At 43.7% G+C, this 59,729-nt stretch overlaps 1 protein-coding gene and 1 long non-coding RNA gene across 2 annotated transcripts; one reads left to right on the forward strand and one right to left on the reverse strand.

Moving 5' to 3' along the window:
- Positions 1 to 347: 347 nt before the first annotated feature.
- LOC139435931 (uncharacterized) lies at positions 348 to 10,078 on the reverse strand. The gene is made up of 2 exons (XR_011645139.1): positions 9,407 to 10,078; positions 348 to 8,774 (listed from the first exon to the last, which is right to left on the reverse strand). It is a non-coding gene; the product is annotated as an uncharacterized lncRNA (long non-coding RNA).
- A 10,457-nt stretch (positions 10,079 to 20,535) lies between these two features.
- LOC117466890 (putative nuclease HARBI1) lies at positions 20,536 to 21,477 on the forward strand. The gene has a single exon (XM_034110380.1). The coding sequence runs from the start codon at positions 20,536 to 20,538 to the stop codon at positions 21,475 to 21,477; it is 942 nt and encodes a 313-aa protein (XP_033966271.1).
- The last annotated feature ends 38,252 nt before the right edge of the window (positions 21,478 to 59,729 follow it).

Consider the following 59,729-nt stretch of genomic DNA (forward strand, 5'->3'; position numbering starts at 1 on the left):
CACGTATTCAAAATAATCAAAGTTTCCAATACAATGTCTTCCTGCATTGAAGGGAATCATTGAACAGAATAGCAACTCCACCCCCTTTCTTATGCATTATTTCCTGACTCATAAAACTAAAGTTGGGAGGGGTTGATTCGATAAGAACAGCTGCACTGTTATTTTGTTCAATCCAAGTTTCTGTTAAAAACATAACATCGAGATTGTGCTCAGTGATAAAATCATTGATTAAAAATGTTTTTTTGTGTTTTGTTTTTTTGGGCTGTTATGGAAATCTGGCTCCCAAACACGGCTCTGGAGAGTACAAGTCAAATGATAAAACAAATAAATGGTGAATCAAGCAAAGCTGTCTTTTGGTTATTTATTTGAAGCTTCAAATACACGACATAATAATATATTGTCACCGGTCGGGCAGAGTATGGAAAGTCTGCCCGAGAGTGCGCAGAACAATGGAAAAGCAAAGGTTATATAGAAAAAGGAGTGGGAAAGAGAACAATCTGGGTTCACACAGTCAGATTGTTGATGAGACACCGTTTGGCATTGCAGATAGCATAACGGAACTTTGTGTGACTGTGTATGAGTCTCCCAGTCTGCTGAAACAGCTGTGGCCTTGCAGAGACTGGGAAACTCATAAGAGAATATAATAGAATAATAATGGTAAAAGCACAACAAGAGGAAATAAGAAGCATTTGGTTTAAACATATGAAAGACATAATAAGGATAATAATAAGAATGATAATAATGAAATTTTCCACTACATTCCCCCCTTTTGATCATACTTGATCAATAGAAAAAAACAAATGATAGGATAGACTGATATAACACATCAATGAATACCCTCCATCGCTGGTTTAAGTAAACACATCACAAATATATCATAGAAAACTGGCTGTTTTTGTGGAGGACAGACTCCAATATAATGTAAGCATAAGAGAGGAGATACACACATGATTATATTGATGAATCGGAATCAGACTCTTCTGATTCTAGCTGATCTATCTCACTGTGGCGCAAAGGATTGTCTTGTAATGGAATAGTAGTATACTGAACGAAAGCTAACAGGTTGTTAAGATGCAGCACGGTGTCAGTGATGTTCTTGGTGGCGTCGGGAATGTAAGTGCAACAGGAGTCACCGATCACATGACACAGGCCACCCTTTGAGGCGAACAAAAGGTCAAGAGCGAATTGATGCTGCATGAGCATGTTCCTAGAGGCTATTATGAATGGGGTCAATGCCTGGAAGCCTTGAGTCGTCTCATAAGTCAGATTCTCTAGCCGGACGTGTAAGGTATCTATTTTATGGGCATTGTTTACTGTACCCCACCATGGGAACAGGCCACCCATGAATTTAGCTCCAGCGGACGTCATATCTCTTTTTACCTTGTGGTGGTCGGGGTGTTGGAACTCTGGGTAATGATGTGTCGTGTGCATTAAGGACGTGAGTACAGTGACTGCTGGATTCAAATCCACTAGATAGAGTGCATGTCCCCATCCAAAGGGGAGCCAGAACTTGATAGAGCTTGTTGCCGCACAACCAAACGTAATCTTCTGGCGCGCTAAACCCAGAATCACTGGGCCACGCCAGTTGGAGGGAAATATGTTTAACATCAGGGAATGCTACGTTAGAAAGGATTCTCTCAGGGGCACCAGATATGTGACAATACGAGATTTTGTGAGCACCGTCACCGCATGTGTTCCGTAGGATGCGAGTACAACCAGTAGTAGTGCCTAGGAAAAAATAATGTGGTGTAAGAGACGTTTTGTGGTAAACTCTCTGGATGCAGAGGTTGTGTTTCATCCCTCTCAAATGACTAGGGTGCACATGGCTGACGGGTTGGTACTTTGCGTATGTGGTGTCAAGCGTGGATGCACGCAAAGAGGAGTCAGATCGATTGCTGCATGGTGGGGGAAGCTGCCTAGCATAACGCCACCCGGTTACGCTGTCTTCATCCTTGATGGGCTTTGTCAGAGCCATAAACGCGCAGAGGTGTTCAACCTGGGTCAGAGAGCGCGGACGAACTGGCACGGACATTGATGAGTCCTGGGGGAAAAGAGTGCATGCATAACATGACCCATTTTGTCCTGCGGCCTGCAAGAATGATCTCAGAGTGTGCCACCAGACGTTACCGGTGATCCCATTACTGGTCTGACCCACATCAATGTTGCTATGGTCGTTATCGCCTATGTATAGATTAAATGTAGATGTACCTATGGATGTCAACAGTGGCGTCAAAGGTTGCTTACGCTTTTCCGGGGTCTGAGTTTTGGGCGCGATGTCTATGTAAAATGTGCCACACGGGTCGGCGCCGGATACATACAGACAGACAACAAAATAAAATAAATGTGGTTCGCCCTGCTTTCCCCATGTACCTCTTAGATACCTCGATTTTGGCTGACATGCTGTGTGCTGAAATGGATACATAAAATATAGGACTAGTCCTAACACAACTATCATGGCAAGTATGCAGAGGAACCATTCTATGATTGTCCAGGCTCTCCAGTAGCATTCACAATGCTCACGGTTGCGTTGTCGTCTCTCCAGGCGAGCCCTCATCACGAGGGGGAAATGTTCCATGGAGTGTGTGTGTGTATTCTCTCGGTCGATTTCGTGACCCGGACCGTCAGACTTCGCACACTGATAACACAAACGAGGAACCAGAGAGCATATGGAACCGCTCAGCTGGCACTCGCTCGTGACACCTTGTGTGTAGTGTGTTTTGGTGTATGTAGTGCAAGTGTGGTGCTGGTGGTGACTAGGACACGTCACTTGCTGTCATCTGTTGGTGACTCGGACACGTCACTTGTTGTCATCTGTTGGTGACTTGGACACGTCACTTGTTGTCATCTGTTGGTGACTTGGACATGTCACTTGTTGTCATCTGTTGGTGACTTGGATATGTCACTTGTTGTCATCTGTTTCTATCGTTTCTCCTTTCCTGTGACCACGACCTTGCAGTGGCTGGCGTGGACCCATGTAGCTCTCTCGGCGACCTTGACCGCTGTCTGGGTGACGAGAAGCACCTGGTAGGGACCTTGCCAACGATTGGATTTCCAGCTCTTTCTCCGGAAATCCTTGACCAGCACGAAGTCGCCCGGTTGAAGGCGGTGAAGCGGACCAGTGGCAGGGGTAGGCAAGGCTGCGGCTACCTGACGTCGGATGTCTGCTAAAGTGGATGATAGGTTAACACAATATGACAACATAGCATCCTCACACAAAGTTGTGGAGGGAAGAGGACATCCTGGAGCCTTGAGTCCAATCTGTGGAGGTGCCCCAAAAAGGATTTCAAATGGGCTGAGTTGACTCCGTGTTCTTTTCCGCATCCTCATGTACATCAGCACAATGGGCAGAGCTTGTGTCCATGACAGACCTGTGTCTGCACAGCATTTTGCTAGTTTGTAATTTTGCGTAATGCATAATGCAGATTAGCATGCTTCACAGTGCTTTTGAGCTGTTACTGTGAATCCCCTTGTGAACCACTCCTGATTTATAGACTCTAACATCCCCCCTTTTGACACATGATCCCACCCATGTGTCAACTTAGCGAAATGAGGGAAAAAATGTCTTTGGGCCAACCCAGATGGTGGATTTTAGGTCAAAAACAGCCCCAGCAGCCTTCCATTGAGCCTTCTCAACTGGCGTAGCTAGCTGCTGCATGGAAGTCAGTGATGACATTTTGTCAGTAAAGGAGGAGACAGGGATTTTAACAAATGAGTGTGCGTGAGGTGCGAGAGGAATCAGGCCTTTGCGGCTGAGTCAGCAGACGCATTTCCTAGGGAAACTGGGTCTGTACTGCTTGCGTGTGCGGCACATTTACAGACTGCAACCTCAGATGGGAGCAGAATGGCGTCTAGTAAGCCTGCAACCAGCACATGGTTAAGTACTGGTTTGCCATCAGATTTAAGAAATTGTCTACACTTCCAAATAGCCCCAAAATCGTGTACTACCCCGAAAGCATATCGTGAGTCAGTGTAAATAGTCACGGTTTTGCCTTCTGCAAACGTGCAGGCTTCAGTTAGTGCGATGAGCTCTGCTGCCTGTGCTGAGAGGTGGCATGGAAGCGGTCCAGAACGGAGTACAGCAGAATCTGAAACAACAGGAAAAAAAACAAAAAAAAACAACAAAAAAACCAAACAAATAAATTAGTGCCCCCTTGGTCGCGAGAGGCAGACCCATCAACATACAAAATGAGGTCAGCGTTGGTCAGAGGAACGTCTTTTAAGTCCAAACAATAAAAACCTGTCTGTCTTTAAGTCCGGTCTAGGTGTGCACACAATGGAAATTACGTCAACTGTCTTCAGGCAATATTCAAACTAAATGAAGTCTCTCCTTTTGAAACATCATGTGTTGAAATAAACACCTGCAGTTCAAAAAAAATAAAAAATGAATTGCCTAATATTTTTGTTGTAGAATCAATTAATTTCTTTCTTTAACCCTCTGAGACCCACATAGGACATTTCTGTTTTTGTATATTTTTGTGTTTTGCCTAATAAATTGTCATTTCTTTGCAGTAAAATCAAGTTTTACACATCCCAGAAATCAACACAACCTCAGCTAATGATATGTGTCACTCATTAGAGACTTATATACACTATAATAGGGGATATTTGCCCATAAATAAAAAATAAATAAAAAACGGAGCTTGAATGTTTTACTTATTTCATTAAAAAGAACTGCTAACCATAACATTGAAAGAAACATTCAACACAGAAAATTGCACACATTTATTATCATTGTATCATAACTGATTAGAAGATTCTAACGTATTCTGTTCAATAGTTATGCCCATTCTTTTGGGCAGTGTCCATGGGCGTTTTTTTGCGAAGAATTGTCATTTTCTGTCCTGCCAATTTTGAAGAGTACACATGATATATCATGTCCTCAATCACACATGGCATGCTGAGCAGATTCGTCTGAATTTTCATCAACATTGTCCCCTTGAAAAATCTGCTCCAAAGCCTCAGCTCTAGTAAACGTCTTTGCCGTCCTTGTTTACTTTCAAAACACTAAAAGAACGTATTCCAACTTTTATTTATTTATTTCGCGCGTGGAATTATACCGGCTCTCATTTCAGTAAACATAACATCAGAACAGACAGGCAACCCTCTGAATCAGACTCCGATTGGCTGTGACTGCATCCACTCAGAGTGTCCGATTCAGAAACGTGACTCTTTCACTCTTTACGTCAGAAACAAAGATGGTGGATGAGAATAGATCTATAAATGATGAGCGATGCGCCAGAATCAAGGTGAGACCATCCGCAGCATATACAACTTTATGCATTCATTTCACCGAAATAAGTAAACGCCTCCAATGAAAAACTGAATAGAGTTGTTTAGTGCCGTTTCTGTAGTTGAAGAGGAAAAACACGGCATGTCTCTGGCTGAAACAGCTGAGAAGTTATGACGCTTTGAACACAACGTGATCTTTGGGATCGTATACGGCCCCGTGGGTCTCAGAGGGTTAAAGGCAAAAACATGAAAAAGCTAAGAGAAAAACCCTATTGAATACAATATTATTTGGAACAACTTAATTTATAAATAGTTAAAAACATGTGTTCATGTTCAACATGTGGTAATTAAGTACATACAATTTAAGATTATATTTAAATAATACGGTAAAACAAGTTGGAACTTTGGAGTAATCAACTTAAAAACTTGTGTTTATGCTACCAATTATTAAGTGAGTGGTAATTGAAAACACCTCTGATTGTAGAGGAAAAGCCTTCTCCCCTAACCCAAATAACTTTGTTGCTTTAACAACATTTCAATAGAAGTTGTCTTAACTCAATAACCATCGATGCAACCTATTGCCTTGATTTTCTTCGTTAAGCCAAGGCATTTGTTGTTAGAGTGTACGTAGACTGGGCCTCCCATATAACCTGGCTGAGCCGATATAAAAACCAATCAGCAAATAACTTTTCAATACATTATTGATTACTATTTTTTAGGTACTTTTAGGTTGGAAGTGAACATAAGTCATAGGTACATGGTGTACTTTTCCTTCACTACATGTATGTAATACCTTTAGTTACTTCACAGATGTGGATGAATGATGTGAAATATAATCAAGTGTTGAATCAGACTTTAGTTCCACCTGGAGTAAATCCACAAGCTACTCTGCAGAATAAAAAGCCATTCAAAGTAGCTGCACCTTCACCAGCTTTGAGAACACTTTCATGATCAATCATTATAAAACATATCATATATATTATTCTGAAATGGACCAATCTGCACAACGACTACTTTTACTGTCTTTACTTTCACTATATTTTTATAATACTTTTCTACTTTTACTTGAAGAACATTTTGAATGCAGGACTTTTACTGTAACACTCAATCTGAGTACTTATTCCTTTACTCAAGTACAATATCTGAGTACTTCTAATTTCACTACAATATCTGAGTACTTATTCCACTTCTGGTAGTGTATTAGTCTGAATTGTAGCTACAAAATCACACAGAGCTGCATAAAAATAGAATAATATGTACACGTGTGTACAATGATTTGTAGGTAATTTTGACTACTCAAGACACCTCACTTATACATCTTCAAAGTATTGGCTTTCAGAATATTAAACTTGTTTCGGCAAATTCAGATGATAAATACAACTTTGAAGCTTGTAACGGCATAATTACAAGCAGAGAACGGACTAATGTAACGTCACAGCAAGCATAACAACAGCCGTGTGTTATGAACACATACGCAAGAATGACATCATCTGTTGCTTAGTGACTTTTTTAACATTTAGTCTTAACACAAACGTGTGAATGTGTAAGGTTTACCATTATATTCAAATGTGAACAAAAATTGACTGTCTTTGTGTACCGGAACACTGAAAAATGCATTTGAGACATCTATGGCAGTAAATATGTTGCAGAGGCTGGAACTTTTGGAGTAATCAGATAAGAATTCCGGACGAGCGTGCATGCACAGCTGCATTTACATCGTAAATCCTGGACAAATCTCCACTCGTCAGGAGGTTTGTCTCTGATCTTTTTGACAGGAAACACTGGAATCGTTACACGGAATAATGACCCCTTGTTTAAGCAGAGAGGTAAACACTGGCCATCAACAGCTTCACGTTTCAATGGGTACGGTACGTGAACGTGGACATTAACCCTACGTCATATCTGTGAGCTGCCCAGAGTGAGTATGGCACATCTGAAAGCGCGGCAGGAAGCTCAGAGATATGAGAATTACCTTATCCTCAACCAACAGCAATGTGCGCAGAACGGCTACGTTCGTGCACATTTTCCTTTGATACACGTCACGTGACATAGAGTACATGACATATTCTGTGTGTGTAGGTGCCCAATCAGTGACTGACTCCCAATCTTTAACGATTGGACCCAAATCCCTCCATCTATCAGTGGGGCCCCCTGGCTAGTGAAATGTGTGGACCGCCCCTGGGATTTGACACAGCTGGTTGTGTCTTGTGTGTGTGTGAGTCTTAACAGAGATAGCGCTACCCAGCGAATTCCAATACATTTTTAAATATGAGCTCATCATTCACACATTCTAACAGTAAAACTCTCATCATAGCATTTACACGGATCTTTCAACCACGTTAGCAGTACAATGCAACATGAGAAGTTTCCACACAGCAGGTGGAAAACCACGTTGACCAGTCAAACGCAACAACTCCTGAAAATCAGGATATGTCAGCAGCCCATTGATACACATTCACCAGTTCTTTATCATCAAATGACACTTTTTGAACCATCGTAGGAGATGGCTGTCGGACTTTAAGACCCTCATTTGTGGAAAAATGAGGTCCAAGCCGAACCGGAGAACCAGATCTCTGCCCAGTAAATGTATTGGGCAGGCAGATGATAAAATAACTGTTTTTTACTGATGTGGGAAATGGATTACTGTCAACACCGTTATCTCCACTCTGAAGTGGTACAGAAACTTCTCCTTTTCATAAACCCAGCATATGAATAAATCTATCACTACATTTGCATTCAGGCAAATCTACCCTTTTTTTACCACAGAATGTGTAGCCCCAGAATCAACCAAAAATGTGTGGGACATTTCTTAACGCAAACATTCACTGTCATATTTCAAATATGTACCCTTTTTAATTACAGACATGTCCTCTAATTCTTCTAATTTCTCAATAGCATGTATGATGCGTGTGTGTGTGTGTGTCACTTCCCTGGTTAGATGCTGCTTGGCATGGGGTCCGTCTCCCCCGACCGAATTCCTTCCTCCTCCACTCCCTCCCTCGACTGTTAGTTTGAAGAATTGTCTTTGTTGTGGTCCGATTTATCCGATCAAAAGTTCTTTTTCTTCTTCTCGTGTGGGCATTCAGCGAACCGATGACCCGTCTGTCCGCAGTTAAAACAGCGATTCTAGTTATTGCTCCGGCCTCGGAAACCCCCTTGTCTGCCCCGGCCATCACTTTGGGTCCAGGTGGTTGTAATAGCCTGGACCATGGTCAGCTGGCCAGGGAAAGCAGGGCATGTAGTTATTCCTTTTTGGAGGTGTTCTTTTCTGTAGAGTTCAGCTTTCTTCGCGTCTCTTTTCTTTTTCTCTCTCTTGTCATGGATCTTTTTCAGTCCTGCTTCTTCTTCTTCATTTTCTTTTCTCTGTCTCTCTTCGTCTCTGCTCCCTGTCTGTGTGTCTTACTGCGCAGCTGCTCCAGCGGCGGCTGGTATGTTGACCTCTGGTCCAGCAGCAGCAGCCCCTCCAGGAGCCTCCACAGCAGGTAGCAGACGGGGGGAGGAAGGGGGGAATGGGGAACTTAGGTGAGGGAGAGGGTCCCGCACGCCTGAAACCCAGAGGATAAAGGGAAGCATGTGATTTATATTGTGGAGGAAACACAAAACACTTTTTATCTTTCTTTTCAGTCTTATCCTCAGCCTGTATCTTTTTTATTGCCGCGGCCAATTGCCTTTCACGGCACTCTGCTTCATCCTCCCAGTATTTTAAACACTTTCTATGAGTGTCCAGTCTCTCTAAATCTTTTACTTTAATTGTACTCTTCTTCTTCATTCCATCTTCACACTCTTGTAATTTATCCCTTAGGTTTTTGATTTTTAATTTACTCAAAGAACCTCCCTTAGGAAATCCGAACATTTCCGTCCATATATTTAATTTAGCCAGACTTTCTTCACCATATTTTGCTCGCATGACATCAACTATCGGACCCTCAGGAGGCTGTACATACCCCCTCCCCTGCTTTGCCCCCATAGCAAAGTCTTTTAAAGTGTCACCAAAACACTCCGTGTCACCAAAACACTATTAAAGTGTCACCAAAACACTCCGTGTCACCAAAACACTATTTTTCATCCGTCGATGCTAGATATGCCAAATATCTCTGTTTTCGAGCAGTCCCTCTCCTGATGTCATGGAGTTTTAATTACGTTTAACTTTAAACAATTTAGACTTTGCACATCTCACCGAGTATTGAAAGCCCTTTGAGTTCGTTGGATCTCGTGAAGTCAATCGGTTCCACCCCTCGCGCTGGTCCCCTCGTCCTGTACGTTTTATGTCGGGGTAGAGGAGGATCCAAGATCCCGGAGCAACCCACCAGCGTCCAGAGGTTTCCCCGATCAAGCATACAGAGATCCTGCCGACAACGCCATTTGTTATGGAAATCTGGCTCCCAAACACGGCTCTGGAGAGTACAAGTCAAATGATAAAACAAATAAATGGTGAATCAAGCAAAGCTGTCTTTTGGTTATTTATTTGAAGCTTCAAATACACGACATAATAATATATTGTCACCGGTCGGGCAGAGTATGGAAAGTCTGCCCGAGAGTGCGCAGAACAATAGAAAAGCAAAGGTTATATAGAAAAAGGAGTGGGAAAGAGAACAATCTGGGTTCACACAGTCAGATTGTTGATGAGACACCGTTTGGCCTTGCAGATAGCATAACGGAACTTTGTGTGACTGTGTATGAGTCTCCCAGTCTGCTGAAACAGCTGTGGCCTTGCAGAGACTGGGAAACTCATAAGAGAATATAATAGAATAATAATGGTAAAAGCACAACAAGAGGAAATAAGAAGCATTTGGTTTAAACATATGAAAGACATAATAAGGATAATAATAAGAATGATAATAATGACATTTTCCACTACAGGGCATACTTGTTGTGCTGAAACCTACAGCCTGGTCTTTTTTTAGGATCCCTGGGCCACTCCACCAGGCCTACCATCACAAATCTTGGGATAAAGATGGACCCTGAACTCAAGCTTGACAGCCAGATCAAGGCAGTTGTTAAAAACAGCTTTTTCCACCTCAGGCAACTAGCCAAAATAAAGCCTTTTTTAAATAGTGACCTCTTTGAAACTGTAATCCATGCCTTCGTCACCTCCCGCTTGGATTATTGTAATGCACTATATATGGGGATAAGTGCATCCTCCCTTGCTCGCCTCCAGATGGTGCAAAATGCAGCAGCACGGCTACTAACTGGCACACGCAAACACGAGCACATTTCCCCCATTTTATCTTCACTCCACTGGCTGCCCGTTCATTTGAGGATTCATTTTAAAACTCTTTTATTTACTTTTAAAGCCCTGAATGGCCTGGCCCCGCCGTACCTCTCTGAGCTGTTACACAGCTACACGCCAACTCACACTCTCAGGTCAGCTGATCAGTTGCTCCTAAGGGTGCCAAAAACAAAGTCTAAGCGCAGAGGGGACCGTGCTTTCTCTGCTGCCGCCCCTAAACTGTGGAACGACCTGCCCTTGCTCATCAGACAGGCTCCCACACTGACTGCTTTTAAATCCCGTCTTAAAACCCACCTCTTCTCCTTGGCATTCAGAAACAAGTAGATTGTTGCTTTTATTTGCTTTCAGTGGTCTATTGTTTTTATTATATGGCTGTTATTTTTTTTTTAATTATTACGTTTATTCTGGTTTGTTTTGTGTTTGTATCTTGTATTTATATTATGTTGTGTGAGCTTATCTCTCTGTACAGCACTTTGGTCTGAAGGTTTTTAAAGTGCTATATAAATAAAGTTGGATTGGATTGGATTGGATTGGTCTGGGAATTGACTTTGTTCCATACCTCAAAGCCAGTGCTAGATGGCAAGTCATGTAAAAACAGCAGTTTATAGAGTGGTGCAGTAATTCTTAAAACCCCAACAAAGACATGGCATTTTAGCCCTTTCCATTTCATCGTCTCAAAATCAAAAGTTTTTTTGAAAGGGTTTACGGATTGAATCGGAAATAAGGTCTGTGTTTAACACAAGCTTATATGATTTTCACATATTCTTCTACTACATAAAATACTTCAGAAGATACACTATTTGTGAATGTCCGGAGCATCCATGTCATAAAAACTATGATTGCTAACAAGTGGCTAAATGACACTACTAAATGTTATCACGGTTGACGATGCCCAGCCATCCAACCATGTTGTAGTTCCTTTATAGCAGGGGTATTCAACTAAAATTCAACGGGGTCCAGTTAGAGAAAATATCCCCATGCAAAGGTCCGGAACATCAAAATGTCTAATAATAATAATAAATAATAATTCCTTATAGCGCTTTTCCAGATGCTCAAAGCGCTTCACAAATACACATTACACATACATGCAATGGTCATGTACTGTGGACAATACCCACAGGAGCAAGTTCAGGTGAAGTGTCTTGCCCAAGGACACAACGGCTTTACAGACGCGGGTTTCACCCCTTGATCTGATGATCATTGCACAGCGCACTGCGCCACACCGTCCATCTTCACGCCTCGAAGTCATCGAGGTGCTTTTACAAGTACACATTAGTATCATACATGTATTGTGGACAATACCCACAGGAGCAAATCCAGGTGAAGTGTCTTGCCCAAGGACACAACGGCCTGACGCAGTGGCGGCAGGAGCGGGTTTCGAACTGGAGTTCCCCAGCACCCCCCTTGATCTGATGCACAGACCACAGCGCCACCCGTACTGAATAATTTATGAATTAGTGTGATATATATTGAAGTAGCCTGTAGCTTTATCAACGTCTGCATGTAATCAACAACTGACTGCCAATCAAATAAAGAAAGTACAATTCAAAAACAACAATATTTATTGTCAATTAACATTGAACTATACAGATATACAGTACATACTGTGGATATGTGTAATGTTCCTCTCAGGCTGCCTTTACAAATAGAGAAAATAAATAAAATAGCTTTTGAAAATGTGTGCATCTTAAAAGTGCTTAATTTTAGATAAATAAAATAAAGTGTAGCAGCAGCTTGAGTTTCCCTTTTTCTTTGTTAACCGTTTCACATCATGACTTAACAGTTTCAGACGATAATAGAACAATATCTCTAGTCTTTACACATCATAACAATTGAACAGTTTTAAAGTTTATCTTTCTTTCCCTCTTATATTGCAGTCCCTCACTCCCTTTTTTTAATTCAGTGCGAGAATTAAGCTCGAGCTTGTCCTGCCAGGAGTTTAAATCTGGGCTGAAATGGTGTCAGGGCCATTCTCATACACATGCAGGTGCTCATCGGTTAGCCTCGGTTAGCCTGCCCTGGAATGATATTTAGTTTTAATTTTGATCCTGGTGGACTGATCATATTGGGCTCTGATACTGCTTATTTTTTGTGACCTCAGTTCTGACTTATGAGGGAATGTTTGGCGTTTTGGCACTTTTAATGAGCGCATGCGCGGTCTCTGAACAAATGAGACACACTGGTTCTGTGCTCCCAGCAGGATGAACATGAATGAGTCCGTCCACTCAGGGTTAAAAGCTTTGTTCTCACTGTCCACTTTCCTCTTCTTGGAGAGCGCCATGTGTAATGATCTGTCTCTCCCTGTCTGCCGCTAACATGCATGTTCACTCTCCTCTCCGTCTTCTCTCCCTGTATCGATAATTATTCTCGTCACTCACTTTCCTCTCCGCTTCTCTCTGCCGCGCTCTCGTCTCTTCTTCTGTGTTTATCTCCCTGTATCGCTCACTCGTCTCTTTCGCCCCCTGTCGGCGGCAGTTAAAATAGAATCGCCCCGTCAAAATTGAAATCCCCTATTAATGTAATGATTATAGGTCCGGGTCCGTATAGGTCGGCGCCTTGGTCCGGATCGCGGTCCACCTGTTGCCGACCCCTGCTTTATAGCATTACGTTAGCTTTTTTTTGTATTCTTGCTGACTGCATTTACGCAAAAAAAATATAATATATATATTTTTTTAATGACAATCAAACATGTGGGAAGAGGGGGGGCCGCTATGGACCGGCCGCCACTGCATTCAATGTGAGTTTGGGTGGACTTCCATTGGCAATATATGACATGTTGGAATGGATCTTGGCTTAAGAAACATGGCTGCATTAGTGCTATAAAATGATCCCAGGCTCACATACCAGATTGAGAGTCTACAGTCGTGCTATTGGTCCCCTGTAAGGCTGTAGTTATGCAGTTAGTGCTAGGTAGCTAATTGCTGCTATTGCAAAATGACAACATTTTCAACGACCAATTTTAATGCACATTTTCAATTGGTGCATTCAAAAAGGGAAACATTAGGGAAAGGTATAGTTCATTGATGAAAGCAAAACAATGCAATGGAAACATGTTTAGTGAAATAAATAACAACGTAAATAACCAATGTAAATGAGATATCCACTAAAGCTCATGTTGGGATGAAAAGAGAATAAAGGATACATATTTCAATAGGATATAGATTGTGAGCATTGCTCCACAAACATCTGATTTAACCATCCTCAAATAACACAAATAACGTTTTTTCCATAATGTTTTTCTAAATTGATTTCACCAGTCTCTTGATATGGACAGCTTCATATTTGTATGTGACATGGTGAACATTTTTTTTACTCGTTTTAAATATGGGAGTGGAATTTAAATGCATTACAGACAATATGTCGCTTTTGATGAACGCTGAAATCAAAAGACACATCAAAAATAATCACAGCACACCCTCTCATACAGTTTAAAAAGTGATTTATTCACATACTCAAAAAAGTAAACCTCTTACTATTACAATATTATTAATAATCACAGTACCCAGGCATGAGACATTTGTTCAACATTTTTGCACCAAGTATTTATCCTTCTTGCTTTTGGGAAAATCTGTTTTCAGTTTAGCATTCATCATATTACCATTAAAGCTGATCACAGAAGAAATCTACAAAAACTCTACAGTAATGCGTTTCTATTAATGCAAAATACTAAGGCAAGGTCAGTGGTGTATAGAGTTCTGTGTTACCAAATGGAAAGTCCTAAAATAATTGTCTCTGATTTAAATAATGTATAAAGATTTATGCAAACTTGCCAGACTTGAAGCACTTTGATGACTCAACAGCAGTCAGTGCAGCTTTCTGACATTGTGGAAACAAAATGTTACTTTGTGGACATCAAGGACGTGATTTATCAGAGATGTCCATTTTGCAGCACTCTTCTGTCCAATGGCAGAGGTGGTGGCATTCCATATTATGGGATTAATTATAATCTGCTTTTTTAACTTCATCACCCTCCTTTGAGTCCTTCTAGTTTCTGTATGACACCTGTAGTTAACATACAGGCAAGTCAATTATTATGTAACAAAGCATCAAGTGTGACTAAACAATAGTTAATATAGTAGCTACATTTGGTCCATGCCACGCATCAAATAACTGCTTTTTGCTGTCTCCGATATTCCTGAATAAAGTTTAAATAAAACATTTTCCAAACCACCCAGACTCCTTTGCCAGAATTCTCTGCTGGGTTAGATTTGACCTATTACCCCACGATTTGCTTCAATATTCCACCAAATAAAACTGTCAATATTTATGAAATGTTTTCAATGGAAATCTATCCTATTTGACCTGAACCCAAAAGGAGGGAGTAATGGGTGTTAACAGAATATTGAACTGGTTAACATAGAATCCTTAAACGGTTATGCTCTTTATTACGATGCCTGTGCAGAGTTCTAATGATATGCAGGACTCAAATCACTGCATATGTTAAACTTTAGATATGCAGCTAGTGATTCACGGTGGTGCATGGAAGACATATTTGTGTTGGCTGAACTGGAAGTTAGCATCACACTGGTTGCCTCAACAAGAAGCCAATGGGATTATTCCATTAATTTTTGAAATATTGCAGAAATAAACTCTTTGGGAAAACAAATATTAATGATTCTTACAGCAGGTGGTGTTAAGCAGGAACATCTCCCCATATTAACACCACTTTTATTATGTTTGAAACGTTAATCCAATTGACAGAAGAAGCTAACATTAGTCATATCCGAAATCAAACTATGACTGCATGATTCAAGTCGTAATAACATTTCCTTGTCACATTCATTCTGTTATGCTTTTTTGGGGTTTTCCAATTCCTGAAGTGAGTACTATAGATTTGTGTGAAAGGTCTACAAAGGCTAAAATCCCAAATTCCCTCACAGGGAGTTTCTCTCCGACACACTCCCCCCTGCCTGAAACGCTTCCATTCGATGCCTTTGTTCACTTCAATAACATTGTGACATCACTATGTAACACACACGCTTCTATTGGCTTGTGCTCCAACACATTGTAAATCCTATGCTGAGAGTCAGGACATTTCTAACACATCGCTTGGCAGTTAACCAATCACAGAAGAGCTGGCCACCTAACCAATCAGAGCAGACTGGGCTCTGGTTTCAGACAGAGGGTGAAAAGAGGTGGTGCAGCACAGGCAGTATGATACAAATAAAGAGCTTTTTGAACATTAAAGCATTAGTAGAGTTTCTAAAAGAGGAGCTGGATTTCCGTGTTACTATTTAAAGCATCTCTTAAATAAAATGTTTAGTAATACCACGAGATTTGGAAAGACCAATCTAATTTCCGAGGATCATATGTGCATGTTTTTGCTCTGTGATCCTCGTAGCCCCTTGATCCTATGGTTGTTGTCTCAGCTGAAAGCCCGGAGGCCAGAGTTTCCATGTAATTACCAGCACATGGTCACCCAGGAGATCCAGAATCAGTCTGCCACTCTTTGATCATAACTGATATTGAATGGCATTTACCCCCTGGACAGAGAGCAACCTGTTTCTTTGGCTTTGTGAACAGATGGCCACAGGATGGTGGAGGGTTTTTGCTATTATTCAAAATATCTTGCAACTAATGTGGAATGCCAGAAGCCTTTTTTACCCACCAGGAGGGCTGGAAGAGAGATCACAAATATTTTGGTGAGGATTTGAGGCGTCTGTGCTTCATATAACACTAACCTCCTGTCAAACGCTGAGGAAGATGCTGCCAAACCTTCGACATTTGCTGGATGAAAGTTATTTTTCGGCTCAAGGTCTGTCAGAATAAAAAACGAAATGTTCAAGATGTTACTTGCGATTCTGCTCACACCTTGTTGAAACAATCCTCAGCTGTCGGGAAATGAAAGTGATATTAATGTCAAATCTCAACGTATTCATCCCTTTCCACTTCTCTTTGACTTTTACCTGTCTGAGGTTTATCTCATCTTCTCCCAGAAGAAGTGTTTACCGGTAGCGGCGTCCTTTATTCCTAAGCAGAGAAAAAACACATGTTAAGCTCTCCACAGGCAAAGGTGAGCACATTCAAATCTCTACACAGAGAGATCTTTGTGTCCCTTTGAAAGTGAATAAGAGTAACTTTTTATTTGAATTGCCGAAGAAAATAAAGATAAGACTCAAAACTTCCAAAAATATATAATTATCATTTGCAATTACTTCAAAAATATGTCTTTAGAGTTTTAAGGAGCCGTCTGGATTGGGAGCATATCTCTTATTCCCGGGCCCTGTATTTCACAATTTAAAATGCTGTTGATTAAAAGTTGACCTGTTTCCAGTTCAATATTTTAGATTGGAACAAGGCCTAAAATAGCTATACAAACACAACACAATGTTTTTATTTGAATTTGAAGGTCTCAAAGAAAATCAAATTAATAACTGTGTTGTTCTGGGTCAAGTCCTGAAAATAAAATGAATACATCTGGGTTGTTCTGCAGATACATTTTACTGAAACTTGACCCAAACACCTTTTGGGATTCCAGACACCAAAGACCCAGAGTGTTTTATTGGTACACCATTACAAATCGATGTTTTCTATGGGACAGCTCTGACCCTATTTGGGATGATATGGTTGCATTAGTCTTAACAGCAAACTTAATATGGCCCTTATTGTACAAAGTAAAAAAATAGGACGAATAAAATAATTTGGTAAAAACAGTACATTGGAAGTATTCATCTTTGGAGGTTTGAATTGGTTTCCAAGCATTTATGTTAAGTTCATTGAGTTAGTTCAAGTCTTTTCCTGTGCCTTGTCTCGTGACTTCCTGTTTTTTTTTGTAGTAACCTTTCTTTCTCATTTCATATAATTCATATTCCTGCCTTTGTGTGTTTTCCGCCGTGGGATCGATCCCACCCTAATTGTCTTCACCAGTGGCTCCTTACCTTGTATTTATGGTCTGCATCCCCCTTTGGTCCTGTGTCATGTCTCGTAAGTCTGCTGTGATCTAGATATCCATTGATCAAGTTTTTTTGTTTGTAGTATTTATATCTTTCAAGTGAGCCTTTTGGATTTCAAAACCTCGAAGTGAGCTTTTTGCATTTTTGATCCTTAAATGTTACGTTTTGTGTTCTTTTGTATTGTTATTTTTAATCAACCTATTGATTAAAATACTTTGTTAATTATTACCTTGACTCTGCTGTGCGTTTGGGTCCTGAGCCTTGTGTCCTTCGTAACAATGGACACGCCAACTTTTCCTGGCACCGTTGGAGTCACTCCTCCATTTGAAGACCTATTCAAGGGATAGCTATATATTTGAAATCCACATTTCCACCAAATGCACATATTGGAGTTGCTGTTCACAATGCTGCTGGATTTTTATTTTCTGTAGTTCGAAATGCCTAGCCTGTGAAATTGGTGATCCATGAACTGCAAGTTTTCATGTCTTACATTTGTAAATCCCGCTTATTTGGTTGAACAAATCCAAAAGGGGGTCAGATGGCAGAAGAAAGCATAACACATTATTTTGTGCTTTGTGACATATTTGTTGTGAATTAGCCTCTTTCTCTTCACCTTCATGATAGTGAATGCCCTTATCTTCCTTGAAGTCAGTCTGCTGACATTTCCCATGGCATGTTGCCAACAGAATGTGCAACTAAAGGGGACTAACAACATACAGCTCTGAAACAAATTAAGAGATTAATGATCAGTTTCTCTGTTTTTACAATTTATTGGTATGTTTTTGAATGAAACATTTTAATTATTTATTTTATTCACTAAACTACTGACAACAGTTCTCTCTCAACAAACACTGGAATATAATGGCTGCTATACATGTAGAGATTGAGATTGTATATGAAAATGTGACCTTTAACATTACATTTGGATTTGATGAATATAAATAATTTTACATAATATATTTCAAAGAGTAATCTTTCCCGTTTTTTCAGAGAAAAGCTCAAAAGCCTGTGCATATGGGAACGCCTCTCACGCAGTTTCATTAATTGATATTCTAAGACATGCAGCCAGGGGCTCTGCTTCCAGTCTGTTTCTCAAGTGAGTTTTGACCTGAAAACCAGATTTTTTTTATACAATTTATTTGACTAACAAAATTAGATATGAAATATATTCAGTGCCAAGAGAAAGAAAGAAAAGAACAATTCACTCACCCTCTTCATGGTTAAGAAATCTCTTTCGCAGTTTACACCAGAGACAGGGATGACCATAGCTGCTGCAGCTAGTGAAGCAAGAGGTTTGGGTACATATTAACGAGACTCTGAGGAGTCCCAGTATCCCTGTGGAATACAAAAGCCCCAACTGCTGTGAAAGTCTATTTTATGGTGAATTTCTTGACTGGAGGCTTGTGTTGCCTGCACACTTGGCAGAACCTTCCTTAAAATCAACCTTGGCCTTTTTCTTTGATAAACTCATCCTCCCCTACAATGAAATTACTCCATCAACTGACCATGGACTATCGGGTTGTGGTTGTGTGTTCATCTTAGTTTCACTTGACCCACGACATACTTAATGTGTGATGCCTCTTCAATGACCTTCACAACAGGACACTTAACCTCAAGCAGGCTCTCAGTAAGGTTATAATGTTCTCATCTTTGTCATCTGCTTTGGCTCCAAGCTGTGGAGCATTGTGGTGAATGATAAGGTCACGTGGAAGAACATTACCATCGAAGGTCTCGGCTTGACTGTGAAGAGCCTGTGGGTCAACTTCCATTGTTTTGGTCTGCAGGGCCCAAGAGTTCAAAGCTTTTAATCTCAATCAGATTTTGAAATCCCATTTTTTGTGATCCAGGATCAGACAAGTCGGCCAAATGTTGTCCCTGGAGTTCAAAGCAATTCAGGATAGGATCAGCCTGATCCAGATTACGATTTTTCAAGATGACTAGATCCTGAATATCAGTGCTTTAATCCTACCGATCGCCATCTAGTGGATATGAAAAATAATACAAGGAAGAGACCACATTGCAGAGACATCTATAATGTTTAATTATATTTTTAAATACATAATGAAATTGTAATTAAAAAAATACTCCCACTAGGGTAACAACAATAAAGCATTCATTCAAAGGCAGCTGGATCATCCAGGCGTGCTTTGAGGAGCTGAATTCTCAGTGAGGTTTCAGTTTGCTGAAGCCGGCACAGCTGTATTTGTTCTTCGGCCAGACGGATCTGCATCTCTGCCCTCTCCGTTTAACGGCTCAGCAGAGTCTCGTAGGCATCATCCCTCTGCTCTGGTTTTCTGGTGCGCTTGCATTTTCTCTTTAGATGTGGCTCTTGCAGTGTGTCATCAGGCCTGGCTGAAGGTCCAGCTTATGGATCCACATGGGTCAGGAGGACCTCTTCAATGGTGTGTGTCACATCAGGTGCATTGACGACCTGAAATGAAAGTTTATCAATATGCTTTATACCCCTTACTAAGATGATCACAAGCAAGCAACCTGGACAATTGTAGTACTAGGATGCTATGCAAGACATATAGCCATTGTAGTACTATGAAAATAACAATTATACAAGAGGATAATTGTAGTTTTATAGGAACAAGGATAAAATCACACATACTTGCGACTCACCATCCAGTACAACGTTTGGTATTCCATGTAAAGATTGTGACTGCTGACCACCAATGATATCAAGTACCACATCTGTGTATTGTCCCCTTTCATGTGGTTTGTTACCCGTCTGTGGGTTTTTAGCCTGGCTGTGGTCTTTGGTAGCTTGCTGCTTCAAATTCTTCCACCTCAACCTCACTTGGTCCACCGTCTTCTTGTGTCTAGATCCTGTGGCATTCACATTGTCTGTAACTTCCATCCATATTCCGCTCTTTACTTTAGTCGCTCCACCCTCTCTGTTAAAGCTACCAACTATGGAGTCATAATTGTTCCTTACACCCAGCAGCAGTGCATGGGTCTCAGCAGATGTAAAATTAGGCCCCTTTTTGTCCATCTTTCCAACTCAATGGTTTGGTCAGGTCAGCAATTAGTTTTATAGGTCTGGCCTTGCTATTAATTACATAATTAACCACAGGCCCTAACCAATCTGGACATGCATTCCAGGTGTGTATTTGCAATTAGTTGTTATTCAGAGACTGATGTAGGCCTACTCACTGAAACAACAGTCAGAACACAGTCATGGCAGGGATTGTTCACATCTTCCATGCTGGAAGGAGAGGTTACCGCCAAAGGGTCCACACCGAGCGCCCCAAACCTCTCCAACAGTACACAACAGAAGAACTGTACAATCTTTTTCGATTTGGACTTGATGACATCAACTACATTGCTGATCTGGTCAGGCCACAACTGCAGTGCAGAACCTTGCCGGGTCATGCTCTGACTGTAGAGGAACAGGTCCTTATTGCCCTGTGCTTTTACGCATGTGGAACATTCTATCAGGTCATAGCTGACAGCATGGGAGTCCACAGGACAACAGTGGGTGAAGTGGTGACAGCTGTGTCTGATGCACTGGCTCGCCTGCTGGATCACTTTGTGACTTTTCCCACTGATGGCCAGATTGCCAAAGTGAAGCAGAAGTTTTTTCTTCTCGAAGACATGCCCAACACCATTGGGGTGATCGACTGCACCCATGTACATATTCAAGCACCTCGTCAGAGGGAGTGGGAATATGTCAACAGGAAAGGGAGGCACAGCATCAATGTGCAACTTGTGGGAGATGCTGACCTTGCCATCACCAACTGTGTTGTGAGATGGCCTGGGTCAGTCCACGATGCACGTATCTTCAGAGAGAGCCAGTTGTTCACTGAATTCCAAACCAACAGGCCGGATGGAGTTATATTAGCCGACAGTGCCTACCCACTCCTACCATGGGTGATGACACCTTTTCCCACGGCCAACACTCCCTCACAGATGCGCTACAACAACGCCCATGGAAGAACAAGGTTTGCCATTGAGCGCTTGAATGGAGTACTGAAGAGGCGTTTTGCATGCCTCAACTATTTGAGAGTGGAACCCCAAGGAGCATGCCAAATAACACTGGCTTGTATTGTGCTACACAATATCGCTGTCCATCGCAGAGTCCCCCTCTCTGACATCGATGATCCCCCAGAGCCCCAGTGAGATGATCGTGAACTGTTCATGAACTTGTCATGAAAAGTTCATGAAATATCAGTGAACCATATTCATGAACAGCTCATAAACAACTCATAAACAGCTCATAACAAAGTTGATGAACTGTTCATGAAAGTGACATGAACATTAAATGGCACTAGGGCAGTTCATGAACTACTCATGAAACTCCTGTGCTGGAATGGTTCATGAACAATTCATGGAATATGGTTTTAGGCAGGTTCATGAACAATTCATGAAATTGAGTTTTCAGTGAGTGTGTAGGGATATTCAGTTTTCAACCAAGAACATATCAAGAATTGTTCATGAACATATCAAGAACTGTTCATAACAACTTCATGAACCATTCATGAACAGTTCATACCCAGTCACTGAATATAATTCAATGGCTGGCTATGAACTGTTCATGTACATGAACTGTTCATGAACCATTGACTGTGGGTCAATTGGCAACCATAGAAAACAACAATTATGTCAATCACAATGGAACTTTACTCAAATTAACAAACATACATGTATACAGGTGGAGCACTACAATTAATCCTATCACTATTTGAAGCAGTTCTTGACACTCAACTGCACAAAAACAGTTGTTACGGGTCCCAAAAGCTTGGGTACTGTTACGGTGTGTGAAGCAGGTAGGACCCAAATGCAGATTAACGTACAAATAACGCATCACTAAGCCACCAGGGTGGGAGGAGGGGGTCAGGAGGACAGGACTGAACTGACCGCCCAGGGGCAAGGCAGAGGACCAGGAAGGGGTCTCGGGCGGACGGCCCGGGGGCAAGGCAGAGGACCAGGAAGGGGTCTCGGGCGGACGGCCCGGGGGTAAGGCAGAGGACCAGGAAGGGGTCTCGGGCGGACGGCCCGGGGGCAAGGCAGAGGACCAGGAAGGGGTCTCGGGCGGATGGCCCGGGGGTAAGGCGGAGTCCAAAAAGGGGGACTCGGGCGGACGGCCCGGGGGCAAGACAGAGTCCAAGGTGGGGACCATGGAGGGGCGAAGGCAGCGGCAGGAAGAGTCAGGGGGCCGGGCCCGAGGGCGAGGACCGCTGCACTCAGGGGGCCGGGCTCGAGGGCGAAGACCAGACAGCTCTGCAGGCCGGGCAGGAAGGCGCTGACCCGGTGTCGGGACCCGGTGTCGGAGCTGGTGGGACAGGCCTCGGCAGGATCCCCCACGGAAGAGGACCAGGACACGGGATTGGCAGGACCCCCGGCAGGAGAGCAGTCGGTGGGGCTTCCAACAGCACAGGACAAAGGGTTAGCAGGACCCCCGGCAGGAGAGCAGACGGCGGGACCCCCAACGGGACAGGACAAAGGGTTGGCAGGACCCCCGGCAGGAGAGTAGTCGGCGGGGCCTCCAACGGCACAGGACTAAGAGTTGGCAGGACCCCCGGCAGGAGAGGATTCGGTGGGGCCTCCAACGGCACAGGACAATGGGTTGGCAGGACCCCCGGCAGGAGAGTAGTCGGCGGGACCTCCAACGAGACAGAACAAGGAGCTGGCAGGACCCCCGGCAGGAGAGTAGATGGCGGGACCCCCAACGGGACAGGACAAATAGTTGGCAGGACCCCCGGCAGGAGAGTAGTCGGTGGGACCCCCAATGGGACAGGACAAAGGGTTGGCAGGACCCCCGGCAGGAGAGCAGACGGCGGGACCCCCAACGGGACAGGACAAAGGGCCGGCAGGACCCCCGGCAGGAGAGCAGTCGGCGGGGCCTCCAACGGCACAGGACAAAGGGTTGGCAGGACCCCCGGCAGGAGAGTAGACGGCGGGACCCCCAACGGGACAGGACAAAGGGTTGGCAGGACCCCCGACAGGAGAGTAGTCGGCGGGGCCTCCAACGGCACAGGACTAAGAGTTGGCAGGACCCCCGGCAGGAGAGTAGGCGGCGGGACCTCCAACGGGACAGGACACAGGGTTGGCAGGACCCCCGGCAGGAGAGCAGTCGGCGGGACCAACAACGGCACAGGACATGGGGTTGGCAGGACCCCCGGCAGAAGAGTAGTCTGCGGGACCTCCAACGGCACAGGACCTGGGGTTTGCAGGACCCCCGGCAGAAGAGTAGTCTGCGGGACCTCCAACAGCACTTCAGTAGGGACTTTAGATGGGACTAGAGAAGGGACTAGAGAAGGGACTAGGAAAGTGACCTGAGGAGGGACTAGGGAAGGGACTAGAGAAGGGACTACAGAAGGGACCAGAGGAGGAACTAGAGAACGAAACTCGAGAGGCGAACTAGAGAGGGGACTCGAGGAGGGACTAGAGGAGGGACCAGTGGAGGGACTAAAGGAGGGAACTGGAGAGGGGACTCCAGAGGGGACTAGAGGAGGGACTAGAGGAGGGAACTTGAGAGGGGACTCGAGAGGCGAACTAGAGAGGGGACTCGAGGAGGGACTAAAGGAGGGACCAGAGGAGGGACTAAAGGAGGGAACTCGAGAGGGAACTCGAGAGGGAACTTGAGGGGGAACTGGAGATGGGACTGTGGCAGCTGGGGCCACATCTGGGTCTGGCACCAAGGCTGCTGGGACCGGGACTGGGGCCGGAATTGAAGCCAGAATCCTGGCTGAAAGGTCCGGTTCTGGAGCCGGAAACATGGCTGTAAAGTCCGGTTCCGGAGCAGGGACCGTGGTTGCTGGGACCGGCACTGGAGCCGGAACCATGGCTGCAGGGCAGGGAACCGGAACACGGATCCATGGCTGTGTGGGGTGGTACTGGAGCACGGTACCATGGCTATGTGGGATGGTACTGGGGCACGGAACCATGGCTGCTGGGGCCAGAACTGGGTCCGTAACCATGGCTGCTGGGGGCTGAACTGGTTCTGGAACCCTGGCTCTTTGGGCTCGTGCTGCCAACCTGGCCTTGCGACCCCTTCCTTTAGGAGCCGTTTGGAGGCTCCGTGGACCTCCAAAGGCCAGACGAGTACCAGCGAATGGCTCCTGGACAGTAGCAAACACTGGGTGAGAAGCAGGGGCTGACGCCAGACGGACCACACCAATGCGTGTGGTATCAAAACAGGAGTTGGGAGACCTGGGTCTGTCAGGATCGGGAAAACAAATTGTGAGGTAATCCAAAAGCCTGGCAGGTAAGAATTTCACCAAACTTTGATTCCTCAGTGTAAGGTGGACTGCTTCTGCCAGAGCAGCATCTCACTGCTGAACCCTGACCGCTCCTATCCATTGATCAGAGCAGGTAGCCAAAGAAAACGTAAAATTCAATAATTCCTGCTCAAAAGGATCTGCTGGGCCCATATTTAAGGTCGGGTTGTAATGTTACGGTGTGTGAAGCAGGTAGGACCCAAATTATTTCAAGGCTATGCTGACAAATACAGAACACTCACCGGGGACAAGCCAATACACAAGACAACCCAACAAAGAGAGACAGAAAACCCAGAACTTAAATACACCCAGGACTAATCACATAAACACGAGACAGGTGAGGAGGGAGGAGAAAACACATAGGTACCAGGTGAACACAATTGGGTAATCAGAGAGGGAAACCGACAGAAAGCAAACAGGCAGGAAACGGGGGTGAACACTTTACAAAATAAAATAGGAAACCCAAAGATAGAAAAGGACAAGAAAAATACCAACACAGACAAATCCTAACAGGTACCACAGCAACAATAAATGATTTCTGTAGAAAACAGAAAAGTGCAGCAGCAATAATTATACACAGGATCCGGTTGATCGTCTGGAATGCTTCTTATTCAAGTACACAGTTACATTCAAATAGCTGAACTTTACAAACATCACTTTTCTCCATTTAAGTTATCTGTCTGTCAGTCAATTACTGTATCTCAAGGAGAAATTCAACATAGTCAATATAAATTATTACATTACATTGCATTTAGCTGACGCTTTTATCCAAAGCGACTTACAATAAGTGCGTTCGACCAACAAAATACAAACTTGAAGAAAACAGAATCATATAAGTACATCAGGTTTCATAGAGCAAAAACATTTCAAGTGCTACTCAACTGGCTTTAGATAAGCCAGTCCATAAGTGCTTTGTTAATAGTTCTATTGCTCGAAGTGGAGTCGAAAGAGATGAGTTTTCAGTCTGGAAGGTGTGTAAGCTATCTGCTGTCCTGATGTCAATGGGGAGCTCATTCCACCATTTTGGAGCCAGGATAGCAAACCCACGTGTTTTTGCTGATGGGAACTTGGGTCCCCTTCGCAGCGAGGGTGCAGCGAGCCGTTTGGTTGATGCAGAGCGGAGTGCACGTGCTGGGGTGTACGGTTTAACCATGTCCTGGATGTAGGAAGGGCCAGATCCATTCGCAGCATGGTACGCAAGTACCATTGTCTTGAAGTGGATTCTAGAAGTTACCGGAAGCCAGTGGAGGGAGCGAAGGAGCGGCGTGGTGTGGGAACATTTAGGAAGGTTGAAGACCAGGCGAGCCGCTGCATTCTGGATGAGCTGCAGAGGTCGGATGGCACATGCAGGTAGACCAGCCAGGAGGGAGTTGCAGTAGTTTAAGCGTGAGATGATGAGAGCCTGGACCAGAACCTGCGTCACTTTCTGGGTCAGCTGGGGACGCATCCTCCTGATGTTGTAAAGCGTTTATCTGCAGCAGCGGGTTGTAGCAGCTATGTTTGCAGTCTATAAACACATAACGCTATCAAATAATACTTTCTATCAATATATCTATCTTTACCAAATATAACATATTATGGAGATCACAAAAATACACTGTCAATGTTAATAAACAAAAAACAAGGCAATGTGCCTGCAAGACTGCACTCATATTACCCGTGCGCAGCAGCTAACCTGCCTGCGAGCCTTCGCTCAGGTCACATTTACCCAGGCGCGGCTGAAGCCCGCGAAAATGGCATCTATTGTTGCCGACAGTTTAGTATTTTTAAAATACCGTTACTATGTCAAACATGCTCAAAACCTTCTGACACACTCTCCTAAACATCTCCAACATCATATCTAATTCACACAAGTTAACATCGATCATTTTCATCATGTACTGACCTGTAGAAAACAGAAAAGTGGAGCAGCAATAATTATACACAGGATCCGGTTGATCGTCTGGATTGCTTCTGAGGAGGGGGCGGAAGTGTCCCCCCTAAAATAACCCAGATGTCACCGCTCACCTGCCAAAGGTTCCACCTTGGCGCTACTTACTCATACTGCTTCTCAAACAGTATAGATAAACCATAAAATGATATGAATGTCACCAAAATAAATACAGATAATGTTCAGTTTCAAATTCACTATTGTTTTGTTTTAAGATTAAAAGTTTAAAAAAAGAAAGAAATGTTCAAATAGTAGATGAATATTCAAGAGGTCTTTAAAAACATCACACTCACTGATCATCAAAAGTTCATAAAATGCTCATGAATATTCCAAAATATTCTGAACTTGCCACAATCATCCAAAATTCATGAAATGCTCATAGTCATGAAAAGTTCATGAAATACTCATGCAAACTTTTTGGGGTTTTAATTATAATGTTGTGATTGGCTGGATCATGAACAGTTCATAAATTGCTCATAAAAGTCTGTCATGAGCAAAACAGGAACTTTATATGAATGAACAATAGCCGCGTTCACACTGCGGTACTTTTCCCACAAAGGTTCATGCGAACTTAGTTCATGCGAACTCTTTAGTTCGCATGAACTAAGTACAGATCGCGTTCCCACCAGAAAAAGTCCCTGGGGGTGGATTAGGCAAATGAAGCCGCTGACGTCACTTCTTCTTCTTCTGCTTTGGGTTTACTGGAAGGCCGCAAACCACTTCACGGCGTATACTGCCGCCCAAAGTCCCCGGCCGCCCAAAGTCCCCGGCCGGAAGTCCCCGGAGTTGGGGACTGGCTTCAGTAGAAGCTGCTGGGAGTCCCAGCAGCTTCTACTGAAGCCTTCCGAGTAAATCGCCAGAACGCCGACACCTACTCATCTCCACCGCTCCCATGTTTTATTTTGTGTTGCCATAAGTTAGTCTCTCTGCGTTTCTGCGCGGGGCTAATGCTAATGCTAATAATGCTAATGCGAGGATAATAAAATGGCGGCTTCACAACACTTTTTGGGAGTTTTACGGGGCGTGGTTTGCAATCCGCCCAGCCAATCAGGAATATAGCCATTTTCTCAAAAAAGAGCCGCTCGAAAGTCCCTGCTTTCTAGCAGGGACTTTCGAGGGGGTAAAAAGGTTCGCATGAACTACTTTTAGTACCGGCTCTTTTTGGTGTGAACGCGATCATGAACTAAGTTCGCATGAACCTTTGTGGGAAAAGTACCGCAGTGTGAACGCGGCTAATGTTCATAAAAATGTCATGAACTGCTCTTTAAAATGGTTCATGAGCATTTTAAGAATTTTGGTTCATGAACATGACAAGTGAACATATAATGAGTTGTTCATGAATGTTTCATGAGTGCTCATGAACAGCTCATAAAGTCATGAACTCCATCTCGCAGGGGAGCCCCTCGCACCTGCTGATGATCTAGGCCCACCTATGGATTTCCCTCTAAATGAGAGACTGAGTGGTGGTGCAAGGCGAGATGCTATTGTCCGCAATTACTTTTGAAAGGTGATGACAGATGATGGACTTTTTTTTTGTTGAAGATATTTTTTCTTTAATCTAAATTACATTTGTGATTGACAATCTTTGCTGTGATACTGTTATGAGCATAAACATCTATGTCATCAACATTTGGTTGAAAACAAAATAGGCCACCACAAACGTGAGCAAAAATGGAAAAAATAAAATGTATTTCCCATGAAGGCTAAAAATGGTGTATTATTTCAGTTAACAAACTTTGCCATCTTATTTAAACATATTTTAAAATAAATTGTACAGTACATTTTGCTCTGGTAATCCACTGGAAATCCACCCCTCTGGTGGGATCAGGATAATCCAGTTGTTTGGGATCAAACTGATCCCAATCCTGTGTTGTCGGTTTGAACTACCCATTTTGAAGATTTGATCCAGATTAAAGCTTGGATTGGATTTCCTGATCAGATCGGATATCAAAGGGATCCTAATCCTGTTTTTTGGTTTTGAACTCCCCAAAATCCAAATCTGATATGATCAGATGGGGATTACAAGTTTTGAACTCTTGGGCCCTGGGCATTAGTAATGATCCTCAGTGGATTCTGACATCACATGTGAGTCATACCATGACTCACATGTGATGTCATACTAACCTAGTTTGGGTTTTTGGATGGATCCTGTGTATCCTCTTCAGTAATCCTTGACATTTTGGGTTTCAGAGTTCAGCCCAGCCACTAGCTACAAAATAATAAAACACAAGTACCATTCACCATAGCAAAACCGATTGGTGCCCTTATGTAATAATTAGGGATGCTCCGATCAGGGTTTTTGGGGCCAATCACCGGAATCAGAATCGGCCGATACCGATCGCCGATTCGATCATAGGCTGGGTGGGGGCTATGGGGATCATCCATTTAAAGTGATGTTTATAACTCAGTTAATGGGGCTCATTTTTATATTGCTTCAGTTTATAATCGTAGCGGATCGAAAAGTTCAGATTCATTTTTCAATAAATGATGCGATTCCACAAACAACAAACAACATAATTATAACATTCAAATGAAGTAAATTATTCAAGTTTACATTAACTTTGGATAATAACACGGGAGAAATGAGCGGAAGCGCTCTCTCTTCCTCTCTCCCTTTCTCTCTCTCTCCTGGCAGCCCGTCAGTATCTCATGCAGCTCACTGATCCAGTAATGAGTGACCCGACAGTGAAGAATAAACAGAACGTCACAGTGGGCGGAGCTGCAGGATTTCTGCTTCACACACGTTGCATACCGCTATTTTATTGTCTTTTTCGGACACCTTAAAAAACTTCCAGACTGGTGAAGTTTTGCACAGAGAAAGGTCTCATGTATTTTGCGTCATCTGATCGGCTCTCCTGATCGGCATTTACAGAGAGTACCGATCACACTATTAAGAGTGAATATCGGCCGATAATGATCGGCGGCCGATCAATTGGAGCATCCCTAGTAATAATGCAGAAGATTTTTGTCAGACTGTTGAAGAAGACTTGTAGATCTTACATTTTCCCCCATGTCTTAGGTTGTACGTTATAGAATCAAACTGGTCATTTATTGACTTAATTGTAGACTCCAGGTTATCACAAGCAGCAGATGTTAAAAGTAACACATTGCAAGTTCAGGTGTAGGCAGGAAGTTAAAAGGCAATGAACAAAGTTGGAGCACGTCTTTGTTGCTGAAACACAATGTCTAGAGTAGCCGATATGAGCAGTTATTCGTTATGTAGAGTTTCATTAGCCAGTTTCATGTTTTGCATTAATAATTTGTGTTCTTTTATGTCATTGATTCTTACATTATGTTGTAGATTTCAAATATTGTAATGGAATTATGTGTTGGTGTGTATGTAAAATATAACCCTAACCTGAACAGTCTCAAATGCAGACAATTGCAACTCTTGTGGACATCTAAGATAGTCTTTGCACCTCATGTTAAATTCATCCAGCACCTGAATTAGTTACAGTAAGTTGTCATAATTCAGAGTGTGTAACAGCTTCAGCACATGAGAAATTAATGAACAAATTGTAATGTGTCTCATTATATTAATTATAATTAACTGCCATACTCACAAATGACCCACTATACTGATAATTGTGACATGAGGTGCTCTTTTACAACACAACTTACTGTATATGGCTCATTATATTTCCTTTTTATATTCACCATATGTATATCATTTAAACAATACATTTCCCACACATTTTTCTATCTGTAACAGCATTCAACCATAGGAATACTTTATGCTTGGTACTAAACTTTTCCGTGTCCCAAATAAACACAATCTATCATCTATTTCATGTGGTTTACCCCATATTATGGCCTCCAATAATTTCCAGTTTCTCTTGCTAAATTGGGTTATAAAACTGACAGAAATGTATACCAGAGCTGGAATAATACATTCCCAAAACAGTAATAAGAGAATGGAGAATGCAGATTTAAACATGAACAACACAAAGGGCTCAGCAGAAATGCTGAAAAAACAATGATGGTAGTGTGATTAGGCTGGCAAATGCAAAGCTTTAAGCACTTTAATTAGACCAATGGCGGCTTCCGTGCTATCATCTGCTGCCAATGATTCAATCTTAATTAACCCATTTAAAATCAGTGGTGTGTATTTATGTCCACAATGAGCCTTTCCAGTGTCAAAGGAAAATACATTATTGGTATAATGCAATCCCCAACAGCTCACTCTGATGTTTATCACACTTCAGTTTCCATCTTTATACTGGAATAAAGTCAAGCATGATAGGTAGTTCCCCTTTGTCAAAGTTATTGTAGAAACCTGACATCCTGAATGTCTAGTAAAGGTTTATCTCATGCATTTTGGTAGTACATCATTAGCAGTGGCGAGCGGTGACTTTTATACCTAGGCCCTCTGACCCCTCTTCCCTCGAAAAAAAAGAAGAGATATTACGTCACAGCGTATACTTCAGCGGAATAGGAAAACAGCGGCCCGGGGTGCAAAACGCATCAATGACAGCGACCCTCTACCCAGACCCGGCGCCAGAACAAATCTAAAGGGAGGGCATATGATTTTCATGGGAGGGCACACAACACCGTCACGTGCTGCGGGCCTGCGGCACAATATATATATCAAACAGCAAGGCCAACGGCATTGCGTAAAGATGCACACTTATCGCAAATACATACACAAATAAAGGGCAACATAGAAACCACTTTTGAAACATTGTGTGCGTGGCAGCATAAACAGTGGTAAATCACGACCAAGGCACACTGGTTAAGGATGGCAGCTTCCTCCTCGTTGCACTCGGAGAGAAATAGTAGAGACGGAGACGATGAACTGATGTTCTCTATGATGGCATTTTGCATGTCTTGAGAGGTGTATGTTGCTGTGTGTGGAATGCTGTCCATTATTTTGGCCAACTCTGCATCTTTGTACTGCAGCGTACTCAAACAGCGATAGGAAGAGCCCACTGCCTGACTCGGACATGCTGTGGAGTGAATCGTGGTCACCTCTGAGAGGGAGTTGGTTGACAGCTAAAAAAGCTATAATATCAACGACAGCTGACACGTAATAACGGTTCCGTGCCAGCTGATCTGCACCAAAGTACTCATTTCCTTATTTGTTTCCTCGCGCATCTGTCTCTCTCTCCACAAACTCTCACATGAAATGTGTTCTTTTGATGCAGCATGTCTTAGCAGTCCTTTATCAGTCTGTAATGCGTGTTTCCAGTCGCAAAAACCTTTGACAGTAAAAGCCGCATCAGATGAAGACGTATTTACTTTAAACATGTCTACAGGGGCTGCGTCTGCTTTTAACGAATATTCAAGCCATGGTCTGTTGTACCATGCAGTGGCAAAAGTGCGCTTCTTTCCTGAAAACAATCTCCCTGGATAACGATCCAGTTTCACCTGGTTGGGTTTATTAACCCCAAGATCATCTGGGGCTGTTGATCTTTGAGCGGTTGCTGGCCCAATAGTACCTGTTGATGTGCTGCAAGGTAGCGTCTGTAGTGTAGGCACCGGCACGGAGCAGGAGGAGGATGCTGGCGGGTGTGGTACAGGGTGTGGCAACGCAGGTGGTGATGGTAGGGGCACAAGGAGCTGTGCCTCGGAGGACAGCGTTGGTGGCGGCCGCCTTGATGAGTCAAGGCTTGGGCTCGCTAACTCAGCCCCGGGGTTTGCCGAGGTCAAGCTTGTGACATTAAGGCGTGCTGCTGCAACGGCAGGTGCAGGGTCGCCAGCAGCTGCATCAGCTGCAGTTCTTTCATCGCTATTTCGTTTTAATAAATCCTTAGACCTTTTAAGCCAATTTCTGATGTCCATTTTGTAATTCAAACATAAATGGGAGTCTACATAATGCACAATAAACAATAAACAAATCCAGAATAGGCGGCAGAGTGTGACGCTGTGATTGGTCTAAATGTGGACGAATCACAAATCACAACAGACACATGCATTTATTTGACGTAGCCTGCGATATTTTTTGTTTTAGTTACTATCTGACATCACATACATCGTAGCATAAAAGTTCACAGTTTATTTATAATAAAAAAAATAAAAAAATATATAAAAATAATAAAAATCGTGTTTTGCAAGAATGTCAAATGGGAGGGCCTGGCACTTGCGGGTCATTCAGCTGATCCTTTGCCACTCCAGAGATTTTCTCTAGCGGGTGCTGTGGGGTAGCTTGACGTTTCATAGAGGGTGCTCAAACATTAAGGGTTCTCATTCATAACACTCCGTTCGATGTCTCACTATGGATGCGCCTCATCGCGGAGCAAACAGAAGCATCAATCTCATTACGCCAATCCTGATTGGCTGTTGATCTTGACGTCAGCGTCAGGGAATCCACCCCCTATAAGTAGCTTGCGCTACGTCGCATGCGTCATTCAAACACCTCTTCTCGCTTCAGAGCACATCTCGATGGTAGCCGGGCTAGCTTAACAGTCCACAGACTGAACCCAAAGCTAACTTTCTGTCGACGGGCGCTCGCCGGCTACTCTTCTGCTTTGCAAGAAGACTGTTAATGCTAACACACCAGTTAGTATTACAATCGACCTCGCCGTTTCTTTCCTCGGAAATTAAGGTAAGGTTTTGATTTTTTCAAGCTAACAACACACCTGTTGCTAGCTTGCTTTCCCTCACTACCGACACCACGGTAGCGAGGACGTTTTTTATTTTTCTCTCACAGAGGAGGAAAAGATTAAAGACTATTAACACACCAGTTAATATTCTTTGAGAAAAAAAATCTACACCGTCCTTTTTTCTCCGGATTAAGGACAGGTTGGAAGAATTTTTATTTTTTTCTCGACAACGTACCTGTTACGAGCGGGTCCTCTCCACGCCACGCGGCGAACAAGATGGACGCTTCTCTCCCTCACACCAGAGGAGTCAGGGACTCTGAGGCTCGGCTCTGCGGCTGCGGGTTGAAAATATCAGGCACAGACTCACACCAGGTCTGCTCGTCCTGCCTTGGGCCTGGAACACGCCCAGGAGGCTATTGACAACCCCGGCTCGTGCGGGCATTGTGCCCGCTTCACCGTAAAGAGCCTCCGCCGATGGTTAGCACGCCAAGCTAGCTTGTCGGGACAGGACCCCCTCATGTCCGCTGATTTGCCGGCTGGCAATCAAGACACGGGGGCGTCCGCCGCAGAGATTGAGCCCCGCACTGTGTCGGTCTGGGGCTCATCAACAGCGGCAGCTGCGGAACTGGAGTCCCACGCCGTGTCAGGCTGGGACCCGGTGGCGGCAAGAGACGTGAGATTATATGGAGGACGAAGAGGGTGCCTCTGAGTTCCTCCTGTCTGATTCGGATGAGAAAGAAGACGATATCTTCATGTCATCGGCTCAGGCTGCAAAGCCGGGAGCGATGGCTGCTCTCCTGGGAGATAGCACACCAGCTTCGCCCTGTCTGAGCATGGACCTGCAGGCCGTGTGTCAGCATGCCACGTCCAGACTAGACATCCCGTGGCCCAAAATGGCCAAGGAGACCTCCAGGTCCCATTACGAGGGGAAACATTTTCCCCAAACAACGAGGACGAAGAGGCAGCTCCTTCCGGTCAGGGTGCCTCCTCCCTAGACTGTGACGGTATGGAGCGGCTCGGCCTGCTCCGCATACCGCCTATGAAACCGCTGGTGGCAGCCCATCTCCTACCGAGGCTGGTCCCATCACCAAGCAGGAACCCCACGCTGCCAGCGAAGGCGGACCGATTCCAGTCGACCATGACTGAACGGTCCTACAGAGCCGCAGCGTTGTCCGCCAGGGCTTTGAACGTTTCCTCGCTGCTAACCGCATACCAAGCGGAGCTCTGCGAGGATCTGTCAAGCAATCCTGGACCGGCCGTTCTGGACGAGATGGCCGCGATCACAGACATTTGTCTCCGTGTTCAACGCTGCGCCGTCCAGGCCACGGGCAAGGCAATGGGGATCATGGTGGTGCAGGAAAGAGCTAGATGGCTCAACCTCACCAACCTCACCAACCTCCCAGACCGGGAAAATCGTTCCCGAGGGGATTTTCGGCTCCGCTCTCGTCTCCATGCAGAGGAGATGCGACTCGAAAAAGAAGGAGGACGAGGCCCTCCACCTCTGTCTCCCTCGAAGGGTCCAGCAACTGCCTTCACAGTGGCCGTCCTTCGCCCAAGCTGCCTAGAACCCTGCTTGGTTCAAAGTACCAAAACAGCAGAGGTCGCAGCCTGCCCCGAGTCCCCAGCCCAGGCAGTAGACGAGGGCGAGTTGGCCTAGAAAATCTCCGGTTCCGGCTGCAGCCGACCCAGAATTTCGGCCAGCAGTCGAGGAAGAAGAAGCGGGCGGCCTGACAGCCCCCCTTCTCCCCTCTGTGACAGAGCTGGAAGTCCACGGTTCCCCAGCTCTAGATGTGTTCCCGCTGCCTCGAGAGATGCCTCAACGCCATCCTCAAGTCCGCAAAAACACATGTCACAATATTGTTGTTGTTTCTCACATAAACCATTTTCTGCTCACGCATCCAGGCTTCAGGCCAAGGGCGCAGCTCCAAAAAAAAAATGAAAAGAAAAACAATAAAAACAATAAACAGTCCGTCAACTGTTCCCCTTCTGAGAGCAGCTACGGCCTCTCTCAAAAGGCGGATAATAGACGGGTCTGTGAAGGCACCACCGTCATGCGCAGTGTCGGTGGGGATTGTCAAAATGGGGTACCACCGTGTTCAGACACTAGAGGGCCCCATAACACAACAAATAGAGACTCAGAGGGTAAAGGGTAGAGACGTGACATCTCCGCTGGCTCTAAGGAGCATACAGTGGAAGATGCTCACAACATCTGCTTGGGTTTTCAAGACAGTAACACGGGGCTACAGACTCCAATTTGCTGTCACCCCCCCTCACTTCTCGGGCATTCAGTATTCACAAGCCCGAGGAGAGTCAGCCCATATTCTAGAGAGAGAGATCCTCTCACTTCTAGAAAAGAGGGCTATATATATTGTACCCGCCGAGCAGAGTTAGAGCGGCTTTTATTCCAAGTATTTCCTCGTTCCCAAACGGGGAGGGAACGGGATTCGGCCAATACTAGATTTGAGGGTTCTGAACAAATATCTAAAAAGATACAAATTCAGAATTCTCACTCACACATCTCTGCTGCGTCTCGTGCAACAAAATGACTGGTTTACATCAGTCGACCTGAAAGATGCGTATTTCCACATGAGTGAAAGCTTTCAGAGCTTGTCTCGCTCATTTCCAGCTGCGCAAAAATGTTCTCTTCAGATCATGCCTGCGGTTACTGGGGCTCATGGCGTCAGCCATCCTGGTCGTACGACTGGGACGCTTACATGAGGGAGTTTCAGCACTGGGTAGCCGCTCTAAAACTAAACCCTGCACGTCATGGCGCGCGGAGAGTAATGGTTACTGTGAAATGCGTAATGGCACTGCGCCACCCGACTTTTCTAGTACGGGGCGTGCCTATGGGTGCTGTCCTTTCACGGAAGGTGGTCACCATGGACGCATGTCTGACAGGCTGGGGAGGTATTTACGAAGGTCGTCCGGTGAGGGGTCTCTGGAGCAGAGACCTCCAGCGGGCGCACATAAATTACCTGGAGCTTTTAGCGGTGTTCCTCACCATAAAACGCTTTCTGCCTTTTTTCAGAGGACATCATGTCCTCGTGAGGACAGACAACACGACCACAATATCGTATATAAACCGCCATGGGGGTTTGCTTTCTCTCCAGTTACAGATGCTGGCACGCAAACTGATCTTATGGAGCGGTAGACGTCTCCTCTCTCTGAGAGTGACCCACGTACCAGGAGTGATGAACCACGGGGCGGATCTACTGTCCAGAGGTGCACCACTATATGCAGACTGGACTCTACATCCAAAGATTGTGAGTCAGCTGTGGGTGCGTTACGGCAGAGCCGCGGTAGATCTGTTCGCATCAAAAGAAAATGCTCAATGTCAGCTGTTCTTTTCAATGCGCGATTTAAACGCACCATTAGGCGTGGACGCGCTCGCACACGTTTGGCCTCCGGTACGCATTCCCACCCCTGGCTCGGATACCCCCAACTCTGGCCAGAGTGAGAGAACAACGCCACACACTTATCCTGATAGCTCCGCACTGGCCCGCAAAGTACTGGCTGGCGGAGATATATCAGCTGCTGTGCGGGCAGCCATGGCAGCTCCCACTACGCAGTGTTGAAGTCTACCGGACCAGGTCCGTCCTCCGCGCAGATCGTTTGGATATGGCCAGAGCGGGGTCGCCGTCCGGATCTGCAGATGACCTTTCTTAGTTCTGAGGGAAAAGGAATTGTGTCCTAGACACTATTCTCTGTTAGCTGTACAAAACTAGACTTTGCACTCCAATGGATTGTTTCTTCAAATAAGCACTTTATTACACAGTTCAACAAAGATATATCAATCCATACTATACCACAAAACGCCAGCGCCTTGGACTCCTTCTTGAGTTCCCACCGTGACAAGCTCGTCAGTGTGAGATCCCAGTTGAAGTGAGTCTCGAATTCTGAATATATCTTTATAGTATTTTCTGTGAAGCCCCCACCTTTGGTGCTCTCTGTGCTGCAGTCTGCCTTTTCTGCCCAGCAACACACAGTTTTAGCTAAGGTCAGGCCAGGGCCATACTCCCTTTTTTTTTCTAATTACCTGTTTTAACTGGTTTTCTCACAAGACAGTTGCGCCTGGTGAAGATCAGGGCCCCACATACCGTACCATGGTGTTCTCGTCCTTGAAGATAGCAGGATGTAGCCGGCCAAACTGCTGAGGCATCTCAACAGTAAACTTTAACACGTTATTTTTCCACTCAGACAGCTCAATGTTTTTAGCGTTTCCTATAACAGGATTTACTATATCTTATATTCACAGTTACTTTTTGCCTTATTTTTATCCTTCAGCAGGGACATACTGTCTCAGGCGGGGGGGGGGGGCGATCTTTCACCCACACCCAGAGCGCTTGGCACTATGGGCCTGGCCCGTGAGTGGTACAATCTGAATACAGTGGGACTCCCTCAGAAGGTGATAAACACTATTCAGAGTGCAAGAGCTTCCTCCACCAGGTCCCTCTATGACTGTAAGTGGAGGGTGTTTGAGGAGTGGTGCCTTCAAAAAGGACACATCTCTTTTCAATGTCCTGTCGGGGTGATTTTATCATTTCTACAGGACTTGATTGATAAACACAGAGCTTTCTCTACGATCAAAGTGTACCTGGCTGTTATTGCTGCATGCCATGTGGGCTTTGAGGGAAAGACGGCTAGCCAACATCCTTTGGACTGCCGTTTTATGAAAGGGGCTCGCAGGCTCCTCCCTGTTTCCAGGTCACTGGTGCCCTTATGGGACTTGGCAGTGGTTTTAGATGGGCTCACTCTAACCCCATTTGAACCCCTTGAAGAAGCTGACATGAAGCACTTGTCACTCAAGACAGTGCTGTTACTGGCCCTGGCATCCGTCCAAGCGTGTCAGTGACATTCATGCGCTATCTGTACATCCTTCATGCACTCAGTTCGCCCCAGGGCAAACGAGAGTGTTGTTGAAGCCCATCCCTGCCTTTATAGCTACGGTGGTTGGTTCATGTACCCCCATTGACATTGAGGCATTTCCTCCGCCGCTGTGTTCCTCCGTGGAACAGCAGCCGGATTTGCTGTGTCCAGTCCGTGCTTTACGCACTTTTGAAAGATCAAAAGAGTTTCGTCATAATGACCAACTCTTTGTGTTACGGTGTGTGCAGGAAGCAGGACCCAAATGCAGATTAATGTAAAAAAAAATAGCTCCTTTATTACAAGGCTAACTATTAACAAACACAGAACAGAACACTCACCACAGACCACGTCAATACACAAGACGAACCGACAAAGACAGACAGAAAAACCAGAACTTAAATACACACAAGACTAATCACACAAACAAGACACAGATGAGGAGGGAGGAGAAAACACAGGGGGCACAGGTGTACACAATCGGGTAATCAGACTCACCAGGGAAACTAACGACAGGGAACCGCAGACAGATCTAAACAAGACAAAACACAACGCAGACGGAAAACCACAGACAGATCTAGACAAGACAAAACACCAACACAGACAGATCTAAACACTTTGTGTCCTGGGCTAACCCTTAGAAGGGCAAGCCCATTACCAATCAACGGCTCTCCCACTGAATTGTGGAGGCAATTGCTTTGGCCTATACGAGTCAGGGTTTGCAGGCACCTTCGGGTCTGCGTGCTCATTCGACTCGTGGTCTGGCTACATCCTGGGCTTTGTTCAAGGGTGTTTCCATCCAAGACATTTGTGCAGCAGCGAGCTGGTCCTCGCCGCTCACTTTTGTCCGCTTTTACAGGCTAGACGTCTCTGCTCCTTGTGTGGCCCGAGCAGTGCTGGGCACCTTGTTGAGTCAGAGCTCTACCTGTTAAGTTCTGGTTGGTTTGGTGAATTTCGAGATAAGCTCGTCTGGCAATACGGGAACTACAATATCCCATAGTGAGACATTGGACGGAGTGTTATGAATGAGAACTATAGGTTACTTACGTAACCCCAGTGCTCAGAGTAACATGTAGTGAGATGTCTCACCAGACGGCCCTCCTTGCTATGGTGAAGCGAGAAGAGATTTATTATGAATGACACATGCGACGTAGCGCAAGCTACTTATAGGGGGTGGATTCCCTGACACTGACGTCAAGATCACCAGCCAATCAGGATTGGCGTAATGAGATTGATGCTTCTGTTTGCTCCGCGATGAGGCGCATCCCATAGTGAGACATCTCACTACATGTTACTCTGAGACCTGGGGTTACGTAAGTAACCTATAGTTTCCCATTAATGCACCAGCGCTACAGTTGAATTTTCTACAACACTCCCCACATGCACACACAGTGTACCCGCGACTGTTACAATGAAGGCTCGATAATCAGCTCACGGCATATAGGTGTAAGCAGGGGTAAAGTGCTATTTCTACAAGTGGGGGGTGGACCTCACCTCCTCTAGGAGGGACCTCACCTCCTCTAGTGGGGTCCGGGGGCAAGCTCCCCCGGGAACATTTTTTTTAAATATTGAAGTTAAAAGCATCAATCTGGTGCACTTTGAGAGCAACATTAAGAGATCTATGGATACATGTCTCAACAACACCCATATGAAACAGAACTGTAAACAGATATTTTACAAATCAATACAAACCGTTTGAGACCCACTGAGATAACTAGACTAACGTTAACTATCTAAACACTGAGAGTCCTTTACTTCACCTGAGCTGAGGTTATCTGAGACTCTCAGTCTGACAGGAGATAGTTCCCCCTCCACCTTGTTGTGGAAGAAGCTCTTTATATCCGTTAGCTTGGCTAGCTAGCACCATATGCTAACCACAACGATCTCCAGTAGATACCCACCGGTGCGTGACCTCTCTCGCTCGCGCACACACACAAAATGTTCTCGTGCCAAACACACACAGAGCAGAGCCTGAATGAAACACAGAGACCCAGAAGTAAGCTACTTGTACTCACGAGGCTATGCTATTATGTGCAGAATCCCTCTCGCTTTCAGGTGGTTTTGATTGAGTGTCCACACGTGGACGTTTAAGGACTAAAAAACGATCAATTTTTCACTTTGCTGTTAGCAAATAATTTGGCGCTTTTGCTAACAGGAAGTCACTCAAGTGTCAAAGTAATTTAGCCGGGTAGGTCAAAAATCGAATGGGTGCTGGCCATTGGCCTAATCATATCACCTGTGTTGGCTTTATGTTTTTGGTCAAAAATGTGTTTGTTTCACATTTGCATTGATGTAATCAATACTTTTTCTAATTTAATTTAATAAAAATAATAATAAAAGAAAAACAAACAAAAAAAACATATTTCTTGGGGGTGCTTAGGGGGTGCTTTGGCAATCCTGGGGGGTGCTTCAGGTTAAATGACTCGGTTAATAATTTTGCAACGATATCACTATCACTGAAGTGAGCCATCATGAACGAACTTATTCTAATCATAAATCTATCGATTAGATTTATGATTCGAAAATAATAAAAGTAGGGTAGACATGTGGATATTATCTGGCTGAACAAGACGTGCATTTATCTAACAGGTTCGTTTTCCACAGACCTTATTTCGAGCTATTTTCCAAAATCCTATGGAGAAATCCCATTGCTTTTTGTCGAGGGAATCCGAGCGAAGCTTACTTTCGGGTTTTAGGACGCGTCACTGCACCACTTGCATAGACCTCACAGCGGGCGGAACTTGTCATAAAGTCCCCGAAAATAAAGCCCGCCCATTTAGAGGGAAGATATGATTGGTCAATTGTACTGTCATTTGACATTACTCTCTCATTGAGTTACTATAGCTGGCCCTCTGTGAATGTAGAGAGGGACCAACAAGCCCTCCCGTCTTCACATAACTCGTAGAGACGGCATTTAACCCTTCACATTCCAACAGAAACTGAACAGGCAGATTCGAAGGATTTATTTATTTCGAAATATTATTTTAAATACAATTAAATCAAGTTATTTTGGTAAAACTAATGAAAAATGTAACAACAACAAAATATTTTTAAAAAAAGTTTTTGTTTTTAATGTTTTCAAATATTATTTTTTAGAATATCTTAGGCCCTCACAGAGGGCCTAGAGGGCCCTGACGGCTCGCCACTGATCATTAAAAAAAAGACTTAATGAGGTGTCTACACTTCTCCATGAGGTATATTTTCAATTGTGTTCTAAAGAGCAGTAGAAGGAATTGTGGTTATTTAGACATTCCCTAATAAACGTTTTTGCAGCGTCAATAAGTGAGTGTTAAAAACAGTGTGTTTAGTTGTGCAACACCACATGTCATTTCACCTTCAATTCACGGTTTCAAAACGTAGCATTCGCCACATGACGAGATTTACTAGTGGAAAACCAGAAGTCATGTGTGAACATTCGGTTTTTAGAATAAAACAGATTTAAATTAAATACAGTGTATTTAATTGAACCAGATCCCCACGGATCTCCCCTGATTGCTTAACCTGTTAAGCACCGCCCCCCCGATATTCAATAAACTATGAATGTTTTACATCCATTTAACGGGAAGAAGCCAGACCATTCAATTTAAATTAAATACAGTGTATTTAATTTAAATTACGCCATAACATTGATTTTAATTTCTTACAACACTACACTACCCACAATCCTCAGCTATCTTCGCAACGCCAGGTCTCACGTAGATCACATGATACATCGATCAGCCAGGAACCTTGAAACACCAGACCAAGGTAAAGTGTAATAAACTTGACTGCTTACCTAATTTTCGCCAACATTCAAGCATAACACAAATAAAATATCTCCAGACAGCAGGATTTGTAAGACAGTAAGAGAAACTTAAAGAGAATTTAGTCCGTAACAGTTTTTTTCTTTCTGCAGTAAGGGCTCATTTAGAAGATAGCATTAGCCTACTTGTTTGGCTAGTTAGCTGACCAATGTTAGTACAATGTAGTAGTTATCAAAGGAGCTAGCACTGTTAGTTGTATCGCTCATCAAAACAAAGAGGACTCTAGAGCGAAAGTATTTGTAATTATTATAATTTATTCGACACTATTCATGATATTTAGTAATTATTTTATGTCGCTGGTCATTTGTTATTTTTACCATAAGCTGTCATCAAGAAGGAATGCCATCATTTAATGTCATGATGTTTATATGTGAACAAATTACACGGTACATTACAACTCAGTACACATTAGCCTAATTATTAACAGAATGTTGTTCAACTTTGTTCAAAATGGATTCACTTAGCATTGGCGTTTAAGTGTTACATTCTATTATACAAAAACCCCACTTGTCATTTGTGTTTGAATATATTGAATATTCACATACATATGAATATAACTAGATTCAAACCATTGGAAGTTTGCGCACTATGTCAAGTATTCACAGCATATTAGACTGTGTCTTCTATCTCTCCAATTGCATTTAATATTGAGTATTAACTTAATAAGATATTTGTTTATTTGCAGAGAAATTGATCAACTGACAGCAAACATGTTTGAGATAATCCCTCTATGGTTAACTTTCATTTGCAGAATGACAAAGCTAAAAAAAAAACTGTGCCCCTCCTGCCAGGCCCCAAATTCCCTTGGACGGAAAACATGTGTTGCGTGTGTTTGCCCCCTTCAAATAAATGGAAAAAAAAATGAAGCGCAACTAAAGGACGCTAGCTGGGGGGCTTCGGTGAAGAGCAACAGAAACACCAGCAGGATACATATCTTATTTGTCAAACAGCCTTGCCCTCAGTGAATGTGAAACAATTTTTAGGGCTTTAACAAACCAAAAGATTTGTATCATTGATCAATGTGCCTGTTACACACACTCACACTTCTCACTTACACTTACTTAATAGGTGATGCATAAAATATAATACAAATATTGTGAAGAATACACATAGCACCATAGCTGTGAAGAGCTGAGCAAAAGATTACTTGCAAAGCCAATGAAGTTGAAGCTCTTGAACTGGTCCTAATTAGCCTTGCTTCACATACCTAAACTGTATGCAAACCTTTTCACTCCAATTCTTGCAGGTTCTTAAACCAAACCTCCTTGGCTCCTGCCCGGTCCTTTTCTTAACCTGTTAAGCACCATGCCTGTTTTTCAGGTCTTAGGCTCGAAAATGACATTTCCAGAACAAATGATCATAACTACACTTCTAAAAGGGGAAAATTAATAATCTTTTTTCTCAAAGTAATGATAAACCTTTGAGTTGGATGTAGAAGAGTCAGAATCAATATAGATGTTTTTTATTGGTCGATTTCGCTGATTGACATCTCTTTTTAACCGTCAGAGCCAATGGAATCGAGGGAAAGTTCCACATACTGTACACACACAGGTTACCAAATAAGGAGTGAGAGAGATGCGTAGAAAAACCGGAAGCTGCGCTAGCCTCTGGTGGCTACCATTAGAAGTTAATTTTTCTTCTCCGGTTTTTGCATAAAAATGGAGTTATGGTTTATCAATAATTTGTTCAAAGTGACAGACACATTGCTATAACCTATGGATTAACCTTCAACCAGGTTTTTTCTCGTTTTAATGCCATTGAACACGACCTTTGAATAACGGCTGAAGTGAGCATATCTCCGTGTTTTTCTACCTAAAGCTACTCTTGTGTTGTCTGTATTTGCTTCCCCTGTCACGAGTTCTGATCGCTCAGTGATGATCCTTATATTTCTATAATCTGTGGAATCTCAGGAAGTCAGGATGTTATCTATGCTTGTTTGTGCGGATCCAATAAGTATATCGATCAGTATAGCTAGAGTTCTGTGCTAACGGCCTTAAGATGTTTTCGCCCGTGGCTAATTCAGAGGCTTTCAGTTAGCTTTGTGTTTATTTTTTGCAAAAATAAATAAAAATGATCAGTTAGCTGAGTTTCTTCCCGTTAAATGGATGTAAAACATTCATAGTTTATTGAATATCGGGGGGGGCGGTGCTTAACAGGTTAAGCAATCAGGGGAGATCCGTGGGGATCTGGTTAACCATTTTGAGAATACAGATGGTGTCGTGAGGGAGATACTACTTCGAATGAGGAAACTCTATGAGTACCTCCTGAAAAGTAAGCTCATCCTTGTACTTTATTATCTCATTCGTCCAGGGCTTTGTGTCAATGCATTCATCAAATTCACATTTCTGTTACATCTGTCCCGTTATATCATTAAAATGTCATCCCCCCCTGAGCCTTTTGGCTTATTTTTTTTTATCTGGGCATCCATAGAAACATGTCAGAGCAGTTTCGACATGAGCACCACAAGTCATGCCTATTTTCTTCTGTGAGACGCACGTGGTTCTCTGCAAAAATATACCCGGCAACAACCTGTAAAAAGTCTTATCACCATGTTTCATTACAGATTTTATGTATTTATCTGCACGTTTTAAATGATTTCTAGTTTAATGAGAGAAGCTGCTCCAGACTGCAACTACATTTTCATTATGATCATGGTCTTAAATACATAAGTTGTTGCGTTAAACACTGATATGAGAAACATAGCAATATGTCTCCAGTCAGCTGTGGTAGCTTAAAAACATTATTTTCACACTACCTGAATTTCATTCACTTAAGAACTACCTGATTGAATTATAATAAGAGGGAAATTCAATGAATTTTATTAATTTCTTGCAAGTAAGGCCAACGATAAGTCTTCCTTAAAATTAGTTCTGTTAATTTTCCCTTGTATTATTTTCAACATTTGCAGTGTGGTTTGCTGCACAACAAGCAGGGACAACTTCTGCTGGCCAGAGCCTCTGCCTCTGCCTCTGGCTCTGGTCCAGGTCCAGGTCCAGGTCCAGCCGGAATTCATTCTTGAACTTACACCTCTTGCTTCACCATCTTTCCCGTCTCAGCCTCTTCCTCCATCCTCCCTCTCCTGCCAGCCTCCTCCCTCCCCCTTCTCTTCTCATCCACCTCCTCCATCCTCCCTCTCCTCCCAGCCTCCTCCCTTCTCTTCTCCTCCACCTCCTCCCTCTCCTCCCAGCCTCCTCCCTCCCCCTTCTCTTCTCCTCCTCCTCCTCCATCCTCCCTCTCCTCCCAGCCTCCTCCCTTCTCTTCTCATCCACCTCCTCCCAGCTTATCAACGTACAATACAAATAGATCAAAAAAGAACAAGTAACTTCAATACTCACACGGCCGAAGCGCAATGTTCGCTGATCTGGTATCCTTAAATATGCCGGAAAGGATTGTCCAGGTGCAGCCATTTTCATTTCTTCAAATGAGAAGAAAACATCTGTGGCATAAATGGTGGCGAAGTGAAGGGTAGCTGGCCAGTAGTCACTCCGAAGAAGGTCGTCAACCCCAGTCGTCCGCAGCGCATACTTCACAAGCCAACTCTGGCATGCTTAGCTCATGTCGTCCTTGAAAAACAGACAAGGTGTTTTTAATACATTTGGTATTCTTTACTCAATACCCATGTTAAGGTTTAATAAACAAGCTATCCCACATGTGCGGGTCTTTGAAAAGGGTTGGATATTATCAAGAAGAGACTTCAATAACATCTGTCTTAAGAAATAAGACAACAATTATTCCCATTCTTACCATTCATTGTGATCACAGTCACAGTCTTTCCTGGCTCAATGACTCTGATGGACAACCACAGATTTTGTCCGGGATCTCCACAGGTACAAACCGCACTGGAAACAATTTCAAATGGGAATAAAAAATGATTTGTCTCTTCTGAGCAATACAACATTGTTATGTGACAGATTTTGGATTTAACTTAATATTTAACTTTACATCAGAACATTAAAAAGAGACTCAAGCACACTGCTGGGAATTATCACAGAGATCTTGAGGAAGCTCACATTTTCAACATGAAGTTCTCAAGAAAATGTACATTCACAAACCAGAACTTACCACAGGAGCAAAGGGCCATATTTACTACATGTGTTGTTGGGGCCAATCTCTGTTGTGGAGGGGGTGTGTGGTGTGCATGCTGACAGGCATCACAGTCAGCACAGAAGAAGGGATGTGGTTGGCAATCCCGGCAACGAACAACAGACGTTTTGCTCCAACACTGTTGGCAAATGTGTGTTCCCACATTTCCTTGGGCCACTACGGTGTTAACCAGATGTGGTCTCGCTGCCCTCCAGTTCTCGAGTGCTCCTGTTGGTCGACGCCAGCAGAGAAGCACTTGGGGTTTGTGCTACCACCTCATCTCCTGTAGTATCGCTCAGAGACTGCTGGAGATCTCGTAGAAATCCCTCTGTTAAAATGGTACAATAAAGTCCAAAGCACAATGATTACTTTTTATTTTATTTATTTATTTATTTTTATTCAATAAACAAATAATAACATTGCATAATCTCTATCAGTCAAACCATTTTAAAACCTGATTTAAGTACAGCTCAATAAATTAATACATAGTACACTTGAAATACACTTACATGATCTCGGTCACTCAAATAATTACAAAGCCTGATTTAAATTCAGGTTACGAACTTAGTACACTTCTAATACACTTCAATAAAATATCTAAGATATAGTATGACAATACAGTTCAAATTAAATAAAGTCAGATTACAGTGTAATTAATGTTGGCATGACTGGTTGCTTAATATCATTTTGTTTGCACCATAGGAAAACGAGTTAAAATCAGTACAGGTTTTAAGTTCAACTGGAAGAGTATTCTAGTGCTTGATGGCCGTAAACGAAAATGCTGATCGTCCAAAAGCAGTGCGCCTCAGAGGGATGGTTAGATCTGCATTTGATGCAACTCTGCTCACGGCGAAACTGAAAAAAAACATACTGTATGGAGTGGTTTTGAAAGCTGTAACTACTGTGTTCTTAATTCTAGCAAATTATGAAGTTTAGAAAGGAAGTACATATCACATAAAGATACAAGTATGAATATGTGTTTCAGGCTAACCAGACCAAATAAAGTACATACCAACAGTCTCTGGAGCGATAGCCGGAGCAAAAACCAGATTACAGTCAGGGTCAGGAGCATCAAGATCAAGTTTCCCACACTGTCTCTCTTCTTCCAGCACTCCATTGGCACTGCTGTTGCTGCTTCCACTTTAGGAAACTTACAAAGCAAATCATCAGCACTGCAGTGCGTACTGCGTAGCCTTCCCTGCCCTGAAGAAGAAGTGATCCTTCGTTAGCGTGAAGAGTCTGCTTTATGCGAGCGTGCTCCACTAACACCCCCCCGCCCCCGCCCCAGGATCTGTTGAGAGAAAACAACATAATTTAGAAACTAAAAACTAAACAAACAACACCATGTAGTGTATTTGGCCATCCAAAACTCAGAGAAAACTACTTGTTTCTCAGAATTGAAGGGGAGAAACACAAAAGCATATTTAATCCAATCAATGTCGTTTAATTAACGAGGATAATCTGGTGTTTTTTAGTTAATGAGTAGTGCAGATCACTGTAAAATCAATCCACAGTAAGGAGAATACTTACTTCCGGGTGTAACATTCTCCCTTATCCAATGGGAAGAGTCGCTAAGCGTCATAAACTGCGGCAGTCATGGACAGCTGGAGCGCCGATGGGAATACATTGCAATCAGTTGAAAGCTCTTTGCATCCGTTTATGAAGCTGAAGGAGACTCGGTGCGTCACAACTGTACGCCAAATGACCCTGACCAAGCGTCGGTTATTGAAGCGCAGGAGTGAGACTGTTTCAAAAATATATAGCCTATATACCGATTTGATCAAATATGAAAGTCAGCCGAACTAGTATTGATACTGCAAAGACACGTATTGTGTGAAGAGAAATTAAAGATGTTGTTTAGTTGCGGTTATATTTATGATCCACGTCATGCATCCAGTTTCCTTGTAGGAGTTCTGGTTCGTCCAAGTCTTCTAATCAGGGCTCTATAAATAAAGAACTATGGTAGATGTGTAATATAATGCAGCCGAACCATTTATTACAATGCATAAAATCTGAGCTTGTGTTGAAGTTGCAAGTTGAAACAAGCAGTAGCGCTGAGCAAAGTGACTAGAACGCATTTGTAAAATAAACACACTTAATAAAGTCAGGCAACACTAACCAGTAACCAGGCTTCGTGTGATCCTGTTTATTTGACCATCCGTTCGCTGTTATTGATCATTGTGGAGGGGGCAGATGTTTTGTTTTGTATTATAGCAGCTATCAGATGGAATCAATACATGGGCTGCACAGGTTGTCATGTCCGACTATCACAAGTAGAATCATAATGAAAAATACGCCGGTAAAATGTGCGTGTGGAAAACGGCTTATGCCACAAGTTATAGCAACAAGCTACAAGTAGCCTAGTCAATAGTCAGTTTAGCTTTGGTTGCTATGCTAACATCACCCATGTCATACCAGAGAAACTTTCATAACAGCGTTGTGATGCCAAACAGCGTCAATTCATACTGAAACACATTCACTTATGGGGAATTGGGGATATTTATCAGCTGCTTGTGTGACAGCCAGACAGTGAATACTTTACAGTGGCCGCTGCCGTGAGTTAACGAGAGAATAAACTCCAGTGGACGAGCAGCACTGCAGCGGTCGGTAAATGCCGCTATAACACATTAATAAACAATGAACCACGGCACTCTGGAGAAAAGTACAAGGTTGGAGAAATAGTTATTTAATTTAATCTGGCTTTGTTAGCAGATTAGGATTTAAACATTTTGTCTCCTGCAGCAGAAAGGTGAATAATCTCAGCAGTTCAAGTTTAGCCATTCATCACGGCGTTATTTATTATAGGCACACATCTCAAGAGGCTCGTGGACAGAGAGAGAGAAGGGGCGTGACTTCCAACGGTCTTATACCCCAGGTAGTGACATCACAATCATGTGGTACAGCCCTAACCAATGAACACAGTTAGTAGTCGCAGCTACTTACATAAACAATATATGGTACACAGTAATACATGGAGTCATACACGATGTATGTTATATCTCAACACTCCCACTTATGAATTATGTGCTTACTGTTTACCTGTTCATATCTAACCAACAAAACAAAAACATGGTAGTCTGTGCTTCTGCACCTTCTCTTTGTCGGGGTAGTAAACTAGATAGGCGGGGCTTCCCTTGTCATGCCCTACAAAACGTCCTTTCTCACACCTAGCATCTAATTTTCCCCTGTCCTGCTGGTACGCATAGCACACTGCTCCAAACTTATGCATCCTAGCTAAGTTACACTTTTCCCCTGTCAGTGCTGAATATGGCGTAGTGCCCGTGTGCTTATTAAAACACCGGTTTCTGGTATGTGCTGCTTCCTGAATGGCATAGTGCCACAGGTTTTTAGGCAGATCACTGTCAATAAGCATACATCTGGCCATTTCAAAAAGAGTGCGCCCTTCTCTTTCAGCTGTCCCGTTTTGATGTGGGGAATAAGGACAAGACGTCTCATGTCTGATCGTGTTCTTTCTCAATAGTCTCTGAAACTCCTTACTAGTGAACTCAGTCCCATTATCTGATCTAATGCATTTCACCGTCCCATACACTCACAGAAATGAATCATGGTAGAGTTTATTTTTAAGCATTTAAATCTATTTGATTTTATTTAAATACTCATATTTTTTAAATGTATGTATTGAAATTAATTATAATCTGTATAATTCCTGTCAATTCTAAAATATATTGAATGTAATTACTTAGAGGTTAAACAATAGCAGGAAGCTACATCTGCCAGATACTTCTCAGTGGCTTGAACTGCATCACTCTTTGCTTTCGGGAAATAAACAAACACTGCCCCTGTATACACATCTGTAAATGAGTGCATATACTTGAAGCCATTTATGGACTCGTTATTAACTGGACCAGCTAGATCAGTGTTCACCAACTCAAGTGGTGTGTTTGCTTTATCGGTCGGATCTCTGTTTCTCGTTTCGGTAAACTTTCCCTCTATGCATACTGTACAATCTTTATCAGGCTTACGCTTTGTACCCTTAATATGCATACCAACAGTTACATCCTGCAGCTTTAACACATCCTCATAATTACAGTGACCCATAATCTCATGCCACGTTTGGATATCATGGCTGACATGACACTTATCTTCAACATCACACTCTGTTTGCAAATAGTACATTTTCTTACATACATAAATGTCAAACTTGGTACCATCCGGTAACATCAGAGCATCTTTACCTTCGTCGAAGAAAACCTTGGCTCCGTTAGCTGTAGCAGACTTCACGGAAAATAGTTCTTGGGGGTACGATGGGATGTATAGTGCATTCCTCAGAGTCACTTTACACCGTCGTCCCACGCTGTCTATCAGACGCATCTCTGCTTCTCCTCTGCCGTGCGCCACCCCGAAGGTGCTCCTCCCGTCTGCCAATTCCATGCTGTGTCTCTCCGGCTTGAAGGTGCTGTCAAATATCTTTAATTTCTTCTTATCGCTGATGATGTGAGACGACGCTCCCGTGTCCACGATCAATCCTTTTCTGTGGGTCTGTAGTTGTTGTCTCTGTAGGCTGGTCTCTTCAGCTCGCACTTTGAGGGTGTAGTCACCTCCTCCCGCAGCTTCTCCGGTACCACCTGGCATGCTCGTGCACCGATGATGCCGCGAGCACCGGTGATGCTCGCGGCATCACCGCGGTCCTTCTTTGTGCACGCTTTGTCTGTGTGCCCCTTGTGACGACCCCTCCACACCACGTGGGGTGCCGTCTGGTTGTGTGTGTGGTTTTGTGTGTGATTGCAGGTTCCAGCTGCAGCTGTCTGATGAGGCGCACCTGCCGGATGAGTTACACCTGGAAAGGAAGAGGATATAGGAGGAACCCAGCCGTTACGTCGCTCTGTCTTCTTTGGGCACTTGTCCTGTGTAGCGTCAGGGACCTGTTGACGGTTCTTCTTGTTGTTTGTTTGCTTGTTTGTTTTGGAATAAATGAACATTATTTATCATACCCCTCCTCTCGCCTCCCCGCTTTATGTTGCAGCCCAGGAGCCGGGTTGTAACATATGGGGGCTCGTTGCTTTGGACCTGGGAAACGTGTGTGAACTGGATGTCCGTTGTGGGGACGGATTTCGTGCAGTTGCAGCTGTCATTGTGTGCAGCTGATTGGCTGGGAGTAGCGTTGCGGGGGTGAGTGTTTGGCAGTTCTAGTACACGGAGAGTGTATGGCAGCAAGTAGAGCACAGATCATTAGTTACCGTGGTATCTGTCCCTGTTAGGTATAGTACGGTCTTCCTTGAAGGTCGTAGGGGGGGCTGTTAGTGCGGTGTGAAAGTGGTTAGAGCTATTAGCTCGGGAGCACGCCGAGGCTGCAGGTGGAGTTGCCGGTTTGCTGGTCGCCTCGCCGAGCTTACGGTAGAAAAGTGCATAAGTACCCGCCATAACTAGCACCTGAAGACTAGCGGGGAGTTTAGCTAGTTTCTGAAGGCAGTTAGAGGGACGGGCCACGGTAGCGTGTAGGTTGTGTGGTAGTGTGAACGTGCACTCCGTGTTTGTATGATGGAGAGTGTGGAGGACTTTGTGAGAGCGCCTACAGAGGAGCTACTGGAGGGTTTCTCACGTGAGCAGCTGATCAGTGTTGCTGAACATTTCCGCTTGGATGTTGGGGATAAGAGGATGAAGGAAAACATAAGAGGGATTGTTAGAGCAAATGTGTTCGAGTTGGGTGTTTTCAAAGGGGGAAAATATACTGGTGATCCTAGCAGAGACAGTGGCAGTACGTCTGGCTGCCGTGATACAGACCTGACTTTTGAGCAGAGAAAGGAGCTGTTGCTGTTGCAGCTAGAAATTAAAAGGCTTGAGTTAGAGGAGCGGAGGTTGGGTTTACCTGCTGGGGCTGCAAGTCAGGCCTCTAATTTCCCTGATAGAGCTACTCCATTTGACGTTGCCGGTAATTTGCGGGTTGTGCCTCAATTTAATGAACGAGATCCAGATACGTTTTTCTCCTTGTTTGAGCGTGTTGCTGAGAGCAGAGAGTGGTCAGGGGCTAATAGCACCTTATTGCTGCAGTGTGTGCTAACAGGTAGGGCCCACGAAGCTTATTCTGCTTTAACGATGGCGGACAGCAAAGTGTATCTGAGGGTTAAAACTGCGGTGTTGAAGGCTTACGAGTTGGTCCCTGAGGCCTATCGGCAGAGGTTTCGGTCATGGGAGATGTCTGACAAGCAGACACATGTTGAGTTTGCCAGGGATCTGGTTACCTCTTTCGGTAGGTGGTGTAACTCCTTGAAAGTGGATACGTATGTCGTATTGTGTGAGTTGATGGTGTTGGAGCAATTTAAAAATTCTGTGCCCAGCCACATTGCGGTTTACATCAGCGAGCGCAAAGTGAAGACTGCTGCAGAGGCTGCTGCTCTGGCAGATGACTATGTGCTAACGCACAGGGGCGGTCGCGACTTCAGGGTCCAGGATGAAGGTGGTATGTATCGTGCAGGGAGATGGGAAGAGAAAGCTAATCCGCACGGGGGTGAGCGTGAGATGCGAGGTCCGCCACTGGGAGATTCGGAAATCTGTCATTACTGCAGGGAGAGAGGGCACTGGAAGGCTGACTGTCCAAAAACTAAGGCTAAAAGGGGGAACTGTGTAGGCCAGTTTAACTCTGCTGCTTGTGCTGTGTCTGTGGTGCCGTTACCTGTCATCTCTCCCTGTCAGCAGATTGATGAGCCATGCGGGTGGAAGGACCCAGTGTTTTCGGCATTTGTGTCAACCAGATACGTGTCATTGGTGGGAAGTGATATCAGCGTGCCGGTAAAGATTTTGAGAGACACGGCATCGTATGACTCATACATTCTGAGCTCTGTGTTACCGTTTTCGGAAGAATCTGGAACTGGGGGGTTTGTCCGGATGCGAGGTATGGGAATGACTGTTCCTCTGCATTCAGTGGTGCTTAACTCAGGTCTGGTGCAGGGTGAGGTCGCCATGGGGGTCCGTCCTGTAATGCCAATTGGTGGTGTGGATGTTATCCTGGGTAACGGCCTGGCTGGCAGCCGTGTGTGGGCTGAGGGTCCACCGCCTACCATGCAGTCATCTTCACCCACTGTGACTGTTAAGGCAGGGGAGAATGTCAAGTGCTCTCCTGCAGTGTTGGTGGCTTGTTCTGTGACCCGGGCTGTGAGCCGTGCACAGGAGGGATCTGAGCAGGGTGAAGAGGTCAGTGCGACAGATTCAGTGGTTATTCCTGACTGGTTGTTGTCGGTATCCCGCAGTGAGTTGGTGAGGGAGCAGAAAGCGGATGTCTCCCTCAGTCTGTTTTTTGAGGCGGTTCTCTCCACCGGGGATGGAAATGGTGTCACCAGGGCTTGTCAGCTGCAAGGGGGATTGCTGGTCAGAAAGTGGTGGTCACGTGGGAAAGGCTTCATGGGTGAGCCAGTATATCAGATTGTGGTTCCTGTCAGATTTCGTGAGGAGGTCCTCAGAAAAGCGCATGGGCAGTCGGGACATCTGGGTGTCCGTAAAACATGTGGTTACCTGTTGCGGTATGTATTTTGGCCTGGGTTGAGGAGAGATGTGTCTCTGCATGTTGGGTCATGTCACGCATGTCGGACGGGTGGGGCAGTTCGGCAGCATCCTGGGGGTCAGGTCTTGGGTTTGTTGCCAGGGTCTAGGTTGCGGGTTCTGGAGGGACATTCCGGGTTCTTCCCGGTGCAGGGTCAGGGGACTGGTCAGAGTGGTTTTCTGTCCACGCCGGAATATCGGAGAAGAGCTCCTAGCTATTCGGGTACTTAACGGTGTTCTTAGGGGAACTCCTTTCTTATGGGGGGGGAGTGTGACGACCCCTCCACACCACGTGGGGTGCCGTCTGGTTGTGTGTGTGGTTTTGTGTGTGATTTGTAACATACAACCCGGCTCCTGGGCTGCAACATAAAGTGGGGAGGCGAGACGAGGGGTATGATAAATAATGTTCATTTATTCCAAAAGAAACAAGCAAACAAACAACAAGAAGAACCGGCAACAGGTCCCTGACGCTACACAGGACAAGTGCCCAGAGAAGACAGAGCGACGTAACGGCTGGGCTCCTCCTATATCCTCTTCCTTTCCAGGTGTAACTCATCCGGCAGGTGCGCCTCATCAGACAGCTGCAGCTGGAACCTGCAATCACACACAAAACCACACACACAACCAGACGGCACCCCACGTGGTGTGGAGGGGTCGTCACACCCTTGCTTTTACAAAAGCTACACCAGACTTTCTTTCTGCAGTCATCTTTTCGATGGCCTTTCTCTCCGCATCGCCAACATGTGCCGACGTGTTCTCCGCCGCCATCGGGGATGAATCGTTTGCCGGGCTTTCTCTTTGTTGCTGCTTGGACCCTCAGCACCCTCTCGCTCGTCTCGTCTGAGGCTGGGGCTGAATCTTCTGAGGCCTCGAAGTTCCTCAACTTCGCCTTGAACTGTCCCAACGTTACTTCACTGTCACCGTGTGTCACCATTAGAGTGAACGGCTTGTATTTTTCGGGTAATCCCCGCATAACCATCGCCATCATTAGTCCCTCACTCGGTGCTTCTCCCGCGCTCCTGAGTGCCGTAATGATCTGCTCAGCTCGGATAATGTACTCTGTTACCGTCTCATTATCAGCTTTCTTCAGCGCAGTCATGGTTATATCAGGGTTCTTACACCTTTTCCAAAGTCAAATTCAAACACTTTTCAAACATTTTCAAGGTGCATTTTCCAGCTTTTCAAGCATCTTACAGCTGTTGTAAATTGCATATGTATATACACATACTCAAATGATTATTTCCCTACCTCACATTAAATCAGATGTTCTTTATGCGATAAACAACCAAATGTGTGTTTCGTGATAGCCTTCTACACGAGGATGAAAAATTAAAGAAAAGAAAACTAAGTTTAATATTTCAAAATTAGTGATCTGTACGTAGACTAGGCCTCCCATATAACCTGTCTGAGCCAATATAAAACAGTCAGCCAAATAACTTTTCAATACATTGATTACTATTTTTGAGGTACTTTTAGGTTGGCAGTGAACATAAGTCAGAGGTACATGGTGTACTTCTACTCGACTATATGTATATGATCCCTGTAGTTACTTCACAGATGTGGATGAATGATGTGAAATATAATCAAGTGTTCAGACTTTAGTTCCACCTGGTGGAGTAAATCCACAAGCTACCCTGCAGTATACAAAGTCATTCAAACTACAGATGTAGCACTCCAGATAGGACTCACATGGGTGTGTCCCAGTCAAAAGCCCAGCGGATCCCAGTGGCTGGGGGTGTTGCCAAATTGCTAGAGGGCGTTGCCAAATTTCCCCATTTGTTCAATTACAGGATTTAACCATGAGATGGCGCTTCATTCACAAATACTCAAAGACAACTGGGTATTGTAGAACTTAGTCTGTTTGCAATGTTTGCAGCTCTGCAGTTGTGTTTGCTGAATACTGTAGCATTTAATCCCTTATTTGTTATGGTTTTCACAGGCTACTATAATGAAAAAACATCAATGTTTTAGATCAAATAAAGTATATAGGTTGCTTTATGCAGTATATTTTTTGTAATATTGTTGGGGTGTTTTTACACAGTACAGTAGATTGAAGTAAATCAACTTATTAAGATAATATAAAATGGACCTTTATTAATCCCTGTGGGGAAATTCAGTAGTTCAAACAGCAACAGGGTAAGAGTGAAAAACAGGATAGCACAGATTCACACAGATTAATAAAATCAAAAATAAGATGAGCGATAAAAATAATAATAATAATGAGAAACTATGTAATAAGAAATGAATAAAACTAAAATATAATTCTCATATCATATTGTAATGTAGTAATATCATACATTAACCCCATTATAGCATGCCACATTGAATGGATGAACACATTTATGCATCAATAATTACAACAAAGTATTTCTAAATACAAGTTGTAAAAATACTTATATGTATTTAATATTAATAACATAATTATTAATTTCAGATGATAATACTTTTCAGGGTTAGGTCCGGTCTGACAGCGCTTAGCTCTCTGCTGCAGAGAAGATCACTGCTCTAAACAAAGTCAAAAATCCTACATCCAAACGGAATAAATATAATTAATTATGATGAATACGTTAAGTCTTGTTAATTGTTTTTTACTTTTATTAAATGTTTGATATTTCCGGCACAGACCCTTTCATACCGGCAATGCGCGAAAGAAACATCCGAAAGTGTGACAGTTTAAATATGCCAGTGTTAATTTTGTCAACGAAAACTATGACGAAATGTATATTTAGTTTTCGTTGACGAGACGAGACGGGACTAAGGTGTTAATGGTGGACTATCGGACATTCAAAATGCAGCATATTTTCCCCCAAGTGTCCATCTTGTCTGTCAAAAAGCATCTTACGTTTCTAACTTGCAATATCATTATTTCCGCTCTCTTCACTCCAGAAGAGCGATCTCCCTGTGTCTCTCTGTGTGCGGGGGGCGGGGCCTAACAGACATACTGCAGCGGACACAGAGATCTGCCGGGGACGGAGCGTTCAGAGAGTATAGAGACACATTTTGACTAAAATGTAATTTTTCATCGACTAAAAGTTGAATAAAACGTTTTGAGTTTTCGTTGACTAAAACTAGACTAAAACTACGAAGGATAGGAATGACTAAAATGTGACAAACTAATAACCATTTTCATCTTAAGACTAAATCAAAAACATCTGCCAAAATTAACACTGACATTTGCGAACACAAATCTACAGACTGGGGGTTGGGAAATCACAGGAGGGGGGAGGGGGGGGAGCTGTGGAATGTGACCTTCCCCCTTTGGAGACTTTCTCCACACATTCCACCAATCATGGACTCACAGAGACATGGAAGCATTAGTGTCAAAGCTACCTCCACTCACGAAAGGAGGTCAGAAGTGGGTGAATGATCTGGAGAAGTACACTGTCCAAGACCACCTGTGCTTGGGAGACATGAGAGCCCTGCTTGGACGGATAGAAGGAAGACTAGAGGGAAGAGCAGTAGATTCCGAGGCCAATTGCACGCACGACCCAGATGAAACTTCATTCAACAATATCAGGTCGAATTATTGGGCTGCTATTCGTCACATCTACCCGACAACACGCAGTTTACATGCCCTCAACAGCTTGAGGAAAGGCACAGAGGAAGAAATACATGCCTTCTTGAAGAGATGTGAAGGAGTGTGGGAGGACTACACTGGAGAACGGCATGACGTTTCTCCGGCTGTTGTAATGTTGTGGAAGAACGCTGTCATTAAAGCCCTTCCCCGATCAGTGCAGGCAGACCTGGGAGACGTGGTGGGATTAGTCGCTAAACCCATTGAAGAATGGAGACTACATCTCATTCACCACGATATGAAATACCAAGCAACAAAGTGGGAAAATGACGAAGAAATGAAAACACTACAACTAAGACTTTTGAAGATACAAGTGGCTGAGAAAGATGCCAAAGCTAATAAAAACAAGAAATCGACAAAGCAGATGGCCATACTAGCAGAGAAGGCAGGGCAGACACCTCCAACAGTTCAACAAAGCGGAGGAGGAAGTGTATGTTCACAAAACCAGGTTCAGCAAAAACCTGTGTATCTTCCTACGCAAGTACAGCCACAAGCACCACAGTATCTTCAACAGCAGACACCTGTGTATCTTCCTACCCAAGTACAGCCGCAAGCACAGGTATACACAACGGAGAGGAAAGCAATGATCAAGAGGAAGAAGGGATGCTGGCTGCTTCATATGTAGACATCTGGCCAGAGATTGCCCCACTCAGCAATATCCACCACAAGGTAGCACCTCACAATACAGAGGAGAACCAGTGTTAGATATTAGAAAAATTGAGGCGGAAGCATATGCCAGGGCCATGACGAATATTTCTGTTGGATCAGGTGATTGGGTAAATGTAAAAATCCACAAGATGAACTTGTTGCAACCTGTATGGAGTGGACCATGGGAAGTTGTAGAACACACTGCAGATGCACTCCGGATCAAAGTTAAAAAAGGAACACGTTGGCACCCACTTACACATTGTGTAGCCGTACCGCCACCTTTCCTGAAACGGCTCAGCAGTTAGAACTGATTTTGGAAAACTGGTACAAAACAATAAGGAATTGAACATTTTTTACAACAACAGCACCAGGAGATGAGTAAACTCAATAATCTGTAGAGTGTAAATACATTGAGAAAAACACATGTTACACTCAAACTGTTTGCACATCATAGACAAGGAATTTAGACAATATAAATAAATGTTCAGCACAAGTAATAAGTATAGTGGAAAGTAGACATAGGCCTACACTTGAGTCAAATTTCATTACTGTGATCTGATTAGTGTGCTCTGCAGGTTTATTATTGTTCTAAGTAACAGTGGGATTTAAAATATTGGAGAACATATGGAGATGTTCTTTCGTGTGTGGAATATGTGATGCTGGAAACATGTACGTTTTTCAATGTATAGGAGAAAATGGTTTCCTGAAAGAGTGTTTGGTAAATATGTAGCAATGGATGAAACCATTTTTAGAGTGAGTTTTTGTAATATCATTAGTAGACATCAATAATGTTGTTTAGATGGCATTTAACAACTAAGACAGATAGTATGATTAGAAAGAGTCGAATTTATTTAACCTCAGTGTGCTAGACTTATAGGTAATGCGTCCCGAGACCTGGACTCCCCCTCTGAGTTAGAAAGGCTACGATCCCGACCCTCCAAGCAGACAAAAGACCTAACCCAACAGGAGACTCCTCCTTCTCCATCGAACAGACAGAGAACCAGAGCTGAAACAACAACAAGACTACATCCAGAACTGCAGCCAGAACTATCTCCACCTGTGGCATCCAGAACCAAACAGCATGCTGACATACAGAGAGATACTCTCATCAGTCCCTCAGACGGGGCATGAAGTTCCAAGCTGAGTCACGAGATTTGGCACAAGGGCAAAGAGTGGGACATGAGAGCAGAATCCGCCCTCCATAAAGCAGCAGAGAGACTGGAAAGGAGGAGATGAAATGCAAAGCAGTACAAGAACAGTGGCATGATGGGGGCTGCAGATGTAACTGGGCCAATGGCTGGCTAAAAGAGTTACAGCGGATGGATTGAACAGCTGATGGACTGAAGAGACGACAGAATCAGAGGAGTTGGCATGGTCGATTAGAAGTGAGGAGGCCGGGGTCACGGCTTGAGAAAACCAGGGAGGAGAAAAGGAGAACGGGAATGAGTGAGTTTACACATAAACGGACATTTAAAGCATAAATACGTAAAGACAGAAAGTTGTATTAACCATGAATTAATCAATTGGTAAATTAAAAATAGCAGTAAAGAGGAAACTATTAAAGTAAAATGAGAATCATCCTAAAACACACTGAGGGATAAACGGGGAGACATGACAGAGTAGAACCATATTCTTCAATCTTTTCATCATGTTAACAAATAATGTTTTAAGAGATTTTTATTCACGTGTGAATAAAGTAGTGATCTCATTTGTTACAATATTGATCACCATTAAAAGGATAGTTTTAGGAACCACTCTATAAGACTCTAAAATCTTTATTTGTATGGATAATGTTAAAGGGAGAGCTGGTGCCAAGCCACATATAAAATTCCAATCTATAGTATTGATGTCACCATTGTAGCATAGTTATTACCATAGGTGGGATAAAATGACTTCTGTTTTAAATCCTTGATAAAGGAGGGAGTAATTGTTGCATGTTCAGACACCCAAGGTTCCACAGACTGCTAAGGATAAATGAGTATAATGAGTTATGAAATGCATAGCAGAGCTACACAGATCCTAGTAATGTTTTGACTAAAGATAATAGTTATGTACACAAGTTTCTGAAATAGATCTATTAGACATTTTAATACTAATTAGGTGTAAATGAATTACAGTAGTAGTAGTAGTACTCTAAGGAAGTGAGTTTTATACCAAGTTTCAGGAAAGGTGGGAGGCAGAAGTCCCAATGAAAAGTTAGAACCATCTTGAAAA

Source organism: Pseudochaenichthys georgianus, chromosome 21 (assembly GCF_902827115.2).
Source record: "Pseudochaenichthys georgianus chromosome 21, fPseGeo1.2, whole genome shotgun sequence".
In the NCBI taxonomy this organism is placed as follows: domain Eukaryota; kingdom Metazoa; phylum Chordata; class Actinopteri; order Perciformes; family Channichthyidae; genus Pseudochaenichthys; species Pseudochaenichthys georgianus.

Bases quoted from the DNA above. Each gene is read 5' to 3' on its own strand.
- LOC117466890 (XM_034110380.1), top strand. From the start codon at position 20,536: ATGGCAGGGATTGTTCACATCTTCCATGCTGGAAGGAGAGGTTACCGC.